The 72089-nt window shown below is 32.8% G+C and overlaps 1 protein-coding gene and 1 non-coding gene across 3 annotated transcripts; both read left to right on the forward strand.

Annotated features, from left to right (window-relative positions):
- The first annotated feature begins 25961 nt into the window (after positions 1-25961).
- Positions 25962-32920, forward strand: LOC120180846 (growth-regulating factor 3-like). Of its 2 annotated transcripts, XR_005521710.1 has the most exons (6): positions 25962-26191; positions 26347-26526; positions 26882-27254; positions 27498-27937; positions 28099-28105; positions 32911-32920. XR_005521710.1 is itself a non-coding variant. In XM_039186136.1 (4 exons), the coding sequence occupies exons 1-4, from the start codon at positions 25993-25995 to the stop codon at positions 27859-27861; spliced, it is 1116 nt and encodes a 371-aa protein (XP_039042067.1). In that variant the 5' UTR covers positions 25962-25992; the 3' UTR covers positions 27862-27968. The 2 variants fall into 2 exon arrangements, 1 of the variants encoding a protein (XP_039042067.1); XM_039186136.1 differs by lacking the exons at positions 28099-28105; positions 32911-32920 and having other exon boundaries at positions 27498-27968.
- Positions 31449-31530, forward strand: TRNAS-AGA. Its single transcript has one exon. It is a non-coding gene; the product is annotated as a tRNA-Ser (tRNA).
- Positions 32921-72089: the final 39169 nt, after the last annotated feature.

Below are 72089 nucleotides of genomic sequence, written 5' to 3' on the forward strand. Positions count from 1 at the left end.
ATAGAACATTTTCATATGAGTCACATTTACATGTCACATAGCTTATATACTTTCTAACGTAGTTACATAGATCCATATCATATAACATATATACCAAAGTGCACATAGAAACACCTAGAACACTTTCTCATAGCTTATATCAATTTTCAGAGTCCTTTCATATTACCTGATGACGTATATCATATAGATATATAATAACGGATATCATATTATCTACCTTATGCTCCATTTCTTTGTATTCCCTTAGATTATAAATTATGTCGTATTTCTAAACATATATCATTTAATAGTATTTTTATTTAGGTACTAATTTAATCTCTTTACTTAATTCAATTTCATATATTCATTATAATCTTTTCATATAGCTCCATTATACTAATTCTCATAATAAATCATACCACTATGTACTTGTCCAACTCATGTTTCCATTATGCATATATTGTTACCCATGTTTACCTAGTTCATATCACTTCTCATAAACTCATTTTCATCATATTTTCCTATTATTACATATTTTATCTCATAACCATGTATTCACATAGTCTTATATTTCATTATCATATTACTTATATTTGTTCTCCTATGACTCTTAATAAACATCTATTTCTATTTCCCTACATCTCTCGACTTATCTTCTATATTCCTATAATTTCATAACTTATTTTATATTCTCTTAATAACACTTAATCGTGTTTTTACATAAACCACATGGCACATACAAAACATATCAATTCAGATAATCAAACATACATACACTCATATTCAACTCATGCCTTTAATCATGAATTCTTATGTAACACTTCAGGAAATAGACTCATCGCAAGTCTTATTCCCATCACACCATATACTATTGAATATGCACTCACCTGGTCTCACTAGTCAATCTCGATCTCTAATCTTTCCCCTGATCGATCTTACTTGCCAAATGTTCCAGAATTGCCTTATGCTCAGAATCTACATAAATGTACATTTTAAGGCAATTATTAGATACCTACACCTTGTAATTGGATACTAGCAACTTAAATAAACTTATTAAACCCATATTCATAATTTTCCTTTAGGGGGTATCGATTCCCTACTGGGGGTATCGATACCCTCATGATATTCTGGAATTCTATCGCTTGAGAGGGTATCGGTACCCCTTTGAATGGGTACCGATTCCCCCTAACCCAGAAATCATTTTTTCAGCACGAAAATTACTTCATTTCCTCTCAAACACTTCATATATCATCCCCTTTCTTATTCTTAACTTACATATACATGCTTAAACTCATTGCTACTCATTCAATACATCTTTAACTTCAAAATCTAATTCTCTACATAGAATTCAAGAATCACACTAATTTTTCTTCTTGTTCTAAATTCAATTCCATCACTTCATATCTCTTAATTCAACCATTGACAAGTCAAATTTATCTTCCAATTTGAGTAAAGAACTCTATTCCAGAATTTCATTCAAAAATTCTTAATCTTTAATCCCTCCTAATTCCACCATCCTTGTTTTAAGATGATTTAAGCTTTCCTTAAGGTTAATTATCATCCAATAATCATAACCAAACCTTTAGTTGAACAAATAATCAACTAATGAAGAAACTTACCATTGCTTATGGCTTCACGGTGGAAAAGAAGAGAATGAAGAAGATAAGTCTGGAACTCTCTCATATTTCCCACGTTTATAATACTAAAAAAGGAAGATAAAAATCTTTCCCATGAAAAGACCATTTTGCCCCTTTAGTTCATCCATCTTTGCTATTTAATCCAATATTAAAATTCTTTACTTAAATCTCAAGACTTTTAAATTTCATTTCTAAATTGAACACAAAACTTTCAAAATTTACAATTTAGTCACTGACCCTGATTTGGGATGTTACAGAAGTGGTGAATGTCCTTTCAGTGTACGCCCCACACATTGGCCTAGGGGAGGGGGAGAAACATTGCTTCTGGGATTCGTTAGATGATGTACTTAGGAGCATTCCGGAGGACCAAACAGTTTTCATAAGGGGAGACTTCAATGGCCATATAGGTAGTGAAATCGACGGGTATGATGGTGTTCATGGGGGTTTCAGTTTTGGTAGTAGGAACGAGGACGGGCGTACGTTGCTTGAATTTTCTAATGCACACGATATGGTGGTCACTAACTCCTTCTTTAACAAGAGAGATGTGAACTTGATTACGTTCCATAGCGGGGGACATTGTACCCAAATCGACTATATCCTGGTTCGAAATCGGGATCAATGGGCTTGCATTGACTATAAGGTATTCCCTGAAGAGGCATGTGTATCACAACACAAATTGTTGGTTTTGGTGTTCCGCATACGCCACGGGTGGAGCACTCATATGAGGGCTAAACTAGGTAAACCTAGGATCCTTTGGAAGAACTTACATGGAGCGACAGCTGATGACTTTAGGAGTAAGGTTTTGTCTCATACAGGTTTTGGTACTACAAACTCAAATAATGCAGATATGTTATGGAAAAATATGGCAAATTTCATCAGAGAGGTCGGCAAAAACACCCTTGGGTTGTCGACAAGGAAGGCCAAGGAACATAAAGAATCGTGGTGGTGGAACGACGAAGTCCAAACTAAGGTTAAGACAAAGTAAACTTGCTTCAAGGAGTTGCTACAATGCAATGACGGCGAAGAAAGATCGAGAGCTAAACAAAGATACAAGGAGGCAAAGCGGGAAGCTAAGAAAACAGTGGCTAAAGCAAATGATAAGGCATACGAGGAAATGTACAAGAGATTAGACACCAAGGAAGGACAAAACGACATCTTCAAGCTTGCAAAATCAAGGGAGAATAGGAAAAATGATATAGGTAGCATTAGGTTTATTAAAGACAACAATGGTGTTCTTTTAGTGAAAGATCATGATATTAAGAGGGTTTGGGGTAGTTACTTCTTTGGCTTATTTAATAACGATGCCTCTCCCTGTAGAGATAGTAACGCTGATGGGTCAGTCGACCATCATACTACGGCCAATGACTGCCCTACAAGTAGGATTGGGATTGAGGAAGTCAAAATGGCCCTTAGAAATATTGGGAGGGACAAAGCTATCGGTCCAAATCAAATACCTATCATTTTATGGTTGACCCTAGGAGAAGAGGGAGTTAAGTAGTTGACCAACATCTTTAATATTATTTTAGAGACTACCAAGATGCCAGAGGAGTGGAGAGAGTCTACGGTGATACCAATTTATAAGAATAAAGGAGATCCCCTACGTTGTGGAAACTACAGAGGTATTAAACTACTCAGTCATACCATGAAGCTATGGGAAAGAGTGATAGAGGCTAAGTTGAGACATGTTACTAAGGTTTCGGAAAACCAATTTGGCTTTATGTCAGACAGATCTACTACGGAGACGATTCATCTACTTCGACGGCTTATGGAGAAATATAGGGGAAAATAGAGATCTTCACATTGCGTTCATTGACCTTGAGAAGGCATATGATAGCGTACCCCATGATACGATCTGGAAGACCTTGGAAATAAGACGGATCCCAACTGCTTATATCCGGGTGATTCGTAATATATACTATAGATCTACTATATATGTCAGGACTACAGTTGGTGATACCGAGGCTTTCCCGGTGGAAATCGAACTCCACTAGGGGTCTGCTCTTAGCTCTTACATCTTCGTCTTGATTATGGACGACATCTATTTTGCGACACCAGATGGTGTTCCATGGTGTATGCTTTTCGCTGACCACATTATCCTAGTTGCTGAAACAAAAAATGAGCTGAATAATAGACTGGCTACCTGGAAGACTGCTTTGGAAGAAAAAGGTCTAAGGATCAATATTGAAAAGACAGAGTATGTATGTTCAAACTTCAGTGGGAACCAAAATGATGAATATGTAGAAGTATGCATCGAAGGACATATTCTTCCCTCAAAGGATTGTTTCAAATACCTAGGGTCTATGATACATAAAGATAGGGGTGTAGATGATGACGTTACACACCGTATAAAGGTGGGATGGCTAAAGTGGAGGGCTGCTACTGGATTTTTGTGTGACAAGAAGGTGTCGCTAAAACTTAAGGGAAAATTTTATAGAATGGAAATAAGACCAGCGCTGTTGTATAGATCAGAATGTTGGCAATCAAGAAGGATCACGTAAGGAGGATGGAGGCCGCTGAAATGAGAATGCTTCGATGGATATGTGGTAGGACTCTGTGGGACATGACACCAAACTCTGCAATTAGGATGTCCTTGGGGGTGGTGACTGTATCCGAAAAATTGAGAGAGGGAAGACTACGGTGGTTTGGGCATGTCCTTAGGCGACAATCATCGGATGCGGTCAGGAGGGTAGAGTCGATTACAGCTGACGGTACCAGAAGGAGAAGACGACCAAGGAGGAAGTGAGTAAACTGCTTGAGATCTGATTTGAAGGATTTAGCCCTTACCGAGGACATGACCTCTGATAGGAAAATATGGAGACTTAAGACCAGGGTAGCCGAGTAGTGTGGGTCACGGCCATAGGGTGTATCATCTTTTTCTTCTTTTTAATTGCCTTTGTAGTATTTTCCATTACCTCTACTTTTTATATGTTTCTGTCATTGGAATTTATGAAGGCTTAGAACTAGGGCAAGGAGTAGTGTTGCCTTAGTTTAGTTTTTAACCCTTTTGACTTTATTCCCTCCCGTAGTTTGCTAACGCTGACTTCTATATATCATTCTCTTCATGTTTCCTCTTTTTAAATTTAGCCGGGACTTACATTTATGTCTATATGCAGAAATTTTTACGCAGGAATTTATTTGCAGGGATTACTTCCCATTACACACACGCATATGAAGACTGCATATGAAGATTCTTCAACTATGTATTTATTTATTTATGTATACATGCATTGTATTTTATGTTTATTTTTAATTTTTTAATTGTCGGAGGTCTTTTCTCGGAAGCTCCTCTCAACATGACGTTGGGGGCAACCTACTACCCTACCTCCCCCTTATCCCATTGCACATGGGAATAGGGTTTTGTTGTTGTTGTTGTTATTGTTGTTTTAACATGTTCTAAACTGAAATAATCAATAGTCAATGCATTATTGGATTTCAACCTTTTCTTTTTGGGTAAATTATAAGAATTATCACTTTCATTTCAGTTTTATTCACTTTTGGTCACGAATTGAGTCAAGGGAGACATGGAAATTATGGGTTATAGAAATGCAAATTTATAAGGACTATTTAAACAAAGCACATACTAGATAAATATTTTGATAATGATGTTTATCTATATGTTCTATTTGTTATTGACAATTTTGATGGAGTTGATATAGAATCCAATTTTATAGTTGTTCAAGTTAGGTTAGCAGAAGATAGCAATATCGAACCCTTGGAGTGGTCCAAGCGGTTCAAGACAATTTTGTTCTCCTTTGGATGGTTCGAGCAACATAGTATGTACGTGTGCATAATTTCATATCTAGATATTTTAGGAAAAAAGATAGTAATCTTATACACAACTTGATTAGGTTGGAATGTTTGTGGTTATATGCCTATGATCCATATTCTATATCAAAAACATATTGTTTTGGGGTTATATACTTGATATGTGTAACGAATAATACGATGGTTAAAGGTGGCAACGACAACAAGTCTAGTTTTTTTAAGGAAAAAAAGAGAGGTAGAGAGATTTTTTTTGGTTAAATAGGATAAAAATGAACTTTCAGAAGTTTAGGTGTCAATTTAGAAATAAACCCTTTCTACTAGCGTATACATCATCAAGCTAACATTAATTAACGTCTTAATGATAAAATTGTAACAAGTCTATAACATAAGTGACCAATACATAATTTTTCCAAAAATGAGTTATCAAAAGTAATAAAACTGAAATAAAAGTGATCATTCTTGTAATTTACTCATTTTTTTTTTGTATTTTTTTTTTGTTTCCGTGTGGAGTATGGGGACCATTATATGAATTGGCAACTTCAAAGTTCAACCAAAAAATACAATAAAATAAAGGGTAATGTACACAAATGGTCCCCGCTTATAGGGTGTTACTTTGTTGAGTTCTTTGACTATTAAAAGTTACAAAATGGTCCCTCAATTATAGGTCATTGTTTTTTTGAGTCTCTCGACTATTATAAGTTACAAAATAGTCATCTGACTATTCATATGTTTCAAAAACATTATTTTCTGTTAATAATTTGGCGTCTATCTGAGTTGGATGTTAACATGTTGATTAAGATATGATAAAATCATATTTTAATATTGTGTATTGGCACCGTCATTACTTTCAAGCACTGACTCGCCAACATAATGTGAACGGAGATTCTAAGATTAGATTTTATCACATCACAATCAATAGGTTAACGTCTATCTCAAACGACGATAATTTTTTTAACAGAAAAGGGCGAGTTTAGAATGTATGAATAGTCTTGTGACCATTTATTAACTTTTAATAGTCGAAGGACTCAGCAAAGGAGCAACCTATAGTCGATGTATCATTTTGTAACTTTTAATAGTTAGGGGAGTCAACAAAGCAACGCTCTATAATCGGGGACCATTTGTATAGTTTACCCAAAAATAAAAGATAATTTTCATTTTGTATTAAAATAAACCAAAAAAGGTTAAACCCCGTTCATCTTAAAGACGTAAACGGCGAGGATCAAGTCAAATTGATTTGGGCCTAGGAATCTCCTGATGCTCCCATCTGTCGTTTGCCATTGAAAGTTTGAAACACAGCACCCATAAACGTGCAACCTACTCAACTAGTTTTTAGTTTTAATTTATTTACAATAACTACATTATTCAAAAGAAAAAAACAATTGATTAAATATATTAAATTAAAAATATTATAATATGTAATTCACATTTTGTTTTATGCAATGAGTACTGTTTAAGAATATCTTTTGACATTTATAGATTTTCCCTCTCAAATCAAGATATTGATTATCTATTAGTAATAAATTTTTTATTTGAACAATTTCTAACCAGGAAAAGAGAAATTAACTTAAGAGAAAGAAAAGATATTAACTAAGAGATTTTAACCACTTGCTTTACAAGTGTTTTTTTATATATAAAAGTAGTTAGTCTTATTAAAAAGGAAAATTTTTAAATTTATAATGAAAGTTTATAATCATAATAATAAATTAAACACATAATAATGATATTTTTTATAATTATTAATACAAGAAACTAGTCACTTAAAATCATAAGGATCATAAAAGAAAAATGTTAAAAGCCTTAATAAAAACCTCAAACAAAAGAAAAATATGAATAGATCTGACCGCATCAACAAACGAACCACAAAAGATTATCAAACTACTGAAAGATCATCGATAGATTACAAATCAAAGTCAAGTAACGTGATAAAACTATCAACAAGCGTAAATCATATATTCAAATCGAATCTTATGATCCAAAGCAAGAAAGATCAACATGATAACAAATAAGCGCATGTTAATCAGTTGTGACGATGTCAAATCCAACTCTATGAAAAAGATAAACAAAAATAATAATCAAAAGAAAAATGTACCAAAAGACAGAAAAAAAAATATGAGAGACAGAGGAAAATATATCATAAAATTATAAAAATTAAATAAAAAATTAAAGATGTGATATAAAAATTAAAGAGAATATAATTTTTTTTGATAGTGACAATCAACAATAAAACGGATATAATTGTCTACCAAATAAAAACGAAGAAAGGTTAAATCACGTTTAGGATTTCAAAGAGAAAAATTTAAGTAGCTCAATTATTGTTTTAGCGTCGATCTTTATAACTGTTCTTTTAAAAAATAAATTATGATCATAAAATTAATTTTAATATAATTTAATTTTAAAATGATGTTAAATTTTAGCGTCGGTCTTTACAAGTGTTATTTTAAAAAATAAATTACGATCATAAAATTAATTTTAATATAATTTAATTTTAAGATGGTGTTAAATTTTAGCGTCAGTCTTTACAAGTGTTCTTTTAAAAACTAAATTATGATCATAAAATCAATTTTAATATAGTTTAATTTTAAAAGAAGATATTCGTATTTCATCATCATCTAGATTATATATAATAATCTAAGCTCGAAACTTAGTGTGTTAAATCATAGGGTATTAATATATTATTATGAGTGGCAGATCGCCATTTATACCTAATGCTATTGCCCGTATAAGCAAAATACGACCGCGCTTGGACCACCAATGATTTGCTGTCAGACCTCTTTTATCTCTAATTTTGTATTTTTTTTCAGTTAATACCTTTTTATTAAAATAAGAAAAGTTATATTTATTAATTTAGTTTTCATTAGCAAGAATGAAAGTTTTGTCATCTGGGATTACAGTTATGACGATTCCCAAACCAGCTTATTCTTCTTGTTTTCTTTTTTTTAGTCTTAGGGCCTGTTTGTTTGTTTCTTAATGAAATCATTCAACGTTGAATGCTGAAAATCGTTCAACATTCAGCGCGTTTGTTTCGCACATCTGAATGATTCAGTGGTAACTGATTCAGCAAAACAGTGCTGAATAATTCAACACAGAAGTACATTTTGAATGATTCAGAGCCATTATCAAATAACATGTCACATTCAGAGCTAATTCATACAGAGCCTCTGAATCATTCAGCGTTTAATCATTCTGAAGTAAACAACAGTCCCTTAACTTTTGTATTAGTTCATATAATTCACAAAATTAATTTTGTTTCAATACCTTTATCACATAGTTTAAGCTCTTGTTTTCTTCTTTGTTGAGTAAGTGACAATGACATTAATTTTTAGTATTGATCGTAGATTGTTGGTATTTCCTTAGTTTTTAAAAACACGCCTAACGCGGAGTAAAATGCTTTTGGACATATAGATGCACCGCAAAACGAGAAGGCTTCCCAAGCGCGTGCTTCAGGGACTTTTTTACATAGGCACCAGACACACTCTTCTGACGCCTTAGGGATAAGGGACATTCTCCCTTGCATCTTGCATCAAAAACATACCACATATGTAATATGTTATGTTTGAGAATAGAAAGGGATAATGGAAAAAGAAGAAGGAGAAGAAATGAATTCAGAAAGATATATTAGTTTTGCAAGTAAAGGTGATTTAAGATTTATTCTTGTTCTAATAAATATTATGATAGTGATGTGTAAATACATGAGATACATTAATAGCAAGAGTTAAGGCGTATATTCAGGCGAGGAGACTGCACAAGTTTCCTTTATATATAATGCATGAGTATAGTTGTATATTAACGGCAGGAGTTAAATGCATAAATCCAATTGTATATTAATGGCAAAAGTTAAATGCATGAATCCAACACATCATCTAGGTTAATAAGAAAATAGAAAAAAAAAATAAGGCAGCGAAATGTAGGCCTTTTGGCATTGAAAATAATAAAATATTAAATTAAACAATATTTAAAAAACAATGGTGAAGGAACATAATGTGAGGAGGAGATTAAATGATCCAAGAGTTAATCTGTGGGTAATGGGTGTGGATATGCTATAGATTGAATTATAAATTTTTTTAGCATAAAAAGTGTGTTTCGTCTACGAAAGGCATGCGTCTTCACCATGCGTCTTCACCATGCGCCTTCACCATGCGCCTAAGCTCAAGGGACTCTTTGAGCGACGGTGCGCCTTACGCCTTGTAAAACTAAAGATATTTATGATTCTTCCTTTTTTGTTATATCGTATTGTATCTTTGCTTTGCTTTTATTTAATAACTCTGTCACTATGACATATTTTTCTCTGTATTTTAGCACATTTTTGAACTTCTTTATCGATCATTTGACTTTTTTTTTGTTTAGTTTTCTTATGGTTGTATTTTTGTCAAATTAAATTTTATGTTTAAATCTGAATATTTAATCCAAAATTTTAGATATTTGACAAATCTAATATATGGTATGTTATAATATCAAAACGATGATTATCGGTAAACAAATAAACACGATCGAAAAGGAAAAAAACAAATAACATCAGGATTTACGTGAAAAACCCAAAGGGAAAAATCACAGGCATAGGAGAATAATTTTACTAATATGAAGGAAGAAAATACAAGAGAATTTTGGTGAAAGAAAATAATTTTATTTATAACCCTGACCCTTAGTATCTATTTATAAGTGTAGATAATCGGTTACAAATGAAAACTAAATAAAGTAGAAATCTACTTTAATAAAGTTTTCTATGTTTAATTAAACTGGGTTTTATACTTTTCTAATATTTATATATTAATTAATTTGTGTCACTTTAAATTCTAATTAAACTCTAACATGATATTTTCAGATAATATATATATAATAATTTTAATGATCTAAATTTTTGAATATTCAAAATTTTGGATTGAATAATACTCAATATCTAAAAATGCACACCTAAGTTAGAGGCAATACTTAACCAAAAGTACTTCAATAGTTAAAGTAAACAAACCCCATACTTGAGGAATTATTTATATAGTAAGGCAAAAGATAAAGAAAAATAGGGTAAATTACAAATTTACTCACAAAACTTTACTTTATCTCATATTTCACTTATTGTGTTATTAATCTTTTTAATTTACTCATTAAAATTTATACATTATGTTTTTTTTTATCACTCCACCGTTAACTTTCTAACAATTTGACTCGTTCATGGTCATAGTTATTATGATCCACGTCGGTACTTTTTTCTTGGTTGGTTTCCTTTCCGTTTACATCTACCTTTGCAACGGAGCTCAGGTTATGACCATCACTTCTTATTGTTGCTCTCTTCTCAAAGGTTCCGGCCAAAAGGTTTGTTTGAGTTCCATCGTCTTGAATGTAAATCGGAGCAGCTTCATTGGAGAAGCATTCTAGTGGTTTGTTTGAGTGGGTTCTTAAAAGCAGCCATTGTTAGAACTGTTACGTTTAATATCTGAATTTTTTTCCTTAAAAACTGCTCCAATTTTACTGTTGAAATGGTTGTTGCTTTGCCTTCTGCTTCCATCGTTTTCAAAGACAACAAAGCATACCTGAAAAGCTTGTCCATGGTGCCCATACACTCTTTAAGTTCCAGTTCAACTCGGTGATTTTTGAGCATGAGTTGGCATCAAAATCAGGAATAAGTTTACCTTTACAAACCGGACAAATCACATGGTAAGTCAACTAAGCGTCGATACAATTGCTGTGACAACATTTCAGAATTAAACGCAAAGTTTCATCGTCTTGGTACTCCTTAAATAAACTGGCATTCCCACATCGCTTTTCCAGGTTTAAGGTCTCTAACATAAGAATATACAAAAATGGGGAAACTCTCTATCACCACAAGCTCAAGATCTTTTGGCCGGAACCTTTGAGAAGAGGAAACTGCTTTGTCAGGGAAAGCAATGCTAGACCAAGAAAAAATATTAGTTAACTGAGATTCATAGATAAATTCACTTAGATAATGACAGAATTTGATCAAAAGAGACACATATGGTAGAACCAAAAGAATAGAAAATGAAGCATGAATATGATCTTCACCTTTGATGTTGAACCAAAAGACCATTCAAAAGTGGTCGCTCTAAATCTACACCATTCTCTACCACTGATCTTCTCTTATGTCGCTAACCATTTTCATACCCAGATATATATACATATATACATACATACATACATACATATGTACGTACCTCCGTTAGTTTTCTTAAGGGTTAAAACTAAATCTAGCAATTCATGCATCCATGTTGTGCTGTTTATTTTTCTTTGACATAATCATGGTAAAGGTATTACGTATATGAATTTTGACACATTAATCATCATCTTGTATAAATACTAACGCATTCATGTATTCATATCACATTCAAGTTTTTTTTTCGTGTTGTCGTGTCTAAATTACAGGTTTAAATAAATCATCTCCCATCTTAGTTTCCTTCTGCAGAAAACAATTAAAATGAAATAAAGTTGGGTTCCATTTAAATAAACCCACTAAAACAAACAAGACATACTCTCAAAAGCAGCATTACAACAATTTGAGAGAGTTCCATCGTCTTGGAATGTAAATCGGAGTAGCTTCATTGGAGAAGCCTTACAACAGTTTGTTTGAGTGAGTTCCTTTCCGCAATTTGTTTGAGTGGATCGATTCTCAAAAGCAGCCATTGTCATAATCGTTGCGTTTAATATCTGAACTTTCTTCTTAAAACTGCTTCGATCTTGCTGTTGAGATGACTTTTGCTTCGCCTTTTGCTTCCATCGTTTTCCAAGACAACAGTCAACAAGACATACTCTCCAAAGCTTGGGCGATTTGCCTGAGGTGGTGAAAGGCGCATCTCCGGGGACGTGCTTTATTTGATTTTACGCTAAGTTGGATGCTACGTGTGAAAGACGCATCCCGAGGACGCGCCTTTTATTAAATATCTTAAATGTTCATTCGATTTTTCCCCAACTACCCCTCCTCCCCCTATATAAACTCTCAACCCCCCTCATTCTTCACACCAAAATCATCTTCTCCTCTCTTATATAACTCAAATTCTCTAAATCTTTGAGTTTTAAATTTCTTATTAGTGGTAAGAAATTTATTTTTCAGTTATTATTTTTTAAATACTTATTATATTTTATATTAATATAATTATATAAATATTATTTTTTTATTAAAATAATATTTATATAATTATTATTTATTTAAATTTATTAATTAATTATTTTTTTGCTAATTATTTTTTTTCTACAATTATAATGGAAAGTGAAATGCTGTTGCGATTGGATGCTGACCATATCTCCAGACATTTTAGCGATATGGTAATATTTTTTTATAATTAATGTTAATATTTATTGTTATGTTTAATTTAAATTTATTATGAATTTATATTAATTTTAATTTTTTATAATGCATATTATTTAGGATACTGGTCGTATTTTAGAGACATTTATTAAAAATTCATGTATACCGACGCCGGAACGTATTTTGTCATATTTGGATTCTGTCGGGTTCAGATATATTGCAACAATTATTGGCGGTTGTAAACTCGAACCTGTCCTAATTTCTGCATTGATTGAGAGGTGGAGTCCCGAGACACACACTTTTCACCTTCCATGTGGAGAGACTACAATTACATTGGAGGATGTCTCTATGCATCTGGGGCTTCCCGTCGACGGAAATATGATGTGTGGTATGGCGGATGGTGATTGGCAGTCAATGTGCATTGATTATCTTGGAGCTACTCCGCCAGAGTTTAATGGAGGTAGAATAGCTTTATCTTGGTTGAAAGCTAATTTTGAGGTTTTAAATGAAAATGCTTCAGAGGATCAAGCAAAGGCATGTGCTCGGGCATATATTCTACGAATAATTGGAGGAATATTGATGCCCGACAAATCTCGCAACCAGGTGCATTGTATGTGGTTGCAGTATCTGATCGATTTTGATGAAGCTGGAAGATATAGTTGGGGCACTGCAGTTTTGGCATTTCTCTTTAGAGAAATGTGTCGGGCGACGAATTATAAGAAAACTGCTATCGGTGGATGTCTCATGCTTCTACAATCATGGGCGTGGTTCCGTATGCCTTTCTTATGTCCGATCGTGAATGAACCATACGTATTCCCCTTATTGTTGAGGTAATTATCGAACTAAATTTTGATTTAAATATTTTTAATTAAATAGGGTGATATTTAGTTTATATTATATTTTATAGGTGGTCGATGAAAAGAAAGAACCATAGAAGTATACCTACTGGGTTAGAGGAAATTCGTTTACTTATTGATACAAAGCCGGTCTGAGGTATGTTTTACACCTGTTTAAATATTAATATTTTAATTTAAAATGCTAGATATAATAAAATATTTTATTTATTTGAATTGTATATTTATATTTCAGTTTCAATGGATACTTTATGCGAGCGATGAAGTGAAGGCTTGCATCCCACCCCACCTTGGTGGGTCATTAGAGGTTTGGATATCGGTTATACCTCTTATATGTTATGCTATTATTGAGTGGCATCCAGTTGATCGCGTGCTCCGTCAGTATGTTTGTACGCAATATATTCCTGGAGCACCTAGGAATTTAGACGTCGTGCATAACATATAGACGAGGAAAGAAATATGTTATCTGGGTGGTGAGACACAGAGATTGGATTGCGCTTTGGGAGAACCGGTATGCACAATTGGCCCCTCGACAATATTACGCTGAAACTGGTCATATGGTTACGGATAACTACATGAACTAGTTTAATGAAAATGGGAAGCCGTTTCTACTTTTGAAGGAAGCACGAGGGGTTAGCATTCCTAGGCGCCGAAAAAGACATCAACCGTCTCAATATCATCGTCCCCCGACGCATAGACGGAGAGAAGGTGCTACCGGTTCTGCATCAGTCCACACAACATCCTTATCCACCGATGCCACAATAGTACACGCCCAGCCCTCCACTTCAGATGCCATCTCCTCAGGGGTATATGCCAAGCCCACCAGTTCATATGTCATCTCCGCAGGGTTACATTCCTAGCCTGCAGGGTTACATTCCTAGCCTGCCAGGTTACATGCCTAGCTCACAGGGTTTTATACCATATGGAGGTGCATATACGACTATGTTTAATGATCCAGCATATAGTTCATATGCATCTTATTTGGTTGGTGGTGCTTCTCCTCAGACACCTCAATCTCCATCTGGATCACAGACATCGATGTCAATGTTTCTATAGTTTTCACAGTTCCCGGGGAGCGGTGGGATGGTTACTAGCACTCCTCCATGGTCGTTATTTTATACAGGCACTTCAGCCCCTTCAGCGTTATCTACGCCAAATGAAGAAAATACTGATGATGATGATAGTGAAGATGGGAGACTGAAAAAGTTTCCACGAAGAAATCCTCCGTGAAATAGACAACCACCGCCATGTGGAACTCGTTCGAGAAGATGACATCGGTGATCCAGTTGTATTTTAATGTTTTTAAAGTTATATTTCATAAATTTATGTAATTGGTTATGTTATTTAAATGTTTCATGATTGTTACTACCAATATTTTAATGTATTTTTTATCAAATTAACATTAAATGTTTAATAAATGTTTTTAAAATACAATTTATAGTGTTCGAAATTTAAAATTAAAATACAAATAATATATTCGAAATTTAAATTTAAAATAGAAATTAGTATTCGAAATTTAACATTAAATTCAACTTAATATTCCAATTATATCGAAATTAAAAGTTATATTTCAATTATAGTTCACAGTTATTCAAATTTAACATTAAATGTTTAATAAATGTTTTTAAAATACAATTTATAGTGTTCGAAATTTAAAATTAAAATACAAATAATATTATTCGAAATTTAAATTTAAAATATAAATTATAGTATTCGAAATTTAACATTAAATTCAACTTAATATTCCAATTATATTCGAAATTAAAAGTTATATTTCAATTATAGTTCACAGTACTTAAATTGAAATTAATTTATCTATACATATGATTTATCATTAACATATATATTAAAAAGTATACATTAAAATCAACTTATCACTTCACATTTATTCGTAAAAACATGTCGATGCTCATTCCATACAATTTCAATGTCACAATAAACTTATCACTTCACATTTATTCAATTTATCCATAACATTTTATCTAATTTATTTCAAACTTCACATAATTTTAATTTAAGTTATGAACTTAAATTTATCTATGTAATTTTATCCTTAACTTGCTGAACTTCCAAAAGAAGTTAAATTTTGGTTAATTTACCTGATTTCACCATCCATCTATAGTTCCATAGGAACGCGCTTTAAAGTCCCCTAAGAATATAGACATGAAGGACATAAGTGTAATGCAATGAATATTCTCGGGGGACATAAGTGACATAATAGGGCAATAATATATTCTCTGACAAAATAATGGAAGGCGCGCCCCCAGGAACGCGCCTTCACGGTCCCCTAAGGAATAATAGGTATTGACATGAATAGTTCCTGGGGGACATAAGTGACATAATAGGGTAATGATAACATATTCTCTGACAAAATAATGGAATGCGCGCCCCCGGGAACGCGCCTTCACGGTCCCCTAAGGAATAATAGGTATTGACATGAATAGTTCTCGGGGGACATAAGTGACATAATATGGTAATGATAACATATTCTCTGACAAAATATAGAAGGCGCGCCCCTGGGAATGCGCCTTCACGGTCCCTAAGGAATAATAGGTATTGACATGAATAGTTCTGGGTGATATAAGTGACATAATAGGGTAATGATAACATATTCTCTGACAAAATAATGGAAGGCGCCCCCCCGGGAACGCACCTTCATGTGAATAGTACCCCGGTTATAGATACTATTATATGCAACGTATTATAAACTTTCAAAACAAACTTCAGTTCACAAGCTTTTAAATACTCAAACTCTAAATTTCTCAAAAATCTCAATCCTCTATTCTCTGAAAATGAGTCGTCTTTCTGTTGTTGTTTTGTATGATAGAGAAATTAAACAAGCTGAAGAGGGGGTTGTTTTGATTCAGTCATTATATCCCCTTAACCTTGAAGAGAAACATCACTATTGAGGAGTTAATCACAAAAATTTCTTTAAAGATTCGTGTAGCAGGCCGGAGAAGACTATCTTCACTTCAGTACAGATTTCCTACTGAACTTTTTCTCACGTATACATCATTTCAGCTTTCAAACGATGATGTTTCTATGATGGTTGATGCTCATATGGAAGTTCACAATCTCTTATTGAAATGTATGCCATTTTTATTGAGGTTCGTGCTTCTCGTGGTCTCTCATATTCCTCTCACTTTGGCATTGTATATCAAGCTGATCAAGCTGATAGCTCGACACAACTGATCTGTAATGATTTCACATCATTAATGGCGGATCCAACACCAGATACCATGCCATCAAGTTCAGTAGGAAGGCATTCATCTGTAACTGCTTATGATCTCAACCCACGTGGTTTCACCAATAATCCATGGCAACATCTCTTCTACTTCAAGGGGCAGACATTCATCTGCCAATGTTTCGACTTATATGGAAATGCAACGAGACGGCAGTCTATTCATATCCCACATGATACAATGGCCTCAAGTTCAAGGGGAGGACACACAAGCGGGAACTTATTTGACTCAACATTGGATTATCGGAGGAACCATCTCTACCAGAAGATCCTCTTCGGGAGCAGGTGCAGATGGTGCTGAAACGAGATTATTCGTTGAACCTGACTCACCACAGTTTAACGTATTCTGATGATACGTTCTGATAAATACAACACCAGCCGAACTTCCTGCACATATGTATGGGGCTGATTATGATGCAATGTATGAGCCTGAATTTCCGGATCTTCCTGATGTTGGAAACTATGGACTTCAATCAATAGTTAATGACGTCGATTTACATATTGGAATGGAGTTCGCATCGAATGAGGAAACAATGATGGCAATAAAGAGTTACAATATTCGTAACTCAGTTCAGTCCCGAGATGATCGATCTAACACAGAGAAATATGTCTGCTACTACGTCCAACGTGACAATGGATGTCAATGGATGGTTCGTGTATTAGAGAGGAAGAGGAAGAACAACTTATGGGAACTAACCAGATACAACGGTCCTCATACGTGTTGTGCAAGAGGTATAAACCAGGATCATCCCAACTTGGACTCCAACATTATTTGCCAAGCAATCATGTCCATTGTGAAGCAAAGCTCTATATAGCTGTTGCAGTGTTGATTTCTGCTATACAGTCACAATATGTGTACACCGTCTCATATAAAAAAGCTTTGTTGGCAAAACAGAATGTCATTTGCAAACTTCATGGCGAATGGGATTCATCTTACAACGAGCTGCCCAGTTGGTTTCGTGTTGTGCAAAGACTCAATCCCAGGACAATTATTGAGTTCGAAACTCAACATCATTACGTGAATGATCGGGTGGTTCGTGATCGCTGCCAATTCTACCGTGTCTTTTAGACTTACCCTCAGTGTATTAATGCAGTCAAGTACTGTAAACCAGTTGTCCAAATTGATGGTACTTTTTTGTATGGGAAATACAAGCAAGTTTTATTATTGGTTGTGGTCCAAGATGGAAACCGCAATATTCTTCCCGCTGCGTTTACCCTCGTTCAAGGAGAAGACACTGAGTCTTGGGCTTTTTTCCTTAAAAATTTACGTTTACATGTTGTCACCAGGGAACGAGTATGCATTATTTCAGACCGAGGAGCCGGATAAAAGCAACAATGGACTTTGGGTACAATGTATAGACCTCCACATGTTCAACATCGTTATTGTGTCGTCATATGCTGCAAACTATTACGGAAAATACAAGAAGAACGATGAACGTCAATTAGTCGTGAGGATGGGTATATTACTTTTCCCTAATTTTTCTATCATTTTCGTATTACTTATTTATACTTCATATTAACTATTACATATTCCTATTGGCTTAGGTTACAAACTCTTACCTCAAAGGTTTGAGTCGATGCTACAAGAGTTGTTTGGCAAAAATAAGAAGGGGTGCGAGTACATTATGGACATTAGCAAAGAAATGTGGACAAATGCGTATGACGGGGGTATCGCTATGGTCATATGACAACAAACTTGGTTGAAGCAATAAATTTAACCTTAAAGGGAGCGCGTCATTTACCAGTCACGGCATTGGTCAAAACGACTTATTTTCGTTTGGGTCAACTCTTTGCAAAGCTCGTGGACAAGCTCTTACTTGATGAAAAACAGTCATATTTACCACCAAGACTAGTAGTGATTTACAGAAAAAAGTGGCTGCATCAAATGGGATGTTGGTTAAATTTTTCTCGCACCCGTGAATTGTTTCGTGTAACGAAATGTCACGTCCGTTGCAAGGGATTGAAGCTAACTCTTTCAGAGTTAATCTGCATGAGAGGTGGTACGATTGTGGTTTCTTTCAAGCACTCAAATATCTATGCTCTCATGTCATTGCAGCTCACATTCGCATTTGGACTACAAAAATTATGTTGATCCGTATACCAACTTTCACAAGTATTCAAGGTATATGAATTTGAGTTTCCGCCCATAGGAAACGAAAAGAGACCCAGATGAGATTCAAACTTGGCTTACAATTATACCAGATCCATTGCTATTGAGGGACTCATGTCGTCCAAAATCTACTAGAATACATTGTGATATGGATTTCGGGAGAAGTCAACAGAACAAAAACGATGTGGCATTGTAGAAACATCGGACACAATAGAAAAAAATGTCCAACTCTATTATCATCACATAACCGTTAACCCTTATGTAACCTAATATTCTATTTAAATGAATGTTTTTGTTTCTAATATTTAAATGTAATTGTATTTTCTATAATTTCTCAATGTATAATAATAATAACATATTAAATGTGTAATTATACTAATTATTAACTTATGCATCAATATTTTGGTTAAATAATAATAACAGATGACTAGATTGATAATATTTAAAAATTAAGTGATAAAATTAATAGATCGATAATCAAAATAAATAATAAAATAACCATACGTAATATAATAATTTTATACATTTTTCATATAATTACAATAAAATAAAACTAGTTTCATGTTGTTCTATTCGATTAATATGGATAATACACTCCACCTTAACACACATTAAAAAATACATTCGATAATTATTAAATTATAACTGAAACAATTTACATAATATTACTAATTTATAATAACAATAAAAATAAAATTTTTATTATTAAAAAAAATATCACGTGGCAACTGAATCAACAAAACCCTGTGAAGGCGCGTCACCGGGGATGCGCATTTCACACGTGGCATCCAACTCAGAGTAAAATCAGGTAAAATGCGTCCCCGGAGATACGCCTTTCGCCACCTCAACCTAAAGAGTGTCACTTCAAGAAATATAGGTCAAACGATACTAAAAAAAGGAGACATTCGATTAAAATATGTTAGTTTGATCAAATCTCCCAAAACTTGTCCATGGGGCCCATATACTCTTCTCATCGTCTTGGAATTCCTTAAACAAAAAGGGGAAAAACTCTATCACTGCCAGATCAAAACCTTTTGGCTGGAACCTTTGACAAGAGGAAACTGCAGCAGCAATGGAAGCGAAGGCCAGAACGTGAGTTTCGTTACAATGATAAATGTAAACGGAGAGAAAGCCGACTAAGAAGAAAGCATTGACATGGACCATAATAACTATGATTATGGACGGGTCAAAATGACGGTAAAGAGATTGGGTTTTATTTAAGCCATGTCACATCACATTTAGAAAATTAATGATTAAGTAAAAAAAATAATGTATAAAATTTAATGAGTAAATTGAAAAAATTAAAAGTATAATAAATAAAATAAGATAAAGAATAAAAGTTAATCAATTAAATTTGTAATTTACCTATAAAATAATAGGTAAGCTTAAGGAAAATGAACACAAACTAAGACCAAAATGAAATTGAGCCGAATAAATTGGTCCAAATCCAGTTGGCACATTGAATATTTGGTCCTATTTGCCCAATGCTAATACTTATTAAGGCCGATCCAGGATCCAATTGATATCAATATTTAATTATTTCATAATCGAATAAAATCATAATTTGTAAACTAACCTGCAGAAAATTAGTTGTTTACATGAATCATAAAGTTATGATGACTATCCAACTTAGTTGGTAGAGCACAAGGTTCTTAATCTTGAGGTCGTGGGATCGAGTCCCACGGAGGCATTTCATAATTCGGAGGTCTTCTACGGAAGCTGCTCTCAACCTGGTGTTGAGACAGCCTACTATCTTAGATCTTCATTACATATGAGAATAAGGGACATCCATTATAATTATAATTTATAATAAAGTTACGTCATATTGTTTACATTAGTTAATATGAATTGATTAGTAATTGATGAATATGTTTATGTTTGACTTCGAATTTACTGTTAATATGATAGTATTGGGTACAAATTTATTGTTAATATATTGAAAAATATGGTTATTATAATTAATATTAATAAATCAGTTTAACATTTTAAAATTTAAATTGTGTATTAGAATCCTATATATGTTTTAATACAATTTATGTTTGAGTTAAAAATATATCGTTAGATATGTTTTATTAACTAATACCTAAAGAAGTAGTAACTATTTTATGGTTATCAGTTTAGATTTTGAAACATTTCACGATAATTTATAATGAGAAATTAAATAATTATTCATCCAAAAATAATAATTATTGGGTTTAAATGCTATCATTTTCACTCAAATATAAAATTCCACAAATTTTGTTAAATCTTTCTAAAATCACACTTCTTTATTTTTCTAATCTTTCTTAATGGGTTTTCAACAAATTCCTTGAATTTCGAGTTTTGTATATCGTTAGAGCTAAGATTTTGATTCAAAATCACTTCTCGTGGTGATTTCTTTTTATAAAACACAATTTAATCATATTTATATTCCGAAGAAATTAAACTTATTTTTCAAGAAATCATGTTTTAGTGGTGAAATCTAAATTCTTGGATTGAAATTTTATTTTCAATTTATTTTGATATATCAAAAGTTTTATTTTTTACATCGTTTTAATAAGTTAACATCAAATATTCCAGAATCAATTATTTTCGTTTAAATTTTTAAAGCTTTTTTCGGAAAGTATACAAATGGTCTCCAACAATAGGGTGATGTTTTGTTGAGTTCCTCGACTATTAAAAGTTACAAAATGGTCTTTCGATTATAGGGTGTTGCTTTGTTGAGTCCCAAACTATTAAAAGTTACAAAATGGTTACTCGACTATTTAGTATTCCAAACTCTTCCTTTTTGTTAAAAATTGACGACAGTTTGAGCTGAATGTTAACATGATGAATGAGATATGATAAAATATGATCCCATAATCTAAAAAAAACTAACATATCTCAGTTAATAAGTTAACATTCAGTTTAGACAGTTGATCAATTTTTTAACAGAAAATTACGAGTTTGAAACATATTAAATAGTCAGGTAACCATTTTGTAACTTTTAATAGTCGGGAGAATCAATAAAGCAACACATTATAGTCGAAATATCACTTTGTAACTTTTAATTGTCCAAAGACTCAACAAAACATCATCCTATAATTGAGGGTCTATTTAATCCAATCCCTATCAAGACTTCGAAATCCCAAGACATGCAAAAAATCATTCCATTGTTCGAGTTCCCACTGGAAGGGCAATCATCAGGGCCATTACACGCAAATTCTGCAATCCTTACTGTCTTATTCAAGGCTAAGACAAAAAATACGAGGAAATTTCAATTCCAATTGAACATCACTCCCATCCTACTACGTCTAGCTCCAAGGGGAAGTCCCAAATATTCCAAGCCCCATAGAGTAGCCGATACGAGAGGCCCAATCTTCTATCAACTTTAATCTCAAACATCCTACTACTTTTAATATTTAATTTATAGATTATATTTAAATTCGTAAACTCTAAGAATTCTTTTAACATTTAGGGTGTGTTTGGTTCACGAAATGTAAAATTATCAGTGAGAATAAAAGATTATTAGGGAATAGGATTACTGGGAATATGTATTTGTGTTCGGTTGGTTTAGTAGGAATAAGATTATTGTGTTTGGTTAAAGGAATAAAAGATTATTAGAATATATATTTAACCAAATTGTCCTTATTATATATTTGTTTTTTAACAAGTTGAATTCTACTATAATATTACTATAAGATATTTATATATTTTCTTTAAAAAAAGTAAATTCATAAAATTTATATATTTTTTTTACAAAATTAAAAATATAAAAAGGTTTAATAAAATGGTAAAATTTTATTTTAACCCTTGAATTTCATATAAAATTTTAATTATAGACTTATTTTGTAAATCTAAAATAGATTAAAGATAAATTTGTAATTTAACCTTCGTAGAATTTTTATTATTCAATGATAGAAGAATGATTTTTGAAAAACAATTAAGGGCATTTTAGTTCAAAACACCGGTAATCCAACAATACCTAAGGGAATGAGATAATGACATTCCCGGTAATATACACAAAAAATCCTGTTACTACTAAAACATTATCGAAAATGAGATTACCAGCTAACCAAACGGTGGAATGTGGATTTCATTTCTCCGATAATCTTATATAACTTGAACCAAACAGCACGCCTTGTGCACCGCAAAAGATCAAGAGATATAATGCTTTACCGATAACCTTTTAGGGGCTATTTGGTTAAGGGAATGTGGAATTTCTATGGGAATGAAATCTACATTCCCACGTTTGGTTGACCCAGAATCTTATTCCCAATAATGTTTTATTACTAATATTGGATTTTTTTGGTATATTACTGGGAATGTCATTATCCCCTTCCCTTAGGTATTGTTGGATTACCAGCGTTTTTGACTAAAATGCCCTTAATTTTTTTAAAAAATATCATTATTTTGTCATTGAATAATAAAAATTCTACGAAAGTTAAATTAAAAATTTATCCTTAAAATATTTTAGATTTTAAAAAAAAATCTATAATTAAAATTTTATATGAAGTTCAGGGATTAAAATAAAATTTTATCATTTCATTAAACATTTTTATATTTTTTAATTTTGTAAAAAATTATATAAATTTTATGATTTTTTTTTAAAAAATATATAAATATTTTCAAACTTATTAAAAAAACAAATGTATAATAAGGATAATTTAGTTAAATATACATTTCAATAATCTTTTATTCCTTTAATCAAACACGATAATCTTATATTTCTGCTAAATTAACCAAACACAAAATACAACATTCTTAGTAATCATATTCCTGATAATCTTTTATTCGCACTGATAATCTTACATTCCGTAAACCAAATACACCCTTATACAAACTTTTCATTAATGTTATAGATCTAAACAATTAATTTAAAATAAAAATAAATAAAAATGTTGAGAAAGAGGAAAGCACATGAAGTCACGTGAGGAAGCTTACTTTTTGTCCCACAGAAAAAGGTTGAAACAGGAAAGGGGCCCACGTGAGCAGCTGTGTTTTTGTCTTTGTGTTTTCTGACATTTTACTGACATTTTGTGTCAGTGACGATTAATCTGCTGCAGACGTGGCCTATCGTTTTCTTTTAATAATTAATCCTCTTTAATTTTCCTTATTAATTAATTGATCAAATAATTTCCCACTGTATTATTTATTTATTTATTTCTAAATTATTAGAATAAAGACGAAACTTGTGACGTGGATTTGGTCGTAGTTGTAGGATTCCCTTTCGAGATCCGTACACAGCGAGAGCAGTTGATCCAAGATGTTTTTATATAAATAATAACAATTTTATGTAAATATTCGGATATACCCATTGTTAATACACAAATCAAATCATCTTACTGTTAATTAATTTATTGTTTTTTTTTGATGTTTTAAATTCGTTTTCGACATATGTAAGGATATAAAAAATTAATTAAAAGTCTTTGAATATAATATCTTTTAAGATATTATATAAATAATTATTAATGTTTGAATAAATTTTTATTTTGTAATTGATGTTTTAAAAGTGACAAATCAATTACTAACATTATCGATTGTTATAAATTATTTACTCGACGTTAATAGACGTTATGGAAAATACAGTTGACGCTTTAACTGCTTACATACTAGGTTAACTGCCACATTTTTTAAATTTCAGTGAGAAAAATAAAAATTTACTTAAATATTAATGAGCAACCGTGTAGTTTACCATAATTAATAAAGGGAAGAATCAAAGGTTTTATTTATCATTTTGAACCATTATTCTTCTTCCCTAAACATTTTCTTCTTCTTCCATTAACGAAATTTATGTAAATATTCTGATACACCAATTGTTTAATATCTTAATACACGAGTCAAATCATCTTATTGATTAAATAATTTATTATTATTTTTTAATTTTAAATTTGATTACGACGTAGGTAAAGATATAAAAATATCTATGATTAAAAATCTTTAAACAAATATTATTTTTTTATTCATTTCAAATTTATCAAAAACATCTCACTCTTTCACTTTTAACACAATTAATTCCTTTCTCTCATTTCACCTATGGAAGAGGCATCCTTATACCCTGTTTACATAAAATATGTTGCTACATGATTTTTAATTTAAATTAATTACTTTCATTTTGACAATATTGAGTAGGAAGAAAATAATTTTTAACCTCTTTTTTTTTCAGGACATAGTTATGGTGTAAATGAATCTAGTTGAAATGATAAGGTTATATTTGTGTTCATTGATTTATTAAACAACAAAAAAAAAATTTATCCAATACACTATTCATTAACACTTTTAAAAAAGACATGAATTTTTTTTGTTATTTTCCCTATTCATTGTTGGTTGGAGGATGGTTTTTGGTTTTTTTTTAATAATGTAGACTTCTAAGACTAAGTTAAAGAATCAGATCCTACAAAATAATCTTGGGATGGACTCAAAAAACCTACCGCTCTATCTCCTATTTTTTTTCAGGATTCCAATCAGCTATTCGAACTTAGGATATGAGATCAATTGACAAAGTCTGGGTGGGGCTATGTCGGCTCCATCAAAATCATATAATCAACTCTGGTTTAAGAATGTAATTACACTAATTAATACGTGATTAAGCTCTCAGCCTCCCAAAATCACACTATCTAATTGGTGTTAATTTCTGATGTGATTGTGTGCGTTGAGATGAGTTCCACAGTACAGTAGAACTTTCCCACTGGTCTCTCAAAGAGGAGCTTGAAGATGGAAAGTGGTATTTCCAAGACAAATATTGCAGAAAGAAAAACCGCAGGTTAATAATAATAAGCTTCTCTCCTTTCTCTCTCAACAAGATTTTTAATAATTTATTACTTTCTTTTTCTTTTTTGTGCTCTCAACTGTCTTGTCTGACTCTTTCTTTTTCTAGTGTTCCAAGGGTTGTCCACTGGTCACAAGCAAGCTTTGCAGGTTTCATGTCAGAATATAGCTTCTCTTTTATCTATTGTCTATCTGCCCAAACTTCCTCTTCACATATACCCAACAAATAGCTGTCCTTTATTCTTATATATAATGAGATAAAAGGAAGGTAAAATGATATATTGTCTCTAATATTAAATTGAAAACAACTTTCATATGAGATTTTCGAATCATAAAATGACTTCCATAAAATTCAATCTCACAACCTTTAAGTTGTCTATTAAAGACCCAAACGAAAACCAAAAGCAACTAAACTACAACCATCTCTCTCCATGGACTTGCATCTGAAGCAAAGGAGGAGCCAGCATGAGTCAGAGCAACAACAACCTTCTGTCAAGATATCAAAACTTCTACTTGACCATCACCACCAACACGCTTCATCTGAGCCGTCTGCTCTCCCGTTGTTTGTATCTGATTCCAACAGAAAAATCAGCGGCGACCTGTCAGCACCTCTTCCAGATTTCAACACTAGTAAGATTTTTTATTGCCCTTTTCACTTTCCTCCAACCCTTTCCTTGACAGAAAAATTTCCAATCCCTCCCTGGTTTGGAAAGTTTTTCCTTTGATCCGTTCTTTTTTTTTTGCTCCTAACTTTTGTATCTCCACCCTTTGTTTTTTTTTGCTAGGAATGGGAAGCTATTTCAGCTTGGCACAGTGGCAGGAACTGGAGTTACAAGCTTTGATCTACAGATACATGTTGGCCGGTGCTGCTGTTCCTACTGAACTCCTTCAACCAATCAAAAAAAGCCTTCTTTATTCTTCTACGTATTTCCTCCACCACCCCTACTCCCATTACCAGCCAGCTTGTAAGTATTTTCTTTTTGATATACTGTTCAATCTTAACATCATTAAATTACTTGAACTTTTTTTTTAATGCACAATAACTCCATGGATTCTTATCGTTGATGTTTAGATTTTCTCCACCTTAGGGTTTGTTTCACCTTAAGTTCGAAAGAGTTGAGTATTTTCGTTAAGATCTGATCTCTCATATTTTTGGTTTGTTCTTGCTTTACATTTATGGAATCTGTACTTGAGCACTTCATGTCGTTCAGACTTGAGAAAACTACTATAAGCTTAAGATTAATTGGTATTTAAATACTTTTATGTTTTTGTCTGTCTACCTAAAAGAATACAATGAATAGTTTGAACATGTGTGAGCAGTGTTGGCATCAGGGTACTGGGGAAGAGCAGCAATGGACCCGGAGCCTGGCCGGTGCCGGAGAACAGACGGTAAGAAGTGGAGGTGCTCTAGGGACGTGGTGACCGGACAGAACTATTGCGAGCGCCACGTGCACCGTGGCCGCAACCGTTCAAGAAAGCCTGTGGAAATGCCCACATCCAGCAGCACCGCTAATAATAATGATACTGCTCGTTTCAACGGTGGTGCTTCCGGTGCTGGTGCTATTGGATGTGGTGAAGTCAAAGCCAGTTCTCCGGTGACCACTCCACCCTTCAAGGCTGTGGAAGACGGTCCCAGCAAGTTTGGCTTTTCAGGGCCTTCTCCTCCCATTGATCTTCTCCAGTTTAGTCATAGGTAAATCTCGCTGCCTATATCGAATGAAAGTCTTGCAACTTTGGATTCGGTGGAATCATTTTTGTATGTCTGTGTTGATAGGTCCATGGTAGGACCCTAATCAAAGATTTGACCAATTTACATATTGAATTTCTGCACAAGATGACCCCAGCCACATCTTTTAGTTTTCAGAGAATATTTTCTTTATATTTTTGCTTCTTTATGCTTGAATTTTGCCCTACAACGTTCTTTTATGCCTGCCAGTTCCTCAGACTCCAAAAATGAACACAAGGGTCTTTTTGAAGCCCAAAGCGAAGCCGATAACAGATCTGATGGTCACTTTTTGAGACATTTTTTTGATGATTGGCCAAGAACACTACAGGATCCTGACAATAGTGGAACAAATGCAAGCCCGATGTACAGCACAAGCCTGCCGGGGAATTCATCATCGGATGTGTCATTGAAGCTGTCTACGGGGAATGGTGACCAACTGGGTGCCTTGGCTGGCGGCAGGGATCATCAGCTGCAGCCACCATTGAACTGGACCATGGATGGATGGGCAGCAGTATCGAACCGGGTGGCTTCCATGGGAGGACCTCTCGGAGGCTTTACAATCCTCGACATCTAATACATCACCCACTAGTTCTGCATCAGTTAACGAGGGGTTCTACATCTGAAATTAGCTATATCAGCACTTGAATTTAGTATCTGTTAATGTTATTTTTTCTTTCAACTGTTTTAATAAACAAATTCCTATGTAAGTTACTTGCTCTTTCCGTATTACCAAACATGTGTTATTACTCTCGTCTTTAAGGGTTTTCCTTAAAAATAAGTTTTGAAGCGGTTCGAACAACAATGAAACGAGTTACTGTGTTACTACTCGAGTTGATTCTGTATTCCTGTAACATGTGTTGAACTAACCCGGTTTTTTAAGATAGTCTTCTAAGATCAACTGAGATCAAGAAGAGGAAATCAGAAAGCATGTTGAAATGTAAGATAACTTTTCAGTTACATTTTGTTACGGGTTCTCAAATATCTTTTAAGAATGACTTATTCTCTGTCTACTTCATTTTCTCTTTTCTATCTTATCTGCCCTAAATCACTTGCATCATATGTTATACCATCATTCTTGTACTGTTTAAGGTTTGATATGGTATTAAGTTCCGGCGTTCAGTCATCAGAAAGGTGCAACAAATCAATATTGAATTGAGATCGTACAAATTTATTATCTGATGTACTATTATCTGGCGATCATATTTATTAGCTCTAATCATACAAATAGTCATAATGATTTTAGGTTTCACGCTAGCATTAAGGGTCATCACATAAATCATCGTGAATGGATGGAGAATGAATTATAGTATCTATTTTTCTCCCTTATCTCTCTCCAAATATATATCATCTTATCGACTCACCAAAATAATCGGTTGCAGCTCTTTGTTCGTACCAGAAAGGTTGAACCGCAAACAATTGCCACAATCATATATTTACCATCAATAATTGGAGAGATGAGCATCGAATATTTTTCGACCAAAAAGAATTAGTCGAAATGAATCTTTAAGAGCAAAATAATCAACATAGCTTTCCATCCTCTTCCCAAATCCCCCTTGAGGTGCCATGTTTATTTTACCAAAGTAACAAGTCGTGTACGATCAGACCTATTACCAAACTTATCAGGGTGCATATGATCAAACTGGTCAGCAATACCAGTAATTTGCGTACTCCCATGACCAAAATCTCTTGTAAGTTCAAAACTTACAAAATGAGTTGCGAAGTTTACATACACAGTTTCAATCCTTCTAGTCGGCTTAACTACAGTTGTAATAGTAAAATTACCATCAACAAGAGTTGATCCATAAAACTCTTTTAAGAGTTATTGGTGTCAAGGAAGTAGGCGACACGGGGAGGAAAAATAAAGGGATTATAATGTCGAAGAGAGACGCCAACAGCAGCAAGCAACTGCTCGTTTGAATGCTTCAAATGATAGAGATCACCCTCCAAAGCCTGACCAAAGAGGGACAATATGGAATAGTGTCTCGACAAGTTGACCCTAGGGAGCGATGGAGGAATCAAGTAGCCAACATATAGAGGTAGATTGGCAATCTTCGTGCTTTAAACTTCTGAGAAGATAAGGCTACAGAGGAGCATATTCTCTCTTGGCTCACATGCTAGTAGCTTCATACCCACATACTTCATTTTGAATTTGAGTTTTGTAAATTGTATTCTTTGAATGTTTTAGATGTATCGTTGAATTTCTTTCGGTTCGAATTTTTGGTCAATCGGATGTGTTCAGATGATTCAACCAAATTTTAATTTCTAATAGTTTTGATGAATGTCATTCTAAGTGTCATTAAAGTAAATTCTTGTGAATGATTTTTTTTCCATCTTATGTTCAACCCTTTTGATTTGTGTTTGATTTTGCATCTAATTATGTCGTCATTTTACTTTTATTAAAATATTATTCGGTCGAAAGTGTAGTTGAAGTGTATATTTCGTAAATTAAAGATTTCATGTTAACTCAATTCAATAAATTCCAACTAAAATTTTCGAATCTCTTATGAATTCTTAAATTTTTATTGTGAAAAAAAGAAAATCCTCATATTTTGAGGACTCTGTCATCGTATCTAATGTCAATATGATATCTTAATATGGTGGATGATTAACGTCAAGAGCATTCCAATTATCGTTTCCACTTGCATGATATGCAATCTTCTCACCAGTATTACAGAACAAAACTAGACCATAGTTTCCATTGTTGTTGTTTTCTGGTTTTCTTGTTGGAATCACTTTCTCAATAAAACATTCTCGTACTTCTTGTTCCCCACACAACTTAAACAAAAACCTACGAGATCCCTTTTCAATGTCGAAATAATCAAGCTTGAATTCACCATCAATGTTTCTTACCATCTTTTTCAATCCTAGCATACGATCAACAGAAGGGAGTTTGATCTTCACTTGCTTGAAAGTAGGGGTGTTCATTCGGTTAAAACGGTGGCCGCCCAAACCGAATTAACCATAACCGAATTAACCAAACTTTTTTTTTCTTTAATCGTTAACCGAACCGAATTTTTTCCAAACATTAACCGAATTTTTTTTAAAATTTTCTAATTTATATAAAATTAAATATTTTTTAATTCAAAAAAAGTTTATAATTAATTTAAATAATAAATAATTATAAAATAAAAATTTTAGATAAATTTTTTAATTAATTAATATTGATTTAAGTTTAAAAGTTATTGGATCTTAAATTATTAATTGGGTTTTAAATAGTTTGGGCTTAGCCCATATGTTATATATAATATATTTAATATTTTTTAATTAAAAAACAGTTTACAATTAATTTAAATAATATATAATTATAAAATAAAAATATATATAATTTTTTAATTAATTAATATTGATTTAAGTTTAAAAATTATTAGATCTTAAATTATTAATTGGGTTTTTAATGATTTGGGTTGAGCCCATATGTTATATATAATATATTTAATATTTAAAATTTAATTTCGGTTAATTCGGTTAATTAACAGAATTCGAACCAAATTAACCGGTAACCGAATTCTAAAAATTTTCTTAACCGTTAACCGACCGAACTAATTCGATAACCGAACCGAATTAACCGAACTAATTCGGTTCGTCGGTTAACCGAATTAATTCGGTTATTTGAACACCCCTACTTGAAAGGGTTAAATAGAAACAAGACTGCCTTCTCCTGTAAGAAAACCAACCATCCATGTGAATATCTTCCCTAAGATTCAAAAACTCACTGAAGCCATTGTTGTTAACGACAATTCTATCGCCTTCTTCGACATGTTTCTTGGAAGGAAGCATGAGATATGGCATCTTTGAAACCAGCTCGCCTCTACGTAAGTTCCATGAACAACAAACGGATTTGGCTTCAAGAACATCATTGAAACTTAACCTATTGAAGATTTACCTCAACATATCCGTAGGAAATTCATCAACCTAACCACAGCCCTGCTTGACGTTAATGGCGATTCTTGTCTGACAAAAAATTGCCATGTCACATGAAAAACTGATGTATAAATACATTAAAGCCACATCATTATAACGTGGACGACAAGAAGTGTTAGGCTCAAAACTGATGTATAAATGCATTAAAGCTACATCATTATAACGTGGACGACAAGAAGTGTTAGGCTCAAAACTGATATATTCTAAATTGTAAAAGAAAAAACTCAAGTAAATGAAACAGTGGGCGTGCCGGAGTGGTTATCGGGCATGACTAGAAATCATGTGGGCTCTGCCCGCGCAGGTTCGAATCCTGCCGCTCACGTTGTTTTACATTTCCATTGGATTTTTTTCAAAAGCTTGTTGCCCGATCAAGTTCAATTCAGGTGTAGCTTCTCCCTCACCGTTGGCATCTGTTGAAAAGTATCCCTTGATCTTCATCAACCTAACGGCGTTTAAAATTTAAAAAGGACATATGACTTTATGTTAGAGGTGAATTTATAAAATTTTAAGGACTAAAACAGATTATCAATATAAAATATAAAGAAAAATTTAAAATATATGATAATTTGAATTTTTTTAAGAATTATTATGATTTTTACACATTTTTAGGCGCGTTGGATGATTGAAATCAAAATCTGAGATTAATTTCTTGTTTTTTTCACTGAATATCTTCTTATTTCCTACCGTTAATCTCACCTTTTATTATCATCCAAAGATCCTAAAAAGGTGTAAAACTTTTAATTTTATATTGGGTGTAATTGAATCCTACCACTTATCATGTATATATATTATTTAAAAGCTTATTCTACATCATACATATATGCATCTCACACGTTCATGATCATAATCATAAGTCAATTTTATTTTTTTAAAATAGAAGCAACTAGTCTTATTAAAAAGTGAAAATATTTAAAATTACAATAAGGTTATACAACTATCATCGTAAACAAAATACATAATTTGAATATTTTCCTATAATATCGACACAAAAAACTAGATACTTTAGATCATACAAGGACTATACACGGAAAAGGTTAAAACCCCAACAAAAAGACTCAAACAAAAAATAGATACGAACAAATCTGACTGTATTGACAAACAAACCACAAAAGGAGAATAAACTATTAAAAGACAATCGAGAACCGCAAATCAGAGTCGAGCTTATTGAGAAACTATATGTTAGGATTTATGAAGCTCAATTGACAACTGAAAAAAGTTTGCCAAGAGGGGGTGAATTGACTTTTTGATAATTTTAGGGAGCAAGGAGAAATAAATGGATAGAAAATTGTTGCACAAGGATTTATAGTGGTTGAGTTTCTCAACCAAAGTCTACATCTACTACCTAAGCTCCTAACTTAGGATTTTCCAACAAATCCACTAATTTGTTCTTTCTTTTTCAAGGATAAAGAGATAACCTTTACAAACTTCCTAGCTTTTCAAAGGCTTAGCTAGATCCAAAACCCCTTTAAAAAGGATAAAAGAAGTAAACAATAAAACCTATACAAGACAGGTGTTTACAAATTAAACTCACAAGAACAAAAATATTTACAAGTGAAAAAATTGGAATGAAAACTCTTCTCTTGTGTTTGATTTCTTGGATAGGTGTTCTAACCCTTCTTCAAGTGTCTTGAACTTGTATTTATATGTTAGAATGAGGTTGTGTTTGTTTCTAGCCATTGGGGATGATTTCTAGCAATTTGAGGATGTTTTTTATGCAAAATAAAGCTGCCCAATATCGGGAGTATCGATACTCTTTTTATGGGAATAAGTACTTCCTTTATTATTTTTGAATAAAATTAGTCGTTTCTAACCGTTGGGCCTGACGGTATCGATACTATGACAATGGCATCGATACTACTTTATACTACTATGTAAAGTAGTATCGATACCTATTTTGCATTCTGAAATTTGAGCAAGCTGCTAGTATCGATACTACCTAGAGAGTATCAATACTTCTCTTACCTAGGTATCAATACCATACGAACAATATTGGTATTGTTCATATAGTATTGATACTGTAAGAACAATATCGGTACTTTGTATGTGAAAAACTTGTTTTTGCTCAAATTCTAGTTTATTGGACTTTGAATTATTTTTGAAAATTTTTGAAAAATTTGAACAAATTCAATTAAGTCCAAAAATATTTTGACTTAAATTGTTATATCAAAATATTATAAAATATGGTTCAACAATCTCCCCTTTGTGATATAACAAAGCATTTAAAAAATAATTTTTGGCAAAACTCCCCTTAATAAAACATTTAATGAAAAAGAGACATATTTTGGAAAATGTTAAAAGCTCCCCCTTTTTAATTGAGAAATTGAATTTTTGCAAACCATACCCCTCCTCCTTTTTTTACATAAAAAATAATTTAAAGTTCAAAAATAACAATGCAGAGTAAGTGATAAATTTTATCATAAAATCATTTGAAAAATCAAAAACTCCCCCTTATAAATGCATTCCCTACAAATATTGGACTTTTAAAATCTTGACACTAAAAAGAATTGAATTTCAACAAAGAATAACAATCATGTTAGTAGCACATGAAATTCAATATATCCAAGTCTAATAAACTTTATGCAATACCAATTGTTGAAATTGAGTGCATGTGCATAAAGCTATCCAAAAATGTTATGTATTTGAAAATTTTGATATCAATTGTTAGAGAGATATCATTTGTATTTTAAACCACATGCATAAACATTTAAATATAGGTCAAAAATTAAAATTTGTAAAATTAAAGCATTTGAAAAATTGATATCATATATCATTTGCATTTAAAACAAATTTTGACCAAAATTCATTATGATGAACTAAAAATTATGAAAAATCATTAAAACATAATTTCAACATACATGAGATGAAAAATATAAAAATATTTAAAATCAAAGCTATGCATGCTTAAACCTAAATGAGTAACCAAATAATCAAAAACAAAATCATTAAACTTAGAGGTTACCCATTCCTTTTTCAATTGTGGCTAGAGCATTTGAGTATCGTCACTTTCATCACCATTGCTCCCACACGCCTACAAGAGACATTTAAGTAGATTTTGGTATCCAAATTGATTTGAATCCTTGAACATTATTTTCAATGCCCCTTGTTCCTTTTGGAACCCATACTTGTCTAATTTTAGAAGATTTTCTTTTCTTTATATGACAAGTATGTTCCATATGACCATGAAAATGACAATGTGAGCGTTTTGCCATTTTTAAACATAATGAGTTGTTTGTAGAAATTAATTCCTTTTATTTTGTTAAGCTCTCAAGCTTAACTTTCAAATAAAAATTTTCTTTTTCTAAATCATTGATTTTGAATTTTGAAAGCTCTAAATCATTTTTCAAAGATTCATTTTGTTTTTCAAAATCAACTTTTGCTTTCAAAACCAAATCTTTTTCAACTTTCAATTTTGAAATTAATTTATTATATTTGGAATTCATGGTCACAAATTCCAAATACAACTTATTATAAGCAACTTGTAACTCATCAAAAGAATAAGAATCTAATTCACTAGAGTTAGAAGTTGTATTTAAGCTTCTCCGATGGCCATGAGGCATAGGTTGGCTACTTCATCTTCATGTTGGAGTCACCTTCACCATTCTAATATGCCACAAATGCCTTCTTTTTACTTGATCCCTTATTCTTTAAGAGGGCATTCATACATTACATGCCCCATTCTTTGACAATTGAAGCATACTGGGGGACTCTTCTTTTTGCTCGATTCATGATTCACTTCCTTAGAAGTCATGAATCTCTTGAATCTTTTGAAGAGTTTGGCCATCTATTCTTTATCATCATCGCTTTCATCCACTTCTTCATTTGTATATTGATTACTCTCATTGGTGGATTTGAAGGCAATGTCTACCTCATTCTTTTTGTTCTTCTTTTACCATTAATCATGAGTGAGAAGAGAACTGATAACCTCATCAAGAGTGAGTGACGTGAGGTTCTTAGGTTCAATAATCACCGTCTTCTTTGATTGCCAAGACTTTGGAAGAGAGTAGATCATCTTCCTCATAAGCTTCTCATTAGGGATTACTTCTCCAAATCCCTTGAGACCATTAACAATCATGAAAAATCTATGTCATAGCTTTGATGTCTTCATCTGTTTCATCTTGAAAATCTAATATCTATGTTTGAGAAGACTAATCTTGGTTTCCCTCACTTCATTGGTTCCTTCATGAGTGACTCGGAGCTTGTCCCAAATCTCCTTGACATTAAAACAAGATGAGACTCTTCCATATTCATCCGGGCCTAATGCACAAAAGAGGAAGTGCATAGCCTTAACATTGAGTTGAAACTTCTTCTTCTCTCCATTACTCCAACCATCATCTCACCAGTTGGAATGAAGTATCATCTCATGATAGAGCTCTAAGCTCCTAGATCGTTAGCTTGAATGAATAGCATCATCCTATTCTTCCAATAGGCATAGTTTATTCCATTGAAATACAGTGGCTTGTTGATCGATTGAGAGTCTTCAATATAGTAAGAGCCAGAGGTCGAAGCCATCTTCTTGTCGATTGTGTTGGAAATCAGTAGAGCTTCTTCAAAAATCGTCTTAAGGAAGTGAAGCCTTCTAAAGAGTAAAACTCTGATACCAATTGTTAAGACTTACTTATGAAGCTCAATTGAAAACTAAAAAAAGTTTTCCAATAGGAGTGAATTGACTTTTTGATAATTTTAGGGAGTAAGGAGAAATAAATAGATAGAAAATTGTTGCGCAAGGATTTATAGTGGTTCGACTTTCTCAACCAAAGTCTGCATCCACTACCTAAGCTCATCACTTAGGATTTTCCAACAAATCCATTAATTTGTTCTTTCTTTTTCAAGGATAAAGAGATAACCTTTACCAACTCCATAGATTTTCAAAGGCTTGCTAGAACCAAAACCCCTTTACAAAGGATAAAAGAAGAAAACAATAAAACCTCTACAAGGTAGGGTGTTTACAAATTAAACTCACAAGTACAAAAATATTTACAAGAGAAAGTAAATTGGAATAAAAAACTCTTCTCTTGTGTTTGATTTCTTGGATAGGTGTTCTAGCCCTTCTTCAAGTGTCTTGAACTTGTATTTATATGTTGGAATGAGGTTGTGCTTGTTTCTAGCCGTTGGGATGATTTATAGTCGTTAGGAGATGTTTTCTCTACAAAAATAAAGCTGCCCAATACAAGGAGTATCAGTACTTCTTTTATGGGTATCAATACTTTCTTTATTATTTTTAAATAAAACTAGCTGTTACTAACCGTTGGGCTTAACGATATCGATATTATGACCATGATATCACTACTACTATGTAAAGTAGTATCGGTACCCATTTGGATATCGATACCTATTTTGCATTCTGAAATTTGAGCAAGCTGGAAGTATCGATACTACCTAAAGAGTATCAATAGTTCGCTTACCTAGGGTATAGGTACCATATAAACAATATCTGTGTTGTTTATATAGTATCGATACTTTGTACATGAAAAACTTGTTTTTGCTCAAATTCTAGTTTATTTTTGAAAACTTTGAACAAATTCAATTAAGTCCAAAAACATTTTACCTTAATTTGTTGTATCAAAATATTATAAAACATGGTCTTCACTATATATGAACACAAAAGTGTATCCAAATTCAATTCGAAAGTCTTGAATAGGGAAAATCAGTAGGATTACAAATAAGTGTCATCTTGATCAGTAGTGGCGTTGTCAAATCCAACCCTGAGAAAATATAAAATAAAAGGAATAGTTAAACGATCAAGAAAGAAAACGAAAAACATGCCACAAAGGTAAATAAAAACGTGCCACAAAGGCAGAGTTATTTTTATTAAAAAACTATAATAAAAAAAAACCATCGATCGAAGACCAGCATCAAAATCAGTGCCACCGTCAGCTAAACAAAGTTAGAGAATAAAAAGTTAATATAATCTATAGAAAGCGGAACAAACCCTAGAAAAAAAAGAGAGATCATCAAATAAAAATGAACAGTGAATGAGATAGTTTAAGCACAGTGCTAAAAATACACAAAGATATATATGTTATCAGTGACAGATCCAGAAATATTTTTGAGTGTGGCACACATATATTACTAACATAAAAAATTTAATGGAGTGAGCACAAATAAAATTTCAAGGTGGACACCATCAATAAAATAGGTAAATGACCGAAGAAAATTCAAATTTAAGGTGATGTGATCTAGCTTATGTATATTTCATACTTTCATCTTGTTTGACAAGGATGAAAGAACATGGGGCAATTTTCTTACTTTTCATGTCTTTTTATTTATCTATCATCTATTTATCTTATACATAATTTATGCCATATTGCATATGTCATGATCATACTTCATTATGTCATGCATTGCATCCATTATCATATCATTTTTCTAACTTATTTATGTAGCTTATGCTAGGCTTAGTTATACCCTATCATAATCATTATACTATGTTTATCATAATCTTTACATAATATATTATATGTTGCAACATCTTTACTTAGCTTATTATAAGTTTATGCTATGTTTATGTTGTGTTAGTTAGCTCTTTTGCATACTTAACATGGGCGACAACATTCATTCATAGCATTCTTTATGTTATCATGATTTAATCCTTTTTTTATATGTCATACATAGGTTCCATGGATGATAAGGAAGCTATGGCTGTTCATGGAATAATAACTCAATATATGGTAACTTAGGATAGCTTAAGGACATCAATGAAAGCTCATCTTTAGCTAAGGAAGATCAAGGCATGAAGACATTAGCTCGAGAGTAGCTAAAGTAGATGAACGAGAGCTGAAACTAGCTGGGGAGCAGCCGAGGACTAAGTAACTGAGTCGAGGACTAAAAACTGGAAGAAAGCTAAGGTGGAAGCTAAGTAGATGGAGTGTCACTAGCTAGCTAACTTGAGTCTACCTAGCTACTACTCACCTAGCTTGCTACCTAAGGCACTTACCTATGTCACCTAACTCCTACCAAGTGCCAAGAACACTACCTTGACCGAAACATCACAACACTTGGCGTGGAAGATCATATGCTAGCAATGAGGAGTTACAACCATCCAAGCAAGGCCATGTGCAACCTTAGACGCCAAACACCAAAGGAAGCTAACCATTCAACCAAAGCATCATTCATTCTCATTTGAACGCCAATTTGAACAAACATCTAGACTATTCGACCAAACATCATTTCCTCTCATCTTACCCGAACCAACACCATGTTTATCCATATTTATTTTTGAAACATTATGTATTTATTAAGGGAAACATTGTGTGGCTGAAACATGTTTTATCTATTCGTCATTCCCTTTCAAAATCTATATAAAGCCAATGCCTTGGTTATTGTAAGGATCCATATTTTGCATTTCAATATATTTGTGATGTATTCTCTCTTTTCAAATTCTTTGTGAACTTTATCAATTTATCAAGTCTAGTGCTTGTGGCGTCAACCCCATATTTTCCACATATACTTATGTTTCCTAGTTCTTTATAACTAGAGGGGCCAAATCCTTTTCTACCACTTCTTAATCAAACTAGGATTGGTGTTAGGCTTTTTATAGCCTAGTTTCTTCCTTAGTTTGATTAAGATAATATCTTCATTAAACCATCATTTCTTTCATAAGCCCATCATCACACCATCATTATCACCAAAAGACTTTCACTTCACCACTCTCTATAAACAACACACCTTTATCACCATACATCAACCCACCTAGATATCTTCTTTGAGCCCATCTTATTGCAGGTGACTTGCTCTTTCACTAGATCCACAATCAAGGTAAATGTGCCTTACATCACAAGGTGGGCATATGTCCATCCTCGGAAATTTGTGGATCTACCACTCTATGTTATCAACATTAGCATATCAACTTCCAAAGTGTATTCAAATCTAGAATCACCTCAACTGGATAAAATTTGTCATTTTTTTCTTTGCTATACTCATGTTCCACGCTAGTGAACAAAGAATGACATCTATAATTACTCAATTTCGTTCGAGTCCTATTCATAAGCCCATATAAAAAAATAAAACCTCATTTTATTATCGATCTTTCCTTTTTATCTATCTTAGTCACTCATTTCATGTTTATCATAGCTCATTTTAATTTTTTGGCTCATTTGAAATAATAATAATAAAAAAAATATTTTTTTATTTGTTTATGCCATCAAGTCTAAATTACAACAAACAACCCATAGTACAACAACTAAAGGACCCATTTTGCATGACCCACGCGTTAGGCTGGGCGTCCACGCGCCGAATGGTGTCCTCTCCCTAGAGCTTCACCAGCATAATTTTTGACAAAGTTTTTGGATATCCTTTTTGAAAAAAAATAAGATCCTCAATATTTTATTTTAATCTAAAAAATCTTCAGATCTCTTGATTTTTTTGTAAATAGGAGGGTTAGTTATATATAAATATCTATGAGAATGAACACGAAAGGGAAGTAAGGTTAGAATCGGGAGGGAAATTTAGAGGAAAAACTTGTAAAGAGTCAATAGAAAATAAAAGAAATAAAGAAAAGAAATTAGTACACAAGTGTTGAGATATGTGTGGGATCATGAATTCGACAAAGCAATAAGTGTTTTCTAAGGATATGAGTCGATTTAAAAATCTTTCTAAAAGTGAAGTGTTCCTATCATAATGAAAATGAAAGTTGATTTCTAAGGTTTCGTGTGTGAACCACAATCAGTTGATCAAACCATTATGGAAGAAAAGTGAGCATTTACTCCCTAAGTCGATCACATGTGAAAGTAAGTTCAATAAAACCTATATGATAATCAAAGTGGCCTTCCTCTTGATACTATTAATAGAAAGATTCTTATCTTACCTTTAATGTCAATCATTGAGATAGGTGTCCATTTAAATTTTACAAATCTGATTCTTTGATGTGATCTTTTCATTTTGATGGTTAAGTCCATCAATGATGTTTTAGTGTGCGTTCTAAATCTAGAGTGGTCAGATATATCTTTTTATTGTTGTGATAAGTGAACGTCTTCTCAGCTTTGATTATTTCCTTCTTGTGATTTCTAAATTGATATTCCCCAATCAATTTTCTATAGAGTTTAATGCCAACATGAAACCCCGAAATTGTGTATCAGATTCTCTAGGAATCAGTATTGCGATAAAATGTGTGTATTTCGAAAGAAAACTCATTCAGTCCAATATTGTGACAGGTTGAAATTTTGAAAGTCTAAAATTTTCAATTTGAGTTCTGTAAATTGTATTCTCTGAATGTTATAGATATATCATTGCATTCATTTCGGTTCGAATTCCGATTAACCAGATATATTCAGATGATTCAACCAAGTTTTGACTTCTAATATTTGCAATGAATGTCATTCTAAGTGTCATTAAAGTAAATTTTTGTGAATATTTTTCCATCTTATATTAAATATTTATTTGATCTATGTTTGATTATTTTACACGTTTATTTTCACGTCAAAATAATTCCTTAATCCCAAAAGAAATATAAAGAAAATATAGCAAGCGGAAAGTAAGGGTTGATCCCACAGATATTATACAGTTTCTGATTTAGTTATCATTTTGTTTCTGAATGGTAGAGTTTGGATAGAGATGAAATTTAAGATAAAAAATAAATAAAAATATAAAAAATAAAAGGTGAGATAAGAATAAGATAAATATGGGGTTTTGAAAAACTGTTTGAAGATAAGATAAAAGCAAATAAAAAAATAAATAGAATAAAATAGTAATTGTAGTTTGAAAAGAAGACTTATTGTAAAAAGTAGCCTCAAACTTTCGGCTTTTACTCAGTTTCCTCGGATCATCGAAATATCTTTACCTCAGGATTTACGTCGGTTACTTGTCTACAAGGAAAAATCCTCGTGACTATGCTTTGTATACCGAATACCCAAGTGCAATCTTTAATATCGGTTTGTGGATTGATCTAAGCAACAACAATGTTGTAGATCTTAAAGACGTTGAAGTTAAAAAGCCACCGACTTGGATTATGTTATTTCAACAATAATTGGTTCCGATCTCAGTTTCCACTTAGCAAACAATTTGGCTAAGTGTGTTTTCAGGAAGTCGAATGTGCTTCAATAAGCCGATCTTTCCTCCCACATTAACCATAACAACATTCAGACCAACGTCGATTTTTTGGTTTTGAAAATTGTTTTGATTTGAAAATAAGCTAAGAAAACAGAGAGAAATATCCGAAGTGATTTAAGTGCCTTGCAATTCTCACGTTTGGAATTGAGCCATCACTTTAGCCTTTGGCTTAAAAGAAAATTAACTAAGCATGACAAAAGTCATACTTAATATATTTTAAAAATAAAACTTGAAAAAAACGTGAACTTTGAAAATAAAGAACTTTATAAACTAGAAGCAAGAAGAAGATTAAAATCTGAGTTTGTTTTTAGGCTTACCCTGAGAGGGTATTTATAGCCTTCAAAATCCTAAAAACAAGGAAAAGGTAATTCCTAAAATAAAGAGATAAATCCTAAAGATAAATACTAAACTACTTAAACTGAAACTCTTAAAGATAAATATGGATTAATAATAAAAAATAATCTTAAAGATAGTTCTTGAATTAATTAAACTAAAATCCTAAAAACTTGGGATAATCTTCAATTCGAACTTTAACGTGAATGATCTATTCATCCTTCTAGAAGCGTTGTCTGGACCTTCTGAAAGGTGATGACATCATGCCACGTCAGATGCTTCATGTCCAAAGTCATGCCCACTAATCCAGCTTTGATTCCGAAAATAAAAAAACTGCAGAATTCTGCCCTTTAAGTGCATTTTCCAGAATCCAATGTCATGTACAAAAAATAAATCAAAACAAACAAATCAGCCACAAAAGCCTACAATAAAGGGGCAATTTAGACACAAAATATTAACTAAATAAATCACCTATCAAATTCTCCCTTACTTATTTAAAGCTTGTCCTCAAGCATTCATCAATTAATACATCAAAATCATAGGGTTCCATCTTCAATCCCATGTTATTCCTCAAACTTCCAATTGAACTAAGTCCATGAAAATTGTTGAATTCAAGGTACAATCAAGCAAAAACACAACTAAGAAAATTTAAAGCAAGCAAGATATCCCAATTAATTTCCAATTTCAATGAAACATGACTCAATAGCTCACAAAAATTCACACATATCCGCTCAAAGTGTTTGAGGTAAATGAAATCGCTCAAATCGAAACTACCCAAAATATTACCATAGGCTTGTAATCCAATAAGTCTCCACTACTAAAAGTGAACATAATGCAATAATCAAGGGTCTTTAAACAAGGTGTAACGGGGCTTAGGTTAGGGAAGGGAAAAACCATGATATTGGTTTAAATACCAAGACAAGAGATTTGCAAGTTATTCCTAAAATGTTAAATAACATAAAAATGACATATAAACATAAACATAAACATAAAGCACTTTTTTCAATATTTTTCTATTTTTTCCCTTTTTTCCTTTTTTTCTTATGGTTTTTCTGTACTATTACAGCTGTATTGTACTGCTGTAATTTTTTGCACTATTCAAACCAGATTTTTTTCTGCAAATAACAAAAACAATAAGATAATAAAGAACATACATTAATAAAAAACTAATCAGCTTGTCTTGATAAGGGTAGAAAAGAGGGATAAAAATAGAGGTTTGGGTTTAATTATGTGGTGTAAAACAAAGAAAAATGATAAAGGCTCAAAAGGTGGTTCACTAGTGGATAAATAAATGGGTAGGCTTTTTGGGAAAAATGGGTTTATCCTAGGTGCCCCTATCGCATTAAAACATTATGTCCAACATGTAGTCTCGATATGCATTGTGATTACAAGTTCTAGAATATCCTAATTAGTCTGGTACACTCAAGTCAAACAATGAGCAAGAAAGAAAATGCATGCTCGTTTAGGCTCGAATCTTACAAGAAAGGTTTACATGCACTGAGTCAAGTTCATCTCTATCAACAAAAGCATGAAATAACTATATTCAACAAAAAATTCATCAGCTCTATCAATCACCATCATGCAAATTAAATTCGATCAAAACATGGTCACAATCCAAAAGGAAGCAAGAGTATAAAGTGGAGTTCAAGAATAGCAACCAACGATCCCAACATATCAATATCAAAATAACTCAATTTTAATCAATCAAACAAGTTAAGGAAAAATTTGACATGTTATTCTTCCCCCTCACTTAATATGTTTTGTACCAAGACATATATCAAATTTAAAAACAAAGAGAGGGAGAAGGATACTCCTCGATCTAGTGGTGACCGTGGCCATGGCCACGTCGAGATGAGCCCAGGCGAAGCTAAGAAATAACCTCAGCAAGGTTGGCTTCAATAGCATCAAGTTGACCAGATACGCCTTGCATCTCATGTCGTATATCCGGTTGTATACTGGCTGCCAGAGGTGGTTCAGTCCTCCTTATGTACATACCGGAGGTACAATGTGAGTAGCAGCGGAAATGCCGGTGAGAAGTCCCATCGAGTCCAAACACCTAACATCAAGTGGATCCATAGCAAAATCATAAGTAAAATCCACAGTGTAAAAGGTCAATGGAAATAAACAAGATGCTAAATGTGTAATATAAAGTCCAAGGATACTGGCTGCCAGAGGTGGTTCAGTCCTCCTCATGTATATACCGGAGGTACAATGTGAGAAGCAGCGGAAATGCCGGTGAGAAGTCCCATCGAGTCCAAACACCTAACATCAAGTGGATCCATAGCAAAATCATAAGTAAAATCCACAGTGTAAAAGGTCAATGGAAATAAACAAGATGCTAAATGTGTAATATAAAGTCCAAGGATCAAAGGTCGATTGGTTCGTACAACTGTACGAAGGCTCGAGTATACCAATATCCTAAATTTACCTTTGTACTAGTTTGCATACACCATAAGAAAAACAATTCAACCTTACTTAAACAAGATGTAGTATCATTACGACCAGAGTAGTTGTAAGAAAGGAACCGGTGTATGTAACGGAGAGCGGGGTTATAGATGTACCACGCCTTTGTAATGTGTGCATCAAATTGAATGCCTGTCAATCCTATAAGTGCTTCATAAACGATATCAGTATCGAAGTCCTGTGAAATCTCACGTGAAGATGTCAGATGATCATGGTGCGTAACATCAGTCACGAACCTCATAGAGAAGTTAAAATCATTTAATGACATCCTAAAGTATTTCCCTAGCAGCCGAAAAGCAATAACATCAGGTGTATTGATAGAAATGACACAACACTGTAGAAAAATAAAAGTGGTATAGAACTCAAAGACTAACTCGTAATAAATATCACATCTAATATTTGAATAGATATTTCAACCAATTGCATCAAAATAATGCATTACAACATCACGTAAATGTAAAGTGTCAAGTGTACGAGATGAAATATACTTACAAACTTGAAACCTACGGTGACAAATGCTATCAAAACTCATAGCCTCGTCGCCATTAAAATCGAGGTAACCTTACAACATCTCCTCAGGTGGTACAAAATAGGTTTGGCCTCTTCGATTTCTTTCATTGAAAGGATCAAATGTTTCGTCTGGTGGCCCTTCGTTTCATCCGAGCATGCATCAAAAGACGAAGGTTGGGCTACCCAGATGAGCGGCGATATGAGGAAGGCTCGGGTCCATGTGGGGACGCAGGGCTCGATTGTGATGGTACACCACCCGGTAATTGAATCTATTCATAAAATATTTAGAATAGCCAAAAATATGATGCCACATTAGTAACAGTTCAATATCAACAGGTTAATAATTTATCTCAGGTTGTTTAGGTACTGCAAACGTTGGAGACGCGATATTCAACATGGAACGGGAAGTGGAAGTCGATGACATAGAGTAAAACGTCGGGGTAGTAGGTGATGAAGGTCTGGACGATCGTGGATTACTCATACCGACAACATGATGATGGAAAGAGGTGGAACGATCGGTAGACAGAGGAGCAACGGTGGGTTCATACGTGGGAGCTGGGACTCTTGGTGGAGAGCCTTGCGATTAGTTTCCACTATTATGAGGAGGATTTAGAGCAGGCAACGAGTCAGAATCGCTTGGGGACAATCACGAAGGCCAGAGCGGCATGGCAACGACGTCCTCCAAGGTTGAGCTGCGGAGGAGCTCCTTGGTTGGCTTGGTTACAACTGCACACCATTATGGAAAAAAGTAAAATGGTGGAGCATGGAAGGGAGAAATGAGGACGAGCGACGAGATCCGAGGTTAGAGAGGCGGAGTCCGGTGGTGAAGGCGGTGGTTAGAGTGTATGGCCAATCGGTGAAAAGGAAAAGAAGAAGAAATGTGTTGGTTGTTTTGTGCTGCTGGGAAAAAAGAAAAAATGAAAGAGAGAAGATGGGTTTTTTTATTTAATGGGGAGGCTAGGTCATGTGGGATAAAAAAAAGAGTTTGAGTTAAATTATAATTTAAGAGATAAGGATAAAAGGTAAAATAAAATAAAATAGGGGTTTGGTTTTGGTTAGGTTATAACCGACCAAAAAAGGGTGCATTGGGATTGGTTTAAAATTTTAGAAATGTGTAGATAGTAATAGGTGAATAGATAAGGTGGGTCCAATCGAAAATTGAAAAAAATTTAAACCCCCAAATTAGAAGTTTCGATAGAAAAGGGAATTTTTTTAACTTGGGGAATGCTATGGTGCGTCACATGGGGTTGGCTATGCTAACGTGCGCCTACTTATTGTCTCCATACGTGAGACACTGCTCATTCATTATATATTCAATCAGAATTTGAATATGTAAATATATAAATAAAATAAACAACTAACATAATAAAATGTACTGAAAATTAAATGGAATAAAATAAGAAATTTAATGACAGAAAATATCCAAAAAATAAAATAAAATGTAAATATGTTGCCTCCCACGAGCGCTATTGTTTAACGTCGTTAGCTCGACGAACTGATTTTTTTCAGACTGTGGATTCCTATAAATTGATTTATTCGATTAGACCAACCAGAGCATGTCATAATACGGTTTCAACCTTTGACTGTCAACTTTAAACCGAGCTCATGCATTATCTTCAATTTCAATAGCACCATGAGGAAATATGGTTACTTTAAATGGTCTGAGCCACTTGGACCTGAGTTTTCATGCAAAAAGTTTAAATTTTGAATTAAATAACAAAACATTTTGACCGACATAAAATGTTTTAAAAGAAATTCAATTATTATGAAATTCTTTTGTTTTTTCTTTAAATATCCGAGTAGTGTCATAGGCATTTCTTCGAATTTCCTCAAGTTCTTGAATATGTAATTTTTGAGCTTCACCAATCGCATCCATGTCCATGTTACACTGTTTAACGACCCAATAAACCCAATGTTCTAACTCAACCGGTAAATGTCATGGTTTACTGAAAACAAGCCGATATGGTGATATCCCAATGGGACCTTTATAAGTGGTTCGATATGCCCAAAGTGTGTCAGTTAATTTTAAACTTCAGTCCTTTCGGCCCGGTTTAACAATTTTTTCAAGAATTGTTTTAATTTCCTAATTTGATACTTCAACCTATCCATTTGTTTGTGGATGATAGGATGTGGAAATTCTTTTAGTCACTCCAAATTTCTTCATCAGTGATTCGATCACTCAGTTTATGAAATGTGTTCCTCTGTCGCTTATTATATCTCGTGGCATGCCAAACCTGGAAAAATAGTATTTTTCAAAAAGTTACTATGGTTTTAGCATTATTATTCCGGGTAGCCTTAGCTTCCACCCATTTAGAAACATAATCTATAACTAAAATAATATAAGTATTTCCAAATGGTGAAATAAAAGGACCCATATAATCGATTCCCCAAACATAAAAAATTTCACAAACTTGTACAGGGTTAAGAGGTATTTCATTACTACGGCTTAAATTACCTGTACGTTGACATCTCTCACAAGTTTTACAGAAAAAATAAGAATCCTGAAAGATATGAGGCCAAAAGAAACCACATTCAAGAATTTTATTGGTTGTATGTTTGGGCCCAAAATGACCACCATAGGAATACGAGTGACAAAATTGTAAAATTGAATTTACCTAATTTTAGGCAATACATCATCAAATTACCTGATCCGAGCAGTGTTTCCACAAATAAGGATCATCCCAAATATAGTGTTGGATTCTATTTTAATTCGATTAAATTCAACTTTCGGTAAATCTAATGGTAACTTGCCTGTGGCCAAATAATTTACCATATCTGCAAACCATTAAGTTATGATTTGCGCCACCATTAGTTTTTCTTCAGGAAATTCTTCTCTAAGTGGTGGGTCAGATGTGGAAAGGGGAATTCAACATAAGTGACCGGCTACCAAGTTTTCACACCCATTTTGTCTTTAATTTCCAAGTTGAATTCTTGTAAAAGTAAGATCCATCGGATAAGCCTCGATTTTTCTTCATTTTTTCTCATCAAATAACTTAAAGCTGCATGATAAAAAACAGTAATTTTAGTTCCAAACAAATAAGATCTAAATTTTTCTAAAGCAAAAATTATAGAAAAAAGTTATTTTTCCATTGATGAATAATTTTTCTGAGCCGAGTCCAAAGTTCGAGATGCATATGCTATGACATGTGGCTCTTTGCCTATTTTTTGGCCTAGAACGACTCCAACGCTAGTATTCGATACGTCACACATAAGTTCGAAGGGGTAATTTCAATCTGGGTGGTTGAACAATTGGAGTTGAAATAAGCTTTTCCTTTAATGAATTGAAAGATTCCTTGCATTTTGAATCAAAATCAAAGTCTTGATCCTTTTAGAAAAGATTTCATAAAGGTTGTGCTATCTTCGAAAAGTCTTTAATAAACCTGTGTAAAATCCTTTATGACCAAGAAAAGAACGAATTTCCCTCATAGTTGTGGGGTAAGAAAGTGAGCGTATAATATCCGTTTTAGCTTTATCAACCGTAATCCCTTTTGAGGAAACAATATGACATAAAATTAAACCTTTATCAACCATAAAATGACATTTTTCATAGTTTAAAACAATGTTATATTTTAAGCATCTTTTAAGCACATTAGTTAAATTATCAAGATATTCACTCAAAGAATTATCATAACCCGTGAAGTCATCCCTAAAGACTTCGATATGATTCTCCACATAGTCTGAAAATATACTCAGCATGCATCTTTGAAGTTGGTCGGTGCGTTACAAAGGCCAAAGGGCATTCTTCTATATGCATATGTACCGAAGGGACAAGTAAAAGTAATTTTTTCTTGATCTTCTGGCGCTACTGGGATTTGGAAAAAACCTGAAAAACCATTAAGGTAACAATAATGAGTTTTCTCATATAATCTTTCAATCATTTGGTCTATAAAGGGAAGAGGAAAATGATATTTTTGATTAAGAGAGTTCAACTTCATGTAATCAATGCAGACTCGTCATCCATTTTGAACTCTTGTTGGCACTAATTCCCCTTTTTGATTTTCAACCACTGCGACTCCTGTTTTCTTGGGGACCACATGAATCAGACTTACCCAATTACTATTCGATATCAGATAGTTAACGTCAACATCGAGAAGTTTCTAAATTTCATTCTTTACTACTTCCATTATTGGTGGATTTAATCGGCATTGTCCTTCTCGTGATGACTTTGCTCATTCTTCAATTTTGATCTTGTGCATGCAAGTCAAGAGACTTAATCCTTTAATGTCAGCAATGGTCCATCATATGGCTTCTCTATGCATACACAACATCGTTACCAAAGCTACCACTTCTTCGGATAATTTATTTGAGATGGTCACTGGTAATGTTCTATTTTCGCCTAAAAAGGAATATTTCAAGTGTTTCGGTAACTGCTTTAATTCTACCTCAGGAGCCTGCAAAATAGAAGGTTGTTGAGTTAATCGATCGATGGAATCGGGCAATAGGGGTGAATTGGCAATTAAAATTTTGGTGGAAGCTTTTGCAGAAAATTGAAAGTAATTGCACATCGATTTAGAGTGGTTCAACTTTCTCAACCAAAGTCTACGTCCACTACCTTAGCTATCCACACTAAGGATTTTCCAACAAATTCACTAATTTGTTCTTTCTTTTAAGGCAAAGAGATAACCTTACAACTCCTTCAAGAATATATCCCAATTCTTGAGAACACTCTTTCTCAAAGAGAAGATTACAAATTTGCAAACTTACAAGGAAATCCTCACAAGGTAGATTGTTTATAAAATTCTAGAACAAAGAAAGAACACTCAAGAATAATACAATTGAGCACAATAAGTGTTCTTGAAAGAAAAAATGAATATTGAATGAAATAGGCTTGAAAATGCTCAAACTTGAGGTTTGATGCTTTCTCTTTGATTCTCTCTTGATTCTTGTTGATTGTTGTTTCTTCTTGTTGATCAATGGCTTCTAAGCTTGTTTAAATACTCCTTCAATTGATTCTGAACGTTGGGATGATTAGTGGAGTCAATGGAGCCGTTTTAGTGTGAAATCAATTAATAAAACAGCTTAGAGCGTGGGGGAATCGATACCCCTCATAGGGAATCGATTTCCTAAGTGTAAAATTCAAATATTTTGATCGTTAAACAAGGGGGAATTGATATCTCCTTAGGGGGAATCAGTTCCCTCCGAGCATTATGTTTTTCTCGGAGCCAAACCATTCAGGGGGAATCGGTACCCCCTTGGGGGGGAATCAGTTCCCTCTGGACAATCTGGAATTTTTTGGCTTTGAAATGGCTCGAAATGCTTTGTAAAATTGTTTTGAAATTATTTTAAGATTAAAACTTAATTTTACACTTGAGTAAGGATTAAAAATGACATTTGAAATATTTGGATTAATATTTTGATATTCGAATAATTATACTGAATATACTTAGAAAATCTTAAAATTCATTTAACTTAATTTGTTATATCGAAATATCAAAATGTTTTCATCAAAGGTAAAATTTTAGTTTTAGAAGAAGGTAAAAATAAGTCAGAATTGATTGAAAAATATTTTCAAACTCCCTTTTTTCCTCGTTGTGGCAATGATCTAAAATATCAACAGAATTAATTCTTTCAACTCGATCCGGGTATTTCATTGCTTTGTAAACATCAAATTCAACGATCTCACCATTAAATTTCATTTTTATCACGAACTGATCAACCAACTGTATGGTTACTCCTGTTTCCTTCAAAGGCTCATTAGCAATCATTTTATAAATAGAAAATGACATAGCGTTGATTGAAGCTCCTAAGTCACACATTACACGTTTAATTTTAAAATTACCTATTTTACAAGGTATGGCGAACATACCTTGGGCATTCATCTTTGGTGGCAGCTTTCGTTGAAAAATTGCAGAAACATTTTTTCCCAAATTTACCTTTTCGTGCCCCATTAATTTCCTCTTTGTAGTGCAAAGCTCCTTTAAAAATCGAGCATACCTCGGTACTTGTCGAATTACTTTAAGAAGAGGCATGTTAACTTGAACTTTTGGAACACCTCTAAGATATCCCTTCTTCAGCTCTTTTATCACGTTTTATCAATCTTGATGGGAAATGTGGTACGATTTCATGAGAATAATAAGGGGGATGTGTTGCATATGTACCTTGTATTCCTGGAGGAAAGGTTTCTTCTTGTTATTCAAAATGTGTGGCTTTTTCTTCTGGAACTTCGGGTAAGATGATTGTTCCACTTCGGAGTGTTATGGCACTAATATTCTCTCTCGGATTTAAATTCGTTTGAGATGGTAGCCTTCCTTGTGATTCTAATTTCCCTGTAGTTTGAGCCAGTCAGCTCACTTGTTTATCCAACTCTTGAAAATGTGTTTCAGTTCAGCTTTGAAAATTTTCATGGGATGCAACTAGCTTTTCCTGGGATGTAATCAACTTTTCTTGTAAAATTGTTAACTTTTCTATGATTTCCTCCAATGATGGCTTTTGCGTTTGTTGTTGAGGAGGAGGTCTCGGTTGATAAGCTGGCCTTTGATTCGACGCATAGTTGAAATTTGGGTGGTCTCGCCATCCTGGATTATAAGTATTACTATATGGGTTGTATGGTCTCTGTGGAGGACCTAGAAAGTTTCCTACAACATCGATTTCTGCATTGCCTCCTTCATGTATTATCGGGCAATAGTCCGTCGGATGGTCCAACTTCATGCATATCCCACATGCTCTAATTACCCCAGATTTTCCTTTAATAAGTGAAATAAATACTTTAGTTAATTTATCTAATTTATTTTCAATGGAAAATTACTTATCTCATGAACCCTTCGACTGGGTTCACTTGAAAACTATTGAGAGTTGGCGGTCATGGTTGAAATCAACTCTCTCTCTGTTGTTGGGGTTATATTGACTAATGCTCCTCTGCTAGCGGCATCTACCATTTTCATTTCTATAGGTAAAATACCTTCATAAAAGTATTGAAGTTACGTTTGCTCACTTAATCCGTGTTGCGGACAACTTGCGCAAAGCTTTTTAAATCGTTCCCAATAGTTGTAAAGACTTTCTCCGCTCTTTTGCTGAATGGAGAGAATGCTCATTTGTAACTCGCTTGCTTTAGCCGCTGGGAAGAACCTGTCAAGAAAAATTCAACTCATGTCAGCCCATGAATTAATTAAATTTAGAGGTAAATAAAATAACCAATCTTTAGCCAAGCCGACTAAAGAGAAATCAATTTAATTTGATCTTCAGTAACTCCCTATGGTTTCATGCTAGTGCAAACCATGTGGAATGCCAATAAATGTTTGTGCGGATTTTCATTGGGAAGGACGTGGAAAGTGGGAAGAAGATGAATAAGTCCCATCTTTAATTGAAATAAAGTCTCGCTATTAAGAAAAGTGATGCATAATGGCGTATGAGTAACAGGAGTTACGGCTAGCTCTCGGATAGTTTGTTCTTCTTCTTCTTCTGCCATCGGGATTTGATTTTCGTTATATGCGTCTGCTTTAGAGTCTGTCTCTGGATTTGATTCCGTTTCTGAACTCTGCTCTTATTCTTCTTTTCTTTTTCTTTTTCTTTTTTCTCGAAGCGTTTGTGCGTGGATTCTTCATGCTCGTGTTTCGATCTCTGGGTCAAGAACTACTAATTCTCTGGGTTTCTTCTGGTCATAAATCAAAAACAAAGAAAAATAAATCAGTACTTGTTGGTAGTCCCCGACAATGGCGCCAATTTGACACGTGTCGTTTTTGTGTCAAAATAATTCCTTAATCTCAAAAGAATTATAATTAAAATATAGTAATTGGAAAGTAAGGGTCGATCCCATAGAGACTCTACAGTTTCTGATTTAGTTATCTTTTTGTTTCTGAACGGTAGAGTTTGGATAGGGATGAAATTTAAGATAAAAAATAAATAAAAATATAAAAATAAAAGGTGAGATAAGAATAAGATAAATAGAGGGTTTTGAAAACCTGTTTGAAGATAAGATAAAGGCAAAATAAATAAAATAGTAATTGGAGTTTGAAAAGAAGACTTATTGTAAAAATTAACCTCATGCTTTCAGCTTTGACTCAGTTTCCTCGGATCATCAAAATATATCTTTACTATAGGATTCACGTCTGTTACTTGTCTACAAGGACAAATCCTCGTGACTATGCTTTGTATACCGAATACCCAATCGCAATCTCTAATATCGGTTTGTGAATTAATCTAAGTAACAACAATGTTGTAGATCTTTAAGACGTTGAAGTTCAAAAAACTGCTGACTTGAATTATGTTATTTAAACAATAACTGGTTCCGATCTCAGTTTCCTCTTAGCAAGCAATTTTGCTAAGTGTTTTCCAGGAAGTCGAATGTGCTTCAATAATCCGTTCCTTTCTCCCACATTAACCATAACAACATCCAACCAACGTCGACTTTTTGGTTTTGAAAATTGTTTTGATTTGAAAATAACCCAGAAAACAGATAGATATCTGAAGCGATTTAAGTGCCTTACAATTATCACATTTGGAATTGAGCCATCGCTTTAGCTTCGGCTTAAAAGAAAATTATCTAAGTATGATAAAAGTCATACTTAGCATATTTTAAAAAAAACTTGAAAAAAAAAACGTGACCTTTGAAATAAAAAGAACTTTATAAACCAGAAGCAAGAAGAAGATTGAAATCTGAGTTGTAGATCTGTTTTTAGGCTTACCCTGAGAGGGTATTTATAGCCTTCAAAATCTTAAAAACAAGGAAAAGATAATTCCTAAAATAAAGAGATAAATCCTAATGATAATTCCTAAACTACTTAAACTAAAACTCTTAAAAATAAACATGGAATAATAATAAAAAATAATCTTAAAGATAGTTCTTGAATTAATTAAACTAAAATCCTAAAAATTTGGGCTAATCTTCAATTCGAACTTCAAAACGTGTGGCTAATCTATTCGTCCTTCTAGAAACATTGTCTGGACCATCTGAATGTGCTGATGTCATGCCATGTCAGATGCGTCATGTCCAAAGTCATGCCCACTAATCCAACTTTGATTCTGAAAATAAAAAAAAAACTACAGAATTCTGACCTTTAAGTGCATTTTCTAAAATCCAATGTCATGTACAGAAAATGAATCAAAACAAATAAATCAACCACAAAAACCTACAACCAAGGGGCAATTTAGACACAAAATATTAACTAAATAAATCACCTATCAATTTGACATTCAATTATGTCATCATTTTGAACTGATAAAATTACTATAATACCCTTATGTACTAAAATGATCAAAACATTGTGGCTTAATGAATTGATAAAATTTTAAGTGATTAAAAAAAATCATTTGTGAATAAAAATGAATAAAGTCCTTAAAAGTGGATAAAGACTAAAATATCATGGAGTAGGAAAAATTACGAGAATACCTATATAAGTAGTGAATGAATTTATAAGAGTTAAAAGGGTAATTAAAAAGTGCACTATGATGCATTAATACGTGTCATATTACATTACATGTTGTAAAATATTAAGGAGGCTTATGGTAAGTCATCCCACATGTGTGATTGTTGTCGTGATAAAATAAGATCATTCATATTATCGTGTTACATAACTCTGGTGCATTTCGTGTAGTATACATGGAATCTTAGGGTTCAGATTCATGAAAGCATGACAGTGTGATGTCAATTATTGTTTCATTGACATGTTATTGTAATGATTTAATTATTCAAGTAAACTTGTGAAGAGTAATAGGATATAGTTGACATGTCATAGAATATAACAGTTGCATCATGGTATATTCGTGTACAATCATGACACTTCAATGTATCATGATGTATTGTGCATCGTGGCATTATTTCTACCTTCAACTTGTGTATCCTAAATAACTCCTTCACGTACTTTGGACATTCTTGAGATATCCTATGCATGACATACATACATGTGATATTAATTTTCTCGAGCATGTTAATTCATTTACGGTAAATGGATTTATACTTTATTTATCACTCAACAGAATAAAATTATTAATTAAGAATAATGTTACTTACTAGATTGAGAGGACTAGAGTACTTGTACATAATGAATTCAGGAAGAATAATAAAATTGATCGTGATAAAATGAATAAGATTAGGTAATTACTTGATATACTGAGATGATAAAAATAATGAATAAGATTGATCGTGATAAAAGGAATATGATTAGGTTATTCTAGTCCCACTCGAGAGTTGGGAGGCAAAAATATAAGGACTAAATACAAAGAAATCGACAAGTATAGATAGAATTCTAGAAATTCACCCAAAAAATTCAATCAATATCATAAAAGAATATTTTTCTAATGTATCTTTAATCATGGGAGAAAATACTCAGAAGCAAACGAATCAATGGGCATGCCGGAGTGGTTATCAGCCATGACTAGATATCATATGGGCTCTGCCCGTGCAGGTCCGAATCCTGCCGCTAACCTCACGTTGTTTTAATTTGTCTTTGTAATATCATCTAATAAATAATTACTCTATTAGGAATCATATAAACAATTTCATTTGCCTTTCTAACCCTAGAGAGAATACTGTTAAGAGCAGTAGCCACAAACTCCAAATCATTATCACGTGAAATGTAAAAATAAGTCTTGAGACTTCTTTATTTTGATTAGGGTATTACTATGTAGTTTGTTAAATTAAGATCAATACAACCATATTATCAAATATAATAAATTTTCATTTACATTACAAATAGAATAAAGCTCGTTCTCAATTTTGGACGTAATTGTTTAACTCAGATTTTCTTGCTAAATCATGGTAATTTGACAAATTTTCATAGAAATGTCAATTTCGTACAAATGGTTAACATCTTAAATATATTGAAACATCCAATTTTCATATCAAAACATGCCATAACATATCTTTGCAAATGACATGTTATTTTGATACTTATTAAGTAATATTTAGATCTTTTTCATGTCATTCTAATCAAATTTATTAAGGTGGACCCTGATTTGTCGTTTAAGAAAAAATCATTAAGGATCATTTCTAGAGAAGTCAAGAAATTGATAACATGAGGATACTTCTAGTAACAGTGTTATGAAGAAATCACGGTGTTGAGGAAGTCACTTGAGATCGTACAGTGTCTATGAAGTTTCAGTACCTGCATCTATTCAGTTTAAGTAAATTTTGAGGATATAATTTTTCAAGGAGAGAGTAGTTATAATAACCCAATTTTTCAAGTACATTGACTTCAACCATGAATAAATCAATAAGTAAGTGCATTTGGATTCATTGGGTGAAGTATGGACTTAATTGGATAAGAATTAGACACTATTAATTGTAAAATTGGGATTTTTGAGCAAATGATGAAAGAGGGAGAGCCAAAAGGGTAATTAACTCATGTTTTAAAAATATAGTTGCATTCTATTATTTAGCTTGTTTTTACGTGGGAAAATATGAGAAAGAAACTTAGTAGATGAGCTCATTGTCCTCATTTCATCTTTCCTTCCCTTTATATTTCTTCATCTTCTCTCCTAAAATCTAAGGGTTGTTTATGGGAAAAGGAGTTATATTTACAACGTTTAACATCCAATCAAAATTTTAAAAAATAAGAATTAGTGGCCCCATCTCATGAGGTCTAAAAAACACATCATCTTCTTGAAAGGTGGTGTAAAATTACTTGAAGGGTTTATGGAGAGTTTAAGATATGGGAGCATTTTTAAACCAATTTTACTTTATTTTTATGTTTAAAATAAGTATCTTTACTTCTTTTTAATCTCTTGTTTGATCTGTGAGTCTTTTCCATGCTTGTTTATTAGCTAAAAATGTTGGAGAGTCCTCTAGAGCTAAAGGAAAGGAAAATGATAGTTGAAGGCTAGCCAATAAGTTTCCTTTGCTATTGTGCATTGATGTGATAATGAACTATATAATATTTCTTGAATTTCATAAATATGATATATGTTTTTTGAGTGTTTTTTTGTTGGTTAGCATGATAATGTTGCCTAGTGTGATATTTAGTGTTTCTAAAAATTTAAAAGGTTTATTGTTGGTATTCAATGAACAAGTATGATCTTGTATGAACACCTTTTAAAAATCTATGCATTTTTATGGGATAATATCAATAATATTTATGTGATATCAATATCGTTTATATGACATCGATACTAAAGGTAGTAGGCCACTTTAATATCGATACCCATTATGAGTGACAATAGTAATAGCGTAGTATTTATATCCAATGAAGTATTGACACTTTATGTGATTGTAAGCTTAAAACTACCTCTTTAGTCTTACTTATTTATCACTTTGTAATAACTCTATAAGCTTGGTAGGAAATCTAGGATCTGAGAAAACCAAAATTATGTATAATGAATCTAAGATATAAAAGTCATAAATTATGATTAAAAACATGAAGAACTTATGATGACATTTTTATAGTATATATATGTGAATATTCTATGAATCTTAGTGTGAATGGCAATAGTACTATAAATGACCTATGGTCACTAATTATTTATTTGGCCTTGGCGAAGTTTAAGAAAACACAACATAATTATATTTGAGATATTGGATCTTAGTGAAACGAGACTATCTGCATATTCGATGATTATGTTACATATATACAAAATTATTAGTATGATATACTTTATAGGTGAATGGATTGATTTGTATAGATATGATATCACTATTACGATATGATTGTGAAAGTTGGCTATAGAAAAAAAAAACCCTATAATGTGATTCAAGATATGCTACTCTACATGCTTATTTATTTGGTTAAGTATTGTTACTTAGCCGGAAAGCTAAGATGATTATATTTTATTATGTCTCGTTGCTTATGTTTTGACTGACATACTTACGTTTATGAACAGCAATAAGTACAGTAGAGTAAATGTGTATCATTTAGATTGTAAAGCTCAGCGTTCGAATTTTTTTTCATACATATGATAATTGATTGAGTTCGTGTTTGAGGAGCACCATCAGCAAAGGATTCCAACACAACCATCAGAGTACAATATCTTGATTCATTTAGTAGACATATGTATTCGTAGGACCTTAGTATATTTTCAGTCTGTAATTTGTTATTTATTTTTGCTTTATTTTAGAATTATTAAACAAAGCTTCGATTTTAATAATATTTTTGAACTCGTATACTTATGATTTCATTTCAGTTTGATTGATTTTATGGAAATGATTCAAAATTTATGTGCAAGACAAATAATTCTAAATTTGTTGGTTGCTTCGGTGACCGATATGACATCTTCAATTCTCTATATTACATGAGATTGATTTGGAGTGTTACATAATAAGTCTTGACGACCTTTTAACCAAATTTTCTTTGATTCAATTACATCAATAAAAAAAGAATCAAACTCGTTCTTTAACATCAAATCTCAATAACTCTTTGAAACGAATCTCGTGGGCCCAAGATCAAGTTTTGATCATTCTTTTATAAATTTTCAACCATTTCCAAGAAAATGACTATTTAAATATGATTTTTTTAATTAATCACTGGTATCCAATCTATTGACCGACTAATCCAATTGGTACTACAGAAGCGAGGGCGACCCTCCCAAACCAGTTTGCTCAATTCGCAAATATCAGGATTCGAACCCTTGACCTTGCTTAAGGACCTAATGTCTCATCTACTAGACCACCTGATTGTTGGTATTTAAACATGTTTTTATCCAAAGCAAACGATATTCATCCAAAATTATGTTTAAACAACCCTTAAATCAAACCTTCGTTGAAAAGAATAATAAATTGTCTTTATATTCTAAAATTATAAAGATATTAATTTCAAAATCTGGTGAATAAAATATTAATATCTTTAATTTTTCCAAAACACTATTCAAATAAAAATTGTGTGTACTACATTTTAAAATTAAAAAAAAATACTCGCAATGCTTGTTAATAAAAACTTAAAATTGAATTGAATTGATTTATAAAATCATTCATAAAAATTGTGTTCAAGAAATTTCTTTTTGAAGGTTGTGATCAATAAGTTCAAGTTGCAGAATTAGCATTTTTCCCTTTACAAATATTATTTTTATGGCCAAAACTTCAGACCAAACCAAAAACATGGTGCAAGTTGTTTAATGGTATGTTGGCTAAGTGGGGGCAAATTTGTCTGAGAGAAGAAAACAAAACTATATCTCCATGGAAAATAACATGATCCTAAAGTGTCTTTTTTTTAAAAATTCAAGGAAAATAGTTTGACACCGTTATTTAAAATATATATATATATATATTATAATATGAGATGATCATACGATAATATTTATTTTAAAAAATAATTATTTAATAATAATATTTAAATATTTCTACAAATATTATGTTCAAACACAATATTTTTAAAAATAAAAATTATCCTTTAATTATTAAGATCGTTTTATTCGTATTTTAATAATATATTTTAAACATTATATTGTATACCGTTTTTGAATTTGATGTGATCTCGGCTTCGAGGGAAGGCCAAACACCCAAACACCCTTTTCTAGGGAGGCGGGCATACCATGTGAGAACGATGGCTCTACTACTTAATTTAATATTCTATTTTTCCTTGCTTCAAAATTGTATATTTTATTGACAACATAGATTTATTTGTGGTCCAATAATTATATACATTTTTATAAATTTAAAATTTTAATTAAATATGTTTCATTTATTTGTATTGTAAGCATTTTTATTGCTATTTAAAAGGTAACTATGTGAATATTCCATTGTTTTTAGGGTATAATCAATTTTGGTCACTAATTTAAAAACAATAATTATATACATTTTTATAAATTTAAAATTTTAATTAAATATGTTTCATTTATTTGTATTGTAAGCATTTTTATTGCTATTTAAAATAAGGTAAACTATGTGAATATTCCATTGTTTTTAGGGTATAATCAATTTTGGTCACTAATTTAAAAATTAAGGGTAAATGATCCCTTACATTATCAGTCCATCCAATTTTAAGTCACTTTGCTATTAATTTTTGTTAACCTCCTTTTGTTTAAGTCCATTTTGTTTAAGTCACTAACATGGTTGAGGGACTAAAATTGAACGGGAGTTAACAGCTGAGGGACTAAAATCGAACGGATTAGTAACATTAGAGACTAAAATCGAACGAACCCATAACGTTAGAGATCATTTTTCCCTTAATTTTTACATTGGTGACCAAAGTCAATCAGACTGAAAAATATATGGGGCTATTAGCATAGTTTACCTTTAAAATAAAGATGAATATTTGATATACTAATAATATATAATTTTATAAATTATTAATAAATTAAATGATAATATATTATCATAAAAATTTAAAAAATATATTTAAACTTATTTTTATAATTTATTTATTTTATTAATAATATATAATATTTTCCAGCATTAATACATCAAATAATCACACTTAATATTCTCTCCGACCTATAATTTGTGTCTCATATTATGCACATAGTTTTAGGAGATATATTTGACCAAGAGAAATGAAAAAATATTCCTAAAAGTGATTGATAAATTTATTTTGATAGGTGTAAAAGAGCGGGACAAATAAGGGTAAAAAAGAAAATATAAGTGTTGTTTTTGTTGACTTTTCTAATAGAACACTTTTAATGGGACGATTTTAAAAACCAAAAGAGACACATTTAGTGGGACGGAGGAAGTATATTTCTGATATATAGTTTTAATATATTTTTTATAGATAGTAATTAGAACTTTCTTATTAATAACTTAAACCTAAAGTTCAGATCTTGATTGTAACACCAAAATCCGATCTGACCCGGAATTTGAAGGATTTAAATATCACATGGAACCACCGAAGTGGCTAACGATTTATTCATTTTTAAACCGTTTCTCATATTCATGATAAACATCCATAAAATCCATAGTTAAAATCATAAACATTCAAGTTTTTACAAAATGGGGAGCTCCCAAATATAACATCCCAAAATATACAAACTTAACAATGAGGGAGTTACGACCCAATTGCACATAAGGTCTATGAAATACATGCCCTCTAAAATAATCGAGATGTACTATAAAGCTTGATGAAATTTGAAAACCACAACTTGATGATAAGCTCATCGATTTGACATCTAAGAACCTGCGAACGAAAATAAATTATGAACGTTTAGATTACAAGCTTAATACCACACAAATAACTCTACTATATTGCATGCATTCACCAAATGGGTATGCTAGCAAGTATAGTCATAAGACAACAAAATGCATCAAGCATATATCACATCAAACATCGTAGGGGTAGTTTAGAGATTTCATAATATTGTGACAACGCCGACATATAACTAAAGTGCCTTAGTATTAGTACTAAAGTGCCTCATCATTGATACGGAAGTGCATTAGCACTGATACTAAAGTGTCTTTGCATTGAATGGATTATATCCGATTATTTCTCATATATGCATTAGACGATCATTATACACACAAGTAGCTCAAGTGTCCTCATTGTTTCCCAAGTGTCAAACAATGCATAAGTCTTATGGAATATTAACTTATAATGTTCTTATGCAACCACACAATTTATCCAATATTCCACTTGCAAGCTTTTAACAATAAGATTTTACACCCTTAGACCCCCACTCGAGTCCCTACAAGAAACAATGTTCTAAGCATTTTTATGTTCGATGGTACCGATACTCGACCCTGTAGTATTGGTACCGACTCTTGGGTATCGATACATATCTGGTGTACCAATATCATTTTTTCTATCTCGATGTCTTGGGATAACCTTCTAATATTGATACCCTATGTGGAGTATCGATATCGATACTTCCTTCTTAAGGTATCGATACTCCCATGAGTACTAGTATCGAATTTAGATTCAATGTTTGGAAAAATCACCTCAGTATCAATATCCTTACCTAGAGCATTGATACTTCCCTTTGGTAGTATTTATATTGCCCCAAATATCGGTATACATTTTGCATTTTGGAATTTGAAACCAACCTCTGGTATGAATACCTTTACCTTTTGTATTGATACCCCAAGAATAATACTGATACCCTATGAACAGAGTATCGATACTACCTGACTAAAACTCCTTTACTTTGATCTATCAGATGAATAATATCAATAATGTTCATCTAGTACTGATACCCTAAACCTAGAAAACTTTTATTTTTCACGAAAAAGCCACTCCAACTTCTACCTAAAGTCCTCATAAGGCCTTCAAACATTATCTGTTGGGATTCGATGAAGCTCAATTGAACAACTGAATAATGCCAAGAGGGGGTGAATTAGCCAACTGAAAATTTTGGGTATGGAGTAAAAAAAAGATAAGAAAATTTGCATAATGATTTATAATGGTTCGACTTCTAAACCAAGTAAGTATACATCCACTACTTTAGCTCTACATTAAGGATTTTCTAATAAATTCACTAATTTGTTCTTTCTTTTTAAAGGACAAAGAGATAACAATTACAAAACCCTTATTTTCAATGGCTAAACTAACAAAGGTTGAAAGATGTGAACAAGAAAACCTCAAAAAAGTAGGTGTTTACAAGAATTAAGCTTACAAGAAAACAATAGAAAAATTTACAATGAGCTCAAAAACACTTATTTACAAGAGAAAAGGAAAAATAAGAGTGAAAGAGCTTTTATCTTTATCTCAATTGCTTGGATAGGTGTTGTTAACCTTATTCAAGTGTCCTCAACTTGTTTTTATAAGTTGGAATGGGTTTGTGGTCATTTCTAGCCGTTGGGGATGTTTTGAAGCTGTTGGGGATTAATTTTCTATAAAATAAAACTGCCAAGGACAGGGAGTATCAATACTCCTTTAATGTGTGTCGGTACTACCTTTGTAATATTTAAATAAACTAGCAGTTAAAGAGCATTGGGCTTGACCAATATCAATACTATGCTTCATGGTATCGATACTACTGTGTAAAGTAGTATTGGTACCCCATTGAGTATCGATACCTATTTTGCATTCTAGAATTTGAGCCATTTGGAAAAAACTGGTATTATCGATACTACATAGAGAGTATTGATATTTCTCTTACCTTTGATATTGGTACCACATGAACAATATTGGTATTGTTCACATAGTATAGATACTGTAAGAACAGTATTGGTACTACGTACCCAAAAAACCTATTTTGTGCTCAAATTCTAAGTTAATAGACTTTGAATTATTTTTGAAAACTTTGAACAAATTCAATCAAGTCCAAAAACATTTTGCCTTAATTTGTTATATCAAAATATTATAAAACATAGTTCAACATTATTTAAAGCTTACGGGAGTCTAAGGAAATCATAATATGTCATTTTCATGCATGAGTAACATAAAAAAATACTCCATTTCCCTCATAAACAAAATAATACTCATTATCCTCCATGCATTCATACAAGTAAGCAAAATTACACCTAGTGATCTACATGCGTTATAGAGGAGTTAGAAGTGTGTTACCTTAATTCTAGTTGTTGGGAAACACCTTAAGGTCACTCAAGCACAAGCTTCTTATTATTCTTGCTTTTGAATCTCTCTCCAACTTCTTTCACTAATCGAAAGCAAGGAAACTAGTTACTAACTCACTAAAGGGATTAAAAGGAATAGAGACATGATTCTCAACCTCTAGGAACGAATTGAAAACATTCTAGAGCCCTAAAATCCCATCATGGCCACCATAGTCGAACCTTGAGATGGTGGGCTTGAAAGGAAGTTATAGGGAAGGAGATTATGGACTTACCTTCACAAATTCATACTAGGGATGTATAGTAATCAAGTTATCACCTTTGAAACTTCTAGGCTTAAGAGATATGAGTAAAGAGATGAGAGGAATTTTGGGCTCAATCTAAGCCCAACTCTTCATGCTAGCCTACTATGTTCACCCAAGGGCCACTCGGGTCAACCCGAAACTACTAGCCTGAAATTTGGGGTGTTACGTTGATAGTGTTAATTTTGTTTTTCATGTGAACAATTTTCAGAACAGGTGGTTAAAAGCTCTCATTTGATACCTCTCCTCTCCCCTAGGTTGTGGATTCATTACCCATTAAGAATAAAAATTATCCTTCCTTCTCCCTAAGTAGAAATTATTCAAAAAAAATCTCATTATATCAAATAATAATAAATAATAATAATAATATAAACGCTTTTGAGGGATTTGATTTTCTTTGATTTATTAGCAAAAAGTATATATTTAAAATCTTTTTAGTTATTATTGAAAACATATACCCACAAAGCTAAATGCTTCCACCGATGATCACTTGAGGAATTCTACCATAAGGAAAGGTTTTCTGTGAATTATAATAATATTTTTTATTTTAAGAGTTGCCTTAATCTGTATTTAGTTGCAAAGGCATTTAGGTTGCCTTTGGAAAGTTTGAATATAATTAAGTTTAAGTATAATTATACGATTATTATATATTTGAATAATCATTATTATTTATAAATTCCGTTAAATTAAGTATAATTTAAAGCTTTTAATTATACTATTTAATTCTTAAAGAACGGTATAAAACTTAGTTTAATTATGCGTAAAATTTCATTTTTAAAATTTTGTAATGATTATCATTTTATAATTATATAACTTTATAATTATAGTTTGGACACTAAATATGATGTAGAGAATTAAGATATAATTACGCTTCTTCATACAAATATAATTAAAGAATTGATATTCTTTATAGTTATATGTGACTTTAATTATTAGGATAATAATTATATTTTCACACAATTATACATTTATATTGTTGTGTCTAAATACACATTTAATATTATATTTTTATTACTCAAAAGAAACAATCAATTTAACTAATTTATGTGTATATATATTAACTGGTGTTAATAATAACTACTTATTCTACGATTTTTTCTATTTTAATAAGATAAATACAGTCATGAACAATGAATTCAAATATCATTTTAGGTTTGAATACTTAATTAAAAAATTAAAAATATAATGTTATAAATATTTATTTTAATAGTGACGAGGTCTCTGGTTATTGTTATAAGAATTTTTAAATTTTAATTTTTTAAATAATTAAAGTGATTACAAGGTAAAAAATATTTAAAATTTTTCTTAACAACAATGTACACATTCTCTTTTATCGTTAAGATCACTTGATAAATTCTTAAATTTGAAATTTGAAATTTAACCGTATATAAACATTTTCACGTACATAGATATATTATAATTTATTAGTTTAATAGTGTTTGTAACATGTAAAGTATATAAATGTAATTATAATCTTCAAAAAATTATAAAACAAAACTAAGGGTAATTTTTCCGATAATGAGGTGGGAAATAAAAATTTCTCACCTATTACACTCTCAAAATTTTTCTTTATAGGGTGTTTTGAACAATAACATGGAGACATAAAGCAGGGGATATCTTCACGAAGGCGTATGGACTATAGAACTTCTTATGTACTATAGAACTTCTTATGTACAACTCAAAAGTGATAGATGAAGATGATCATGTAGGAAGCTTTCAGACAATTATACAACTAGGGAAAAGATATCGTGTCATTCGTACGTTGTTCTGTTATCTGACGTACACTATAACAATCACATTACTTGAAAAAATAATTTCTCTTGCATCTTAAATATTTTTTTCAATCACATTATCAGCTCATATTTATCTAGTACTAAGAGATTTTCACATACTTTTATGATGGGTATTATTTATCTAAAATTAACATTATAAATGTAATGGTCATTTAGAGAACTTAAAACTTTATTTATATTGTTAAAAAATCTTTTATTTCTAGAATATATATATATATATATATATGGATCATTGTCTGGAGGACTGACTTAGGAGAGAGAATATATTTGAAAAGTAACAGACGGCATCATTGAAAGAGGATCTAAAACGAGGCGATAAACCTTAAAAAAATGGTAAAGTAGACAATTTCATTTATTAAAAATTAACAGATCTAAATGAATTTCGGATTAGAAGCAGTGGCGGATCCAGAATTTTAAGTACAGAAGTTAAATTTTAATTTTCTTTTCTTAAAAATAATGAGTATGCAAAAATTATAATTTTTTTTCATTTTTTTCTTTACATATTAAGCTAAATTTAATCACTTTTTTAAAATAATGGGATGCATTTAGTCCTATAGGGGCTTAGTGCATCCGTCACTAATTAAAAATTGTAAAAATATCAAATTAAAATGAAATGTAAATTCAGTGGCAAATATAGAAATTATCTAGGGCGAATACGCGTTCATTTTAAAATTTAATTTTTTTTATATTAATATATATATGTGTATGATTTAAAAATTATTTTTGAATTTTTTTCATTGTAAAAAATTGAGTTTTGTAGATATAAACTCATTTTGTATTCATGAATGCCAGTACTTAAAAAAGGATATAAATTTTGATTTTCTCTTCATGAAATAGCCATAGTTTTATCAAAGAAATTTATCGCATCTGAAGAAATGGTTTTAATGGATCTGACAATGATGTTCCTTGTTTACTTGGTGGAATATCTTTTAATATAAAAGGATAAATTGTATATTTAGTGCTTAAATTATTACTTTTATTTCTATTTATTATTTTTAAAAAAAATGACACCTAACGTTTAATTTAGATTTTGATTGATATCTGTCATTTAAAAATAACAAAACTACTGATGTGATATATTTTTATATTTTAGTGATGATATGAAATTACCTTATGATTACACATTAATATCACCGTTAAGTTTTTAACGACGACATACTAAATTAAAATATAAACTAAACATTATATATGCTTTTAAAGAAAATAAAGTTGAAGTACCAAAACAAAATAAAAATAGTAATTTAGTTATTAAAAAGAGAAAATAACCTCAGTGACCAAAAATCTCATATAATATACGATTTTAACCAACTTTTTCCGGATTTACCAAAATGACCAACAAAATCGCAATGCGATCGCTAATTCGCAACGCGATCTCCATTATCGCAAATCAGTTTCCAGATTCGCAACGCGATTATGACTATCGCAATGCGATTTTCCAATTCGCGTTGCGATTTTCCCAATTCACAATGCGAATAAGTAAATCGCAACGCGAATTGGGAAAACCGCAATGCGATACTGACTATCGCAACGCGATAATACAAAATCGTAATGCGATACTGACTTTCGCAACGCAATACTTACTTTCGCAACGCGATACTGACTTTCGCAACGAGATAATACATAATCGCAATGCGATTTTCAAAGCGCCATTAGTATCGCAACGCGTATTTTATTTTCAAATTCCAAACACGAATGTTAATATATTGGAACACTGAACCGTCCACAGTATATCCCGTAATCGCAAATCAAGCGCCATTAGTATCGCAACGCGTATTTTATTTTCAAATTCCAAACACGAATGTTAATATATTGGAACACTGAACCGTCCACAGTATATCCCGTAATCGCAAATCATAACCTAAAACCTAAAATCACAACTCAGTCCACCATCTCTCACTCTCTCACCCATCTCCGATGAAATCCATCCCCATCTCCGGTGAAATCCGTCTATCTCCATCTCTCAGAGCCACCCCCACAACTAGAAATGGAAAATCAACCAAATCAACCACCGATGGTTAGTTTTTTTAATTATTTTCTTTTTGAAATTTGCATTATTAGGTTTTTCATATTGAAATTGATGATAAGTTTACTGGTAATTTCAATAATAGATTAACCATTTACTTAGATTGCTTATTAAATCAACCGAGAATCGCAACGCGAAATGAAAATCGCAACGACAAAATCGCAACGCGATTTTATTCTCTCGCTGCGATAGTCAAATTCGCGTTGCGATTGTCATTTTCGTGTTGCGATTTTCATTTTCAGAAACTATTCTTCTTCTGCAAATTGAAACTTGAATGAATTGCATTACTTCAACCAAAAAAACAAAGACAAATAAGAATTCACAGTGTTGCAAATTTAAGTTTGAAGAATAAACTATACTCTTTATGTTATTATTGTTTTTTGTATCTTCACAGTGTAGTTTTGGTATATCTAACTTAGTATGTTTATTGTTTTTGTAGAACTTTTGTTCGGCTCAATTGACCTTAAGAATAAAGTCAGCCTGGCCAAAACAATTGGGTCGAAGCTTTCACCTGCACAAAGAAAAATGTTGAGGATACTTGCTTCGGGCCATGGCTAAAAGTACAACATCCGGTGGAGATGCGATGTTGACACACCTGTTTCTTCAAACCATGACTAGCGATCTACCATACTATACAACGTCGTGATGAAGAGATATGGTTTGATTTTCCACCGCGTATACGTGTTTTGGGCGGGAGGATTTTTGCTTAATCACCGGTCTACGCTTCGGACACGATGATGTAGGTCGATACACTAGACACATTACCCACCCATCATGGTTATCCCGGGTTTTCCTGAGTTGGAGAGGCCGAATCTACACGTGGAAGACCTGACGAGATTATTGAATAAGAAAGATGGTTTTACTCGGATGAATGACGTCGATGTTGTCCGAGTATGCCTTCTAATACTTTTTCATGCCGGCTTTTTAGGCAGAGAGGCCAGACAACCTATTCCGAATGATCTAATCAAATTGGTAGAAGACCTAAATGCGTGGAACCTGTTTCCGTGGGGCTCGTATTTATGGAAAGCTACATGGAATAAGTTATCGTCTGCCTTGGATGATCGAAAAAGTTTGCATGGCAATGGTTCCAAGCTACATGGAATAAGTTATCGTCTGCCTTGGATGATCGAAAAGTTTGCATGGCAATGGTTCCAAATACACTTTGACAGGCTTTATTGAGCCTTTAAGGTAAGAATTTTTATATAATGTTTTCCAAAATTATAAGTAATTATTTAACAATTACTAATGTTTGTTATTGTTTGTAGATTTGGATATTTGAGGCCTTTCCCGCCATGAAGACATATGCAATAAAAACTTCAAATGATATTCCCAGGGCTATTTCCTGGAAGAGAAAACGAACCTTGCAATGGGAAGATTTACTACGGTATACGACAATAAATAATGTAAGTTAACATAAATACTACCATATGTTTATAAACAAGTTATTACTAGTACACATTTACCTTTGTTTGAGCTTTTATATTGTTAGGAGGCCAACACTCCGTTACAGAGGCTGACACCCATGGAAGCTGAGCTTGCCACTGATTGGTGGCAAGCTAGTAAGCGTTTTTTTGATGGCACGGATGATGAGCAGCCTCCACATCGGGAGCCATCACCTCACCCAGAGCTATCACCTCACCCAGAGCCATCACCTGATCGACCCGACTATACACCTCCACAACGACAGCCATCACATATTCTGTCACATCATCGAGCCTCTTCTCCACCATCACCGCAAGATAGGCGACCGACAAAGATGCCACGACGTTTATCTCCCTGTTCTCCACCTCCACCTCCATGGGATGAGTTAGGGGAGTTACGTGATGAGGTCAATGCCTTGCGTGAGGAGGTCGGTACTTTACGCAAAGACGATGGTGCATGGCGTGTTGAGGTGTCTACTTTACGCGGTGAGGTAGCAGCTCTACGTGAGATGGTAGAATCGTTGCAGAATGAGGTTCATACTCTACGCAACGAGGTAAGTTTAAGATTTTTCATATTTAACTTGATGATAAATTTACTCGTAATTTCACTTAGATTAACCATTTCACTTAGATTGCTTAATAAATTCATTCGGTTGCTGCTAATACTGCTAAACTGTTTTTGTTAGTATTTGTTTTTGTCTTTTGGTTGAAGTAATGCAATCCATTCAAGTTTCAATTTGCAGAAGAAGAATAGTTTACTTTCGCAACACGAAAATGACTATCGCAACGCGGAAATGGCTATCGCAATGCGAAATGAAAATCGCAACGACAAAATCGCAACGCGAAATGAAAATCGCAACGACAAAATCGCAACGCGAAATGAAAATCGCAATGCGATTTGTGTTTTGCGTTGCGATTTTGTCGTTGCGATTTTCATTTCGCATTGCGATTTTCATTTCGCGTTGTGATAGCCATTTTCGCGTTGCGATAGTCATTTTCGCTTTGCGAAGTAAGTTTCGTGTTGCGAAAGTAAACTATTCTTCTTCTGGAATGTTTATATATGTTGTCCTTTTAAATGTTTATATAAGTGCTTACTTCTGGAATGTGATCTGATGCATTTTGTGAACTATGATAGAATAATGACTTAAGTGAATACAATGCAAGTTTGAAACATATTTGTCTTTGTTTAATATCATGTCTGTTTGTTTACTGATTTATGTATTAATTTTTTTAGCGGCCCGATAAGGTGGATGCTTTACGTCGGGTTTTCCCGACTCACCTGTCATCCTCAAGAGTCCCCTCCAATCGTTCAAGAGGCCCTATCATCCCTCAGAGTCCCCCCACCACCGTTCAAGAGGGCCACTGTCATCGTTGAAGAGGTCTCTCCCACCATTCAGAGCTCGATTCACATGGGGTAATATATCGAATTATTGAGAAACCCCCACCGTTGCCGGACATGATGGATGAGAGTTGGCTCTCGTACGAGTTATCGGCTAGTACCCTTCCGGTATCTGAACTGGAGATGAGACAACTACCAGAAACAATTCTGGATAATACCCTTTGGGCTAAGACCGCAGTTGATTTTTATCTACATGAGCGGAGCCAAGGGTGTTACACTGACATAAGCAACTCAACGATGAGAGTATTGTTGCTTAATCGGTCTTGGTGGGGTGTTTTAGGGGTTGAAGACAGTGGCTATTTCGATGGGGAGGTAAGTCTTATATTGTCTTATATGATTTTGATTAATTTTTTTAAAAATTAATGTAATTCACTAATATATGTCTTTTTTTTGTAAAACAGCTATCGATGTTGGGTCACGTCTTCTAATAATAAGGAAGCTTAGGAAAAAAAAAAAATTCGCGATATAAAATAATGCGGGCGGCTTTTCACGCAGTTCACTTGAAGAATCCGAGATGAATCATTTTCGTTGGGCATGGACAAGCTAAACTTTCCTGCATGGTGGGAGGTCGATAAGGTTAGTGTTTATTTTTTAAATTTTTTAAAGGTGTTCATAAATAAGTGCGCAAATAAATGAATTATACTTATGATTGCAGGTTTTTCCTGTTTGGAACGTCGTCATTGGCTTCTCGTCCAACTTCAGCTCCCATCCCTGAAGATAATAGTATATGACACACATGATAATTACATATCACTGTCTGATTTGAGAGATATTATCAAGGGATGGAGCTCTCATTTGGCTAATTTCTTGGATGAGATTAATTATTGGACTCATTCTGGACACAAGAAGCCAAAGAAGTTCAATGTCACAGTTGTCAGAGACGAGACCGCGCCACAACAATCGCCGGAGCTAGAGGGGATTGTGGTCCTCGTATGCATGTCTTGGCGCGTTTGACGACGGGAAGCACAGTTTCTACCTCCCACCGATAGAGATAGAGCTGCAGTAGGCTTGTGGTTTCGGCATTATATGGCTAGAGCGATATATTCGAGACGTTGCCTACCTAAATCCGCGTTATGAAAGTATCCATTGTTAATTGGTAAGTCAAATGCAAGTTTTGTTAACATATACTCCTTTTGGTTGAAAATGTTTGGTTAGTACCTAGAATTCAATAATTTGCTGTTTGTAGGTTTAGATGTGTAGGAAGTCTGTTTGAGCAAATGTTTGGTTTCTGCAGGTTAATCCTTAAGTGAGCTGCGTGAAATGGATGTACGGTGCAACAGTTGATTCATTGATTCAATAATTGATGAGGAAATAAGAATTATTATTATTTTTTGATTGTTTAATTGATTTGTAAAAATGATTTGTAAATGTTGATTTGTTTAATTGATGTGTACATAATTCTTATTTGTGCTTGTTTAATTGATTGAAATGTAATAGTTGATTTGTTGATTTTCAATCTGCATTATGTTGAAGGCAAAACAGACTATCGCAACACGAAACTGACTATCGCAACGAGAGATCGCAATGCGAAATGAAAATCGAAACGAGAAAATCGCATGCGATTTTCATTTCGCATTGCAATTTTCTCGTTGCGATAGGTTGCGATAGTCATTTTCGCGTTGCGATTTCCCGTTGCGATAGTCAAATGAATGTCTAATAAGTGATAACAACTGAACAAATCATAGCAATGTTCAAACTCAAGTTACTAATACATGCCTAACTGAAAATGTTAAAGTGCACACATAAAATACACATAATACAACGTTTGCATTTAAAATCACCTAAGTTAACAGTCCCTAAAGGTGAAGCCGGTTGTGATTGAGATTTTGAAGATGATTGCGATTTTGATTGCCTTTTGCTTGACACCATATGAGCTTTGGATTTTGATGAGGATCCATATTTTGGTAGAGGAAAAGATGATTGTGATGGCACTGGTGAACCACATGTCAACCTTGTATGACCACTTTCCTTGCACCGACTACATGTCGATCTCTTGTTCTCTTCACCCTTAGACGGTATACGATCGTGACTTTTGGTCGGCCAGTAGCCTTCTGTCCATGGCTGGTGGCAAAACTGTTTGTAAGTCATCTGGTATATCCCACTCAGAAGGATGTTGCGAACTTTGAAAATCGCATTGCGATTCTGTATTATCTCGTTGCGATAGTCAGAATCTCGTTGCGAAAGTCAGAATCGCGTTGCGAAAGTCAGCGTTGCGAAAGTCGCGCGTTGCGAAAGTCAGTATCGCGTTGCGATTTTGTATTATCGCGTTGCGATAGTCAGTATCACATTGCG

This window comes from Hibiscus syriacus, unplaced genomic scaffold, assembly GCF_006381635.1.
Source record: "Hibiscus syriacus cultivar Baekdansim isolate YM2019G1 unplaced genomic scaffold, ASM638163v2 tig00112503_pilon, whole genome shotgun sequence".
In the NCBI taxonomy this organism is placed as follows: Eukaryota; Viridiplantae; Streptophyta; class Magnoliopsida; order Malvales; family Malvaceae; genus Hibiscus; species Hibiscus syriacus.

Bases quoted from the DNA above. Each gene is read 5' to 3' on its own strand.
- LOC120180846 (XM_039186136.1), top strand. From the start codon at position 25,993: ATGGACTTGCATCTGAAGCAAAGGAGGAGCCAGCATGAGTCAGAGCAA. The intron at 26,192-26,346 runs GTAAGATTTTTT...TTTTTTTGCTAG, and splicing joins TCTTCCAGATTTCAACACTA to GAATGGGAAGCTATTTCAGC. The intron at 26,527-26,881 runs GTAAGTATTTTC...ATGTGTGAGCAG, and splicing joins CTCCCATTACCAGCCAGCTT to TGTTGGCATCAGGGTACTGG.